General features: G+C 44.2%; 3 protein-coding genes and 1 long non-coding RNA gene across 7 annotated transcripts; 2 read left to right on the top strand and 2 right to left on the bottom strand.

Annotated features, from left to right (window-relative positions):
* Window positions 1-11,104: 11,104 nt before the first annotated feature.
* Window positions 11,105-17,547, bottom strand: apip (APAF1 interacting protein). 4 transcript variants are annotated; one of them, XM_090223081.1, is made up of 9 exons: window positions 17,450-17,529; window positions 16,895-16,957; window positions 16,725-16,852; window positions 16,208-16,308; window positions 16,009-16,057; window positions 15,179-15,296; window positions 14,723-14,858; window positions 12,173-12,340; window positions 11,105-11,977 (listed from the first exon to the last, which is right to left on the bottom strand). In XM_090223081.1, the coding sequence occupies exons 3-9, from the start codon at window positions 16,788-16,790 to the stop codon at window positions 11,860-11,862; spliced, it is 756 nt and encodes a 251-aa protein (XP_090079207.1). In that variant the 5' UTR covers window positions 16,791-16,852; window positions 16,895-16,957; window positions 17,450-17,529; the 3' UTR covers window positions 11,105-11,859. The 4 variants fall into 4 exon arrangements, with proteins under 4 accessions (XP_090079207.1, XP_090079205.1, XP_090079206.1 ...); XM_090223079.1 differs by having other exon boundaries at window positions 16,725-16,957; window positions 17,450-17,547; XM_090223080.1 differs by lacking the exon at window positions 17,450-17,529 and adding an exon at window positions 17,043-17,443 and having other exon boundaries at window positions 16,725-16,957.
* Window positions 17,548-24,029: 6,482 nt separating this feature from the next.
* On the top strand, window positions 24,030-31,499 carry cd44a (CD44 molecule (IN blood group) a). Its single transcript, XM_036964465.2, has 5 exons — window positions 24,030-24,300; window positions 27,660-28,964; window positions 29,842-29,904; window positions 30,085-30,163; window positions 30,271-31,499. The coding sequence occupies exons 1-5, from the start codon at window positions 24,213-24,215 to the stop codon at window positions 30,449-30,451; spliced, it is 1,716 nt and encodes a 571-aa protein (XP_036820360.2). The 5' UTR covers window positions 24,030-24,212; the 3' UTR covers window positions 30,452-31,499.
* A 3,052-nt stretch (window positions 31,500-34,551) lies between these two features.
* LOC149971479 (uncharacterized) lies at window positions 34,552-42,534 on the top strand. The gene is made up of 2 exons (XR_016492351.1): window positions 34,552-36,288; window positions 41,240-42,534. It is a non-coding gene; the product is annotated as an uncharacterized LOC149971479 (long non-coding RNA).
* slc1a2a (solute carrier family 1 member 2a) lies at window positions 41,492-62,967 on the bottom strand. Its single transcript, XM_090223077.1, has 10 exons — window positions 62,514-62,967; window positions 58,833-58,972; window positions 51,665-51,817; window positions 47,430-47,789; window positions 47,201-47,327; window positions 46,727-46,960; window positions 45,859-46,053; window positions 44,669-44,803; window positions 44,258-44,468; window positions 41,492-42,324 (listed from the first exon to the last, which is right to left on the bottom strand). The coding sequence occupies exons 2-10, from the start codon at window positions 58,960-58,962 to the stop codon at window positions 42,232-42,234; spliced, it is 1,638 nt and encodes a 545-aa protein (XP_090079203.1). The 5' UTR covers window positions 58,963-58,972; window positions 62,514-62,967; the 3' UTR covers window positions 41,492-42,231.
* Between the last annotated feature and the right edge of the window lie 8,731 nt (window positions 62,968-71,698).

The following is a 71,698-nucleotide window of genomic DNA, read 5'->3' as shown; positions in this document are numbered from 1 at the left end:
ATCCCAGACCTTGGAGCAACGTGAACTAGGCAACAGCTGGAGCATTGGTACATCGCCGGAAGCAACCAGACGATATGGGCAGAGACTCTGATGTCTATTTAGTCTGTTCATCATTAGCCAAGGGATAGTCTATGCAGTCTGCTCATCATTAGTCAAGGGATAGTCTATGCAGTCTGCTCATCATTAGCCAAGGGATAGTCTATGCAGTCTGCTCATCATTATCCAAGGGATAGTCTATGCAGTCTGCTCATCATTAGCCAAGGGATAGTCTATGCAGTCTGCTCATCATTATCCAAGGGATAGTCTATGCAGTCTGCTCATCATTATCCAAGGGATAGTCTATGCAGTCTGCTCATCATTAGCCAAGGGATAGTCTATGCAATCTGCTCATCATTAGCCAAGGGATAGTCTATGCAGTCTGCTCATCATTAGCCAAGGGATAGTCTATGCAGTCTGCTCATCATTATCCAAGGGATAGTCTATGCAATCTGCCCATCATTAGCCAAGGGATAGTCTATGCAGTCTGCTCATCATTATCCAAGGGATAGTCTATGCAGTCTGCTCATCATTATCCAAGGGATAGTCTATGCAGTCTGCTCATCATTAGCCAAGGGATAGTCTATGCAGTCTGCTCATCATTAGCCAAGGGATAGTCTATGCAGTCTGCTCATCATTAGCCAAGGGATAGTCTATGCAGTCTGCTCATCATTAGCCAAGGGATAGTCTATGCAATCTGCTCATCATTAGCCAAGGGATAGTCTGTGCAAGCTGCTCATCATTAGCCAAGGGATAGTCTATGCAGTCTGCTCATCATTAGCCAAGGGATAGTCTATGCAATCTGCTCATCATTAGCCAAGGGATAGTCTATGCAGTCTGCTCATCATTAGCCAAGGGATAGTCTATGCAGTCTGCTCATCATTAGCCAAGGGATAGTCTATGCAGTCTGCTCATCATTAGCCAAGGGATAGTCTATGCAATCTGCTCATCATTAGCCAAGGGATAGTCTATGCAGTCTGCTCATCATTAGCCAAGGGATAGTCTATGCAATCTGCTCATCATTAGCCAAGGGATAGTCTATGCAGTCTGCTCATCATTAGCCAAGGGATAGTCTATGCAATCTGCTCATCATTAGCCAAGGGATAGTCTGTGCAATCTGCTCATCATTAGCCAAGGGATAGTCTATGCAGTCTGCTCATCATTAGCCAAGGGATAGTCTATGCAATCTGCTCATCATTAGCCAAGGGATAGTCTATGCAGTCTGCTCATCATTAGCCAAGGGATAGTCTATGCAATCTGCTCATCATTAGCCAAGGGATAGTCTGTGCAATCTGCTCATCATTAGCCAAGGGATAGTCTATGCAGTCTGCTCATCATTAGCCAAGGGATAGTCTATGCAATCTGCTCATCATTAGCCAAGGGATAGTCTATGCAGTCTGCTCATCATTAGCCAAGGGATAGTCTATGCAATCTGCTCATCATTAGCCAAGGGATAGTCTATGCAGTCTGCTCATCATTAGCCAAGGGATAGTCTATGCAGTCTGCTCATCATTATCCAAGGGATAGTCTATGCAATCTGCCCATCATTAGCCAAGGGATAGTCTATGCAGTCTGCTCATCATTATCCAAGGGATAGTCTATGCAGTCTGCTCATCATTATCCAAGGGATAGTCTATGCAGTCTGCTCATCATTAGCCAAGGGATAGTCTATGCAGTCTGCTCATCATTAGCCAAGGGATAGTCTATGCAGTCTGCTCATCATTAGCCAAGGGATAGTCTATGCAGTCTGCTCATCATTAGCCAAGGGATAGTCTATGCAGTCTGCTCATCATTAGCCAAGGGATAGTCTATGCAATCTGCTCATCATTAGCCAAGGGATAGTCTGTGCAAGCTGCTCATCATTAGCCAAGGGATAGTCTATGCAGTCTGCTCATCATTAGCCAAGGGATAGTCTATGCAATCTGCTCATCATTAGCCAAGGGATAGTCTATGCAGTCTGCTCATCATTAGCCAAGGGATAGTCTATGCAGTCTGCTCATCATTAGCCAAGGGATAGTCTATGCAATCTGCTCATCATTAGCCAAGGGATAGTCTATGCAGTCTGCTCATCATTAGCCAAGGGATAGTCTATGCAGTCTGCTCATCATTAGCCAAGGGATAGTCTATGCAATCTGCTCATCATTAGCCAAGGGATAGTCTATGCAGTCTGCTCATCATTAGCCAAGGGATAGTCTATGCAGTCTGCTCATCATTAGCCAAGGGATAGTCTATGCCAGGTGTCAAACTCAAGGCTCATTCAATCCAGCCTGCGGAACAATGTTGTAGAAATCATAATATACCTATATTTATAGCCTCTTCACTCTGTCCAGCTTGCTAACAGTCATAGAAACGAAAGCTAGACAGTCAGGGAGAATACATTTTTATTTTATGTTTTTGACAGCGAGGAAATATAACATTTTAAATGCGGTCCACCGGACCTCGGGGAAGAACGATTGCGCTCCTGTGGAGAAAATTTGTTTGACACCCCTGGTCTTTGCAGACAGCTCATCAAGAGAAGGCTTGATTTACTTGGTTGATATGGCAGTATGCACCCCGCTAGAGGCTATACTGATTACTCTGCATATTAATTTGGTCAGTGCATTTATCCAGCCTTTCTCTTTTGTCTATGAGGAGGATGGAGGCTGATGACACTGGGGAAAAGCTGGCAGAGAAAGTACTTTTCTGTAGAAGTATCTTATATCACAAATAAAGGCTTCCCTGTGCTCCTAGGTCTGAAGGAAACATGCTTCACAGTGACTGCTAACGGCTTCCCTGTGCTCCTAGGTCTGAAGGAAACATGCTTCACAGTGACTGCTAACTGCTTCCCTGTGCTCCTAGGTCTGAAGGAAACATGCTTCACAGTGACTGCTAACTGCTTCCCTGTGCTCCTAGGTCTGAAGGAAACATGCTTCACAGTGACTGCTAACGGCTTCCCTGTGCTCCTAGGTCTGAAGGAAACATGCTTCACAGTGACTGCTAACTGCTTCCCTGTGCTCCTAGGTCTGAAGGAAACATGCTTCACAGTGACTGCTAACTGCTTCCCTGTGCTCCTAGGTCTGAAGGAAACATGCTTCACAGTGACTGCTAACGGCTTCCCTGTGCTCCTAGATCTGAGAGAAACATGATTGCCAAAGAAAACGTATTTGTTGTATGTTTGTCAGCAAAACCATTATCCTAAAATCATTAATTATTCATATTATTCCTGTGCTTGCTAATTTTGCCAAGTGTGATTAATATTTGGTTTGGTTTAGTTCCATCACAGACTTCAAACTGTCTGATGTGTGTTTTATGTGTGCTGCTGATAATTGCACAGTGAGATAATATTTGGTTGGCTGTATAGCTCAGGACCCTAAGCAGGAAGAAAATGCACACGAATGACAAATGAAAGTCAAACCCAATTAGTTAAGTTCAGTTCTTTGAACACAACTCTTGCAAAGCACAAAAGTTGAGGTTACCCCCTCCTGTAGGTGATCCACAAAGCACTGAACTGAGGTTAACCCCTCCTGTAGGTGATCCACAAAGCACTGAACTGAGGTTAACCCCTCCTGTAGGTGATCCACAAAGCACTGAACTGAGGTTAACCCCTCCTGTAGGTGATCCACAAAGCACTGAACTGAGGTTACCCCCTCCTGTAGGTGATCCACAAAGCACTGAACTGAGGTTACCCCCTCCTGTAGGTGATCCACAAAGCACTGAACTGAGGTTAACCCCTCCTGTAGGTGATCCACAAAGCACTGAACTGAGGTTACCCCCTCCTGTAGGTGATCCACAAAGCACTGAACTGAGGTTACCCCCTCCTGTAGGTGATCCACAAAGCACTGAACTGAGGTTACCCCCTCCTGTAGGTGAACTGAGGTTACCCCCTCCTGTAGGTGATCCACAAAGCACTGAACTGAGGTTACCCCCTCCTGTAGGTGATCCACAAAGCACTGAACTGAGGTTACCCCCTCCTGTAGGTGAACTGAGGTTACCCCCTCCTGTAGGTGACCCACAAAGCACTGAACTGAGGTTACCCCCTCCTGTAGGTGACCCACAAAGCACTGAACTGAGGTTACCCCCTCCTGTAGGTGATCCACAAAGCACTGAACTGAGGTTACCCCCTCCTGTAGGTGACCCACAATGTATTCAGCTCCTGTAACACACATGTTCAAAGAGCCCAAGACAGACAAACAATTCAGCCTTTTCCATATTCTAAAAAATATACTGTTTCACTCAAACTCTGTTTATGGTCTTTCAAGACGGAGTAGCTCTTGCAGTGCACATGGACATACTGTATAGACATTTAAAAAAATTAAAAAAATCTGAATAAAGGATTGCTATCAAATCCATTTGTGTAATACATTGTCAAAACAGGAATTTCTTCACAATTATCAAACAGTGACGTGCCCGTCACAATCTGTATTTCTAACAGCATTAGCTAAGCAACACAGGGGGGGGTCTTCTGAATGCAGTGGTATATTTTCAGCACACACAGCAGACAAGACGAGGGAAGTCAGTAGGGCTCATGGAGAAGCATCTTGTAAGAACTCCCTGCTGGTGTGTGATGATGAGGAACAGGGATGAGAGCAGGAGAGTGGCGGCGCCCACAGAGGTGGGATCCACCGTCTGTCTGATGTTACTGGAGGCGGCGTGGCACACGCTAGCCAGGGTGGAATTCCATGATGGAAATGAAAGGAAGCAGCGCTGGCAGGAGCGCTGGGACTTCCATTTTGCCACTACACAGGGGAGTGTCCTCAGGAGACGACTGGCTGTGAGGTTGACTGACAGTCAGCCCTGTGTGTTGGGCGCGTGTGTAATGTTTCATTTATCACCTGGGAGATCTGGTAGGAGATCAGTTAACGTAGATCAAAACAGTCCTGATCTACACGTTCTGTGGAGCAAACTAAAACTAACTTCTAAAACATATCAGGCTAGTGTTGAAAGTCTAATGCAGAGGAGAAACCAGATTCTCTCTAGTCTAAATAAATAATGATTCCAGGCTGGCAGAAGCATATCCTCAGAAGAATATCAAGGCTGTACTTTATCTCATTGTCAATTTAGACACATTCTATATCCCTACTTACTGTAGAACAAAACCTGGTCTGATATCCAGCACCAGTCAAAAGTGTGGACACACCTACCCATTCAAGTGTTTTTATTTATTTATACTATTTTATACATTGTAGAATGATAGTGGAGACATCGAAACTATGAAATAACACATGGAATCATGTAGTAACCAAAAAAGTGTTAAACAAATCAAAATATATTTTATATTTGAGATTCTTCAAAGTAGTCACCCTTTGCCTTGATGACAGCTTTGCACACTTTTGGCATTCTCTCAACCACCTTCATGAGGTGAGTCACCTGGAATGCATTTCAATTAATGCGTTTGAGCCAATCAGTTGTGTTGTGACAAGGTACGGTTGGTATACAGAAGGTAGCCCTGTTTGGAAAAAGACCAAGTCCATATTATGGCAAGAACAGCTCAAATAAACAAAGAGAAACAACAGTCCATCATCGACTTTAAGATATCAAGGTCAGTCAATGGAACATTTCAAGAACTTTGAAAGTTTCTTCAAGTGCACTCGCAAAAACCATCAATCGCTATGATGAAAGTGGCTCTCATGAAGACCGCCACAGGAAAGGAAGATCCAGAGTTACCTCTGCTGCAGAGGATATGTTCATTAGAGTTAACAGCGCCTCAGATTGTAGCCTAAATAAATGCTTCACAGAGTTCAAGTAACAGATACATCTCCACATCAACTGTTCAGAGGAGACTGCGTGAATCAGGACATCATGGTGTTGGGGTGCTTTGCTGGTGACACTGTCAGGGATTTATTAGAATTCAAGGCACACTTAACCAGATTTTAAAATAACTACCTCATCTCTGTACCCCTCACATGCAATTATCTATAAGGTCGCTCAGTGAATTTCAAACACAGATTTAACCACAAAGACCAGGGAGGTTTTCCAATGCCTAGCAAAGAAGATCACCTATTGGTAGATTGGTCAACAACAACAACAAAAAAACAGACATTGAAAATCCCTTTGAGCATGGTGAAGTTATTAATTACACTTTGGATGGTCTATCAATACACCCAGTCACTACAAAGATACAGGCGTCCTTCCTAACTCAATTACCGGAGAGGAAGGAAAACGCTCAGGGATTTCACAAAGATGCCAATGGTGACTTTAAAACAGTTACAGAGTTGAATGGCTGTGGTAGGAGAACACTGAGGATGGATCAACAACATTGTAGTTACTCCACTATACTAACCTAAATGACAGAGTGAATAGAAGGAAGATATAAAAATATTCCAAAACATGCTTCTGGTTTCCAATAAGTCACTAAAAGTAAAGCTGACAAAACAATTGGCAAAGGAATTATGTCCTGAATACAAAGCATTATGTTTGGAGCAAATCCAACACATCACTGAGTGCCTCTCTTCATATTTTCAATCATAGTGGTGGCTGCATCATGTTATGGGTATGCAAGGACAAGGAGGTTTTTTTTTTAATGATAAAAAGAAACAGAATGGAGCTAAACACTGGCAAAATCCTTAAAGTAAACCTGGTTCAGTCTGCTTTCAACAGACACTGGGAGACAAATTCACCTTTCAGCAGGACAATAACCTAAAACACAAGGCCAAATATACACTGGAGTTGCTTTCCAAGACCACATTGAATATTCCTGAGTGGCTGAGTTACAGTTATGACTTAAATCAGCTTGAAAATCTATGTCAAGACTTGAAAATGGCTGACTAGCAATGATGAACAACCAACTTGCAAATATTGTACAATCCAGGTGTGCAACGCTCTTAGAGCGCCAAAGGTGTATTGTCTCAGGGGTGTGAATACTTATGTAAATGAGATATTTCTGTGTTTCATTTTCAATTTATTTGCTAAAATATCTGAAAACATGTTTTCACTTTGTCATTATGGGGTATTGTGTGTAGAATTCAGGCTGTAACAACAAAACGTGGAAAATATGCCACTCCAAATTGAGCTCAGGTGCACCCAATTTCCTTTGATTATCCTTGAGATGTCACTACAACTTGATTGGAGTCCACCTGTGGCCAATTCAATTGTTTGGACATGATTTAGAAAACACTTCTAGAGTGTTGAAAGTTTCCAAGAGCACAGTGGTCTCCATCATTGGTAAATGGAAACAAAATATGGAACTACCCAGAGAGTGGCCAGATGGAAGCCACTCCTGAGAAAAGGCACATGACAGCACGCCTGGAGTTTACAAAAAAACATGTGAAAGATTCAGAGCAAAAACTAAAAAAATGAACTCTTTGGCCTGAATGCAAAACGCTGTGTCTGGAGAAAATCAGGCACAGCTCATCAACCCATCCCTACCATGAAGTATGGTGGTGGCAGCATCATGCTATGAGGATGCTTTCCAGCTGCAGGGACACGGAGTCTGGTAAGGATAGAGGGGACAATGAATGGAACCACATACAAGCAAAACATTGATGAGAACAAGATTCACATTCCAACAGGATAACGACCCCAAGCATACAGTCAAAGCAATGCTAGAATGGATTCAGAACAAGAATGTGAAAGTCCTTTAGTGGCCCAGCCAAAGCCCAGACTTGAATCCCCATGGAAAATCTGTGGAAAAACTTGAAGATTGCTCTTCAAGGCCAATCCCCATCTAACATAACAGAGATTGAACAAATCTGCAAGGAAGAATGGGAGAAAATACCCAAATCCAGATGTGCAAAGCTGATCCAGACATCCCCAAGACGACCAAAAGCAGATCCAGACATCCCTAAGACAACTCAAAGCTGATACAGACAAACACAAGATGACTCAAAGCTGATCCAGACAAACCCAAGATGACTCATAGCTGTAATAGCCACCAAAGGTGCTTCTACAAAGTATTGACTCAGGGGTGTGAATACTTATTGAAAATGAAACACAGATTTAATTTACATACTGTAAATGTACTAAGATTTCTAAAAACATGTTTTCACTTTGTCGTTATGGAGTATTTTGTGTAGATATATTTAATCCATTCTGAATTCAGGCTGTAACAATAAAATGTGGATTAAGTCAAGGGGTGTGAATACTCTGATGGTACTACATATATTGTTTGTAGGCTTGTTGGGCTTTTATGAATGGTTTATTTCTATGCGTTGGTCTGGATCTGAGATGATTCTTTACAGAGTCAAGTATATTTGTCCAGGTCTCAATTGTTCCCTGATTTGCACCATGTATTCCTGCTGTCGCTAATTATAAATGTAGTAACTGCTAATAGTAACTGTAGCCCTTGGCGAATTGGGAGTCAGGTGATTGCCATCTAAGAGTCAGCAGTAATCGTCTCTGATTAATTGATTCAAGGAGCTATTATCGTTAAGTAACAGATGCAAAGCATTGGAATATTTACATTCATGTACATGAAAATTAATTGAATCACTTTGCCCCAAAAGCATTTAACTGCAGGGCTGTCCCACATCATATGGAGGAATGTGTCTACCTGATTTAGGGGACACAGTGAATAGTTGAAAGTTCTGGCCAATTTCATAAAAAAAACGTTTTTTTGGTGTCAAATACAGTCTGTATAAGTGTATACATTGATGGTTCGGATTATGGGATGCCAAGATCATATTTTTACATATTCTGTTCCAGTTAAATGGTTGTTCAGATTCAATAAGATCTGTGTACCATACTTTAATGGCTAGCTCAGAATAAGAGCTTTCCAAAAGGGAGATCTTTTCTTTGGGAGCCCAGATCATTTATTTATAAATCACATCATTGGATGGTTTGCAAATTGTATTTCCCAAGGGACTCTAGGCCAGCATTGCTGACCTACGTTGTAAATATAGAAAAAATAAACAATTTGCCTGGTAATGTGTACAGTATGTCTTTTAAATCCTGGAATGTTCTCAAACCATTACTGTCCATGATTTCGGCAAGGGGTCGGATTCCACATTTGGACCATTGGGGAGGGGGGTGCAAAAGGCCACCCGCCAGATCACATGGCATGACATTTTGATTCCCAGTAACAATGTTCTTCCAGGGCAATAGGAGACTCCATATTACATTGGTTAAGGGATATATCAGTGGAGACCACCTCTTCCAGGGCAATAGGAGACACCATATTTCTCACTATACTCAGCCAGGGTGCAGAATAATCATGTCTAAACCAATTTATGATGGGGTGAAATGCTTGTGTCTGGAAATACAATTTAAAGTTTGATACGGATAGTCCTCGCTCTTCCCCTCTTTGTATGTTTGTTCATTTTTAACCGGGCTCACTTACCTTGCTCTTATATATATATATATATGGCTCCTGAGTGGCGCAGCTGTCTAAGGCAATGCATCTCAGTGCAAGAGGCATCACTAGAGTTCCTGGTTCGATTCCATGCTGTATCACACCCAGCCATGATTGAGAGTCCCATAGGGCGGCGCACAGCGTGGTCCGGCTTTGGCCGTCATTGTAAATAAGAATTTGTTCTTAATTGACTTGCCTAGTTAAATAACGTTTCAATTAAAAATACACACTTTTAAACCACATTATGGATTTCAACTGGGATTCAATTGGTAGAGATGGAGTCTTCCCTCAGGGTTGACAGAGGCAGTAGGGCAGATTTGGTTAGATTTATTTAGTTGAGATGGAGCTGAATTTGTTTATGATCTTCAAAGCTCTTGGGAGGAATTAGGATACACTGTCTAGATAAAGATATCGTCGGCGTATAATGATATGCTATGATCCGTAGATTTGAGATATTGGTGTAATTTTTGGATTGTCGAATTGCCTGGGCCAGGGTCTCCCTAGACAAAAACAGCAGAAGTGAGATTGGATCACCTTGCCTTCTACTTCTAGGGTATGAATACTTTCTGAAGGCACTGTCTAAGACAAATACATGATTTTTCCCCAACAAAAATCAGGGAGAGGGTATCAACACTTCTAATTCGGGTGAAACTAACATTTACCTGCTATGCTGAACAGTCAAGCAGAGGTTGGTTACCCTCAGTAAATCGCTCTTAATAAAATCCCAGTACTTAATAAAACATACAGAATGCTAGATCTAGACAAACAAGGACACAGCAGTGATCTGAGATTCAGCACCATGGACCACGGCAGAACCAAAATCCTGGAATTGGAGGTTCTGCACAACATGAACGTGGACAGCGACCATGCACTGGACTGGTAGAACCCATTGGATAAAGGAAGGAAGACAAATCCAGGAAGACAGAGGGCTGAATTGGAAGACTCCCGCACCAACTATCTTCTATGCAACTATCTGTGTCTCAGAGCAAGTATTAACCAATCCCAGCACACATTTCAATTTCATATAAAAAAAAATAAAAAAAAGATTTGCACACTTTAACATCCTTATTGATCAGACATGATTCATGTTTTGCTATATTATGTGAAAGGTCTGTTTGCATGTGAACAATCCACATCTGTCAGGCTGTTTGATTTGCAGTATGCAAGACAATAACCCTAGTTGACTCCCGCTAAATTTGAATTCTAAGTGCAGACAGGCGTTTGCGTGATATGACACACCAACCCCCCCCCCCACCTATATGTCTAATTCTTTCAGATTACATTGAATGCTCAAGAGAGAGAATAGACACTTAACCATCTTCTAATAGTTCAGATGGTAGTGATACAGACTGTCTGGTCAGAGTAAGACCACAGTCACCTTTAACAGCTCAAATGTTTCTTTGACACCCATTTCAACATGAGACAGGCTCCTCACGTTGCTCTACAACTGCACATGTCAATACGAGAGGCCAATACAAGTGGCGTTATTGTGGAAAGCATCATCTTTAAAAAGAGATTAACTTATCCCACAAGGAATTTTTAAAAAGGAGCTACACGTCATATTTGTGAGGCCAGCAAATCTCGTCAAATAAAGTCTGCGGCTGTAGCACAATGGGTTAGTGTGTGGCTCAGGCCCTGTCAATTTGACAACAGCCAGTCTGTCTTTTAAGGACCAATAAGGTTCTGGGGGTAAAATATTGTATAACATCATTCTACTATTACTGTAGATATGTATTTTAATATACTCTAGACATTTCTAATGATTGTTTGCAGGTCATAAAATGTAGTTTCTGGTACAAAAGCCACTGTGGCAGGAATATTTTTAATTTTTATTTTAAATCTACCAGCCACTCAGATTTTTTTTACCAGCCAGAATATTTTCCACAAAAATTACAACAAAACAAACAGATGAGCATGCTTTGTAATGTTTCTAAAACAAGTGTATTACTAGTAAGAAGTAAAATTGGTATATTCATTTAATTTTTAACCAAAATATCAGACAAAAATGTCCCACCTTTAAGGGAGGGAGGTTACCATGGCAACGCAAATCAGTATTGTTTCTGCCTGTGAGATTGACTAGTAGAAGCGTGGCCTTCTCTTCCCAAGCAGTTGAAACTCAAACACAGAAAAACAACCTAGTTTGTGAACAAAACAATGTAAATAGCCAAAAAAATACAAGGACAGGGTTTCACTTCAGTAGACTTTCTTTTCAAGTAAATTAGACCAACTTTTATGCCTGTGCACAGCGCTTCTAAAAATGTAATCTTTCACTCAGCTCTTCACGTGCGCACAGTCCCCCAGCCAGGCTGTGTTGCAGAGTGAGGTGGAATAGGCTATATATTACCAGCTATGAAACAAAAACGGCAGAAATATTTTGAAAACAGCTAGCGCAGCATATATGTCACTGTAAATGTGATCAAACTTGACTTTTTATATTCACAAATGCGAGTGAAATACTTGCACTGTGAAGTCCTGACCACCCGGCGACATGGCTGGGGGAGAAAAAAAAATGCACATTTGGCAGGCGTTCATTTTAGGCCTTGATTGTTTGCCTCCATTTATTGGGATGGTTGGACATCGTAGTAATGGTTCTCTTCAACGGGTGGTGCTGAAGGATCCATTCCACTCTGCTTCATTTGGACGGCGATGTCAAATAGGTAGTCATAACATTCACACCTGGAACAAGACACGCGGATAACCCACTACCACACAAACCTCTAGAAAGCACCAATGATGCATTTAAAACAGTGATACATTCAGTCTAAATGACACATTCACAGTAATACTTCTACAAACTTTTACTTTTAGACTATTTATAATTATTCACTTCTATAAAACATTGTGTTACTTCATAATTATTCATTAACTCACATGGTCTTGGCTTTCTCCCAGGACTCCCCCCACACGTAGACGCCGTGGCGCCGGACAAGGACCGCACAGGAGTCTGGGTACTGCTCCATGGCCAGCGCCATGCGCTCCTTCAGGTCCCGCTCCTCTGGGGTGTTCTCAATGATGGGGACCACCAGGGTTTCATCATATCTACAGACACACACACACACACACACACACGTCAACGTCAGTGTGTGAGCAGAATGCATAGTCAATAGGGCCACTATCTAAAATCAAGTGTCAGTTTCCCCTGGATGAAAATGTGCCAAAATTGACAGGAGTTACAAGGTAACATCTGGATTCCCACATTCATTTCCATAAACTGCCGGGGCTGGACTGTTTCAGTACAGACATTCACACTGTAGCACATTGGCAGGTAGCTTAGTGATTAGAGTGTTGGGCCAGTAGCCGTAAGATTGCTGGATCGAATCCCTGAGCTGACAAGGTAAAAATCTGTCATTTAACACACTGTTCCCTGGGCACTGAAGATGTGGATGTTGATTAAGGCAGCCCCCCGCACCTCTCTGATTCAGAGGGGTTGGGTTAAATGTGGAAGACATATTTCAGTTGAATACATTCAGTTGGACAACTGACTAGGAAATCCCCTTTCCCATTGAGCACTTATACGGCCGTCGTTGGCGCTGGAGGTGCCCTCGCCAGGTGCCAGCCCGTAGTTGGTGCTGGAGATGCCCTCACCACGTGCCCGCCTGACGTTGGTGCTGGAGGTGTCCCTGCCACCTGTAGTTGGTGCTGGAGGTGTCCTCGCAACCTGCCTACCCGTGGTTGGTGCTGGAGGTGTCCCTGCCACCTGCCCACCTGTAGTTGGTGCTGGAGGTGTCCTCGCAACCTGCCCGCCAGTAGTTGGTGCTGGAGGTGTCTTAGCCACGTGCCTAACTGTAGTTGGTGCTGGAGGTGTCCTAGCCATGTGCCTAACTGTAGTTGGTGCTGGAGGTGTCTTAGCCACGTGTCCGCCCGTAGTTGGTGCTGGAGGTGTCTTAGCCACGTGTCCGCCCGTAGTTGGTGCTGGAGGTGTCCTAGCCATGTGCCTAACTGTAGTTGGTGCTGGAGGTGTCCTAGCCATGTGCCTACCTGTAGTTGGTGCTGGAGGTGTCCTAGCCATGTGCCTACCTGTAGTTGGTTCTAGAGGTGTCCTAGCCATGTGCCTACCTGTAGTTGGTTCTGTAGGTGTCCTAGCCATGTGCCTACCTGTAGTTGGTTCTAGAGGTGTCCTAGCCATGTGCCTAACTGTAGTTGGTGCTGGAGGTGTCCTAGCCATGTGCCTACCTGTAGTTGGTTCTGGAGGTGTCCTAGCCATGTGCCTACCTGTAGTTGGTGCTGGAGGTGTCCTAGCCATGTGCCCACCTGTAGTTGGTGCTGGAGGTGTCCTAGCCACGTGCCCACCTGTAGTTGGTGCTGGAGGTGTCCTAGCCATGTGCCTACCTGTAGTTGGTTTTGGAGGTGTCCTAGCCATGTGCCTACCTGTAGTTGGTTCTGGAGGTGTCCTAGCCATGTGCCTACCTGTAGTTGGTTTTGGAGGTGTCCTAGCCATGTGCCTAACTGTAGTTGGTGCTGGAGGTGTCCTAGCCATGTGCCCACCTGTAGTTGGTGCTGGAGGTGTCCTAGCCATGTGCCTACCTGTAGTTAGTGCTGGAGGTGTCCTAGCCATGTGCCTAACTGTAGTTGGTGCTGGAGGTGTCCTAGCCATGTGCCCACCTGTAGTTGGTTCTGGAGGTGTCCTAGCCACGTGCCTACCTGTAGTTGGTGCTGGAGGTGTCCTAGCCATGTGCCTACCTGTAGTTGGTTCTAGAGGTGTCCTAGCCATGTGCCTACCTGTAGTTGGTGCTGGAGGTGTCCTAGCCATGTGCCTACCTGGAATTGGTTCTAGAGGTGTCCTAGCCATGTGCCCACCTGTAGTTGGTTCTGGAGGTGTCCTAGCCACGTGCCTACCTGTAGTTGGTGCTGGAGGTGTCCTAGCCATGTGCCTAACTGTAGTTGGTGCTGGAGGTGTCCTAGCCATGTGCCCACCTGTAGTTGGTTCTGGAGGTGTCCTAGCCATGTGCCTACCTGTAGTTGGTGCTGGAGGTGTCCTAGCCATGTGCCTACCTGTAGTTGGTTCTAGAGGTGTCCTAGCCATGTGCCTACCTGTAGTTGGTGCTGGAGGTGTCCTAGCCATGTGCCTACCTGGAATTGGTTCTAGAGGTGTCCTAGCCATGTGCCCACCTGTAGTTGGTTCTGGAGGTGTCCTAGCCACGTGCCTACCTGTAGTTGGTGCTGGAGGTGTCCTAGCCATGTGCCTACCTGTAGTTGGTTCTAGAGGTGTCCTAGCCATGTGCCTACCTGTAGTTGGTTTTGGAGGTGTCCTAGCCATGTGCCTACCTGGAATTGGTTCTAGAGGTGTCCTAGCCATGTGCCTACCTGTAGTTGGTTCTGGAGGTGTCCTAGCCATGTGCCTACCTGTAGTTGGTGCTGGAGGTGTCCTAGCCATGTGCCTACCTGTAGTTGGTGCTGGAGGTGTCCTAGCCATGTGCCTACCTGTAGTTGGTTTTGGAGGTGCCCTTGCGGATTCCCTTTATCATCTCCTGGTGAGTTATGCGGAACTCCTTGCCAGGATAAAACAGAGTTGCCATGACGGCAGCCTTGGAGTGGGTGTGGATGACGGCCTGCGCCGCTGAGGAACAGGAGGGAGACAGTTAGCATGTTGGCCTATTCGTGGGTCTGTGTACAGCTCACCCCTCATAGACTATCATTCATTAACAGAGAGAGCTCACCCCTCATAGACTATCACTCATTAACAGAGAGAGCTCACCCCTCATAGTGTATCATTCATTAACAGAGAGAGCTCACCCCTCATAGTGTATCATTCATTAACAGAGAGAGCTCACCTCAGTGTATCAATCATGGACAGAGAGAGCTCACCTCTCAGTGTATCAATCATGGACAGAGAGAAGTCACCTCTCATAGTGTATGATTCATGAACAGAGAGCTCACCTCTCATAGTGAAGGCATTCATGAACAGAGGGGTGCACTGGCTCTTCTTCAGGTTCTTCCAGGGGGGTGGGGAGCTGATGTCTCTCTCCTCCACATCACAGACAAACATGTCATCTGGCTACAGGGTGCAACACACACACAAAAAACATATCTCCAGAAACTGTCAAACTAAGTAGTTTGGCTCTGATGATATGAAGGCAAAACACCAGCCCTGCTCACCTGTAGTCTCTATGATGATATGAAGGCAAAACACCAGCCCTGCTCACCTGTAGTCTCTATGATGATATGAAGGCAAAACACCAGCCCTGCTCACCTGTAGTCTCTATGATGATATGAAGGTAAAACACCAGCCCTGCTCACCTGTAGTCTCTATGATGATATGAAGGCAAAACACCAGCCCTGCTCACCTGTAGTCTCTATGATGATATGAAGGTAAAACACCAGCCCTGCTCACCTGTAGTCTCTATGATGATATGAAGGCAAAACACCAGCCCTGCTCACCTGTAGTCTCTATGATGATATGAAGGCAAAACACCAGCCCGGCTCACCTGTAGTCTCTATGATGATATGAAGGCAAAACACCAGCCCTGCTCACCTGTAGTCTCTATGATGATATGAAGGCAAAACACCAGCCCTGCTCACCTGTAGTCTCTATGATGATATGAAGGCAAAACACCGGCCCTGCTCACCTGTAGTCTCTATGATGATATGAAGGCAAAACACCAGCCCTGCTCACCTGTAGTCTCTATGATGATATGAAGGCAAAACACCAGCCCTGCACACCTGTAGTCTCTATGATGATATGAAGGTAAAACACCAGCCCTGCTCACCTGTAGTCTCTCCTTCTGCACTCCAGACGGGGCAATGTAGATCTGATCTCTAGATACAACAAAATGGGGAGATGAATGTTCATTAGCTAGCATGCATTTTTATTTATTCTCTCTCTCTCTCTCTCTCTCTCTCTCTCCACGTATGAGGTTTTGAATTAAAAAAAAAATGATTCAACAATATTAAAGTCAGAGCACTTACCCACGTCTCAAACTTAGCCCTCCTCCTGTCCCAGTAACCCAGCCGAGTTGGTAGAAAAGACGACATAACTCTGGGATGAGAAGCCGTGGATGTTCCTTATCCTGAAACAAGGTGATGGGGAAACACTACATTACCCAGACACCATAATGGCTCATCATTTACCTTCAGGTGCTTGTGCAAATTATGAATGTTGTGAGATGTGGCCACATCCATTTACCTCTCCTCCCTCTTTCTGGGTCTTAAACTGGAGCTGTGTGTTCTCTCTCTCTCTCCCTGTTAAAGTCCCCCCCTGTTGTTTCTCTCTGGCTTTGGACTCCCCAAAATATCTTCGTCCGACTTCCCTCATCGCTTCTATTGTCCTTAGATTCTTGCTCTACTCACTGTCTAGCCTACAAGTTAAGGTGTGAATCTAGCTCGTTACTTGTTTGCAATTTCAGATTGCAAGACTTGTTTTAAATGTGTTAGCCAGCCTAGCTAGATAACCTACAACGGTTAGCAGTCGTTCTAAAGCACATACCTGAGACTCCGTCGACTCGGAACCATTTTCCTTGTCTTCAATGGTGGCATCACAAACAGATGTCATTTTATTTTGGATAGATGCAGAACGAACTGCTTTTTCAACCGGTGGAACCAGATTCTTCTTGCAAGTTCTCTCTTTTTCACCCGGTGGAACCAGATTCTTCTTGCGACCACGTCCTGGGAGGTTGACTACAACTCCATGGACAGCATGCTTCCTGATAACATTACGAACTGTGGAAACAGCAATGCCAAGGTCTCGGGAGATGGACTTGTAACCTTGCTTAAGTCCATGTTTGGTTATAATCAAACTCCTTACATCCTCAGATAGTTCTTTCCCCTTGGCCATGTTCACAGTGGTAACGTTATAATGAAGCAGAATATCCTGTTCTCTTTTCAACACGATTTGAATGGCTGTTTTTACCTTGTAAAAATACCTGCAACTTACCACAGTACACGTGTGAACACGTTTTTTATTTTAATTTATATTTGAAGACGTATTGAATTATTTAAAATAGACGTACAAGGGTGCCAATACACTAGAACGCAACTGTAACAGGCTGGCCAAAAAGCAAACTAGATAACGTTAGCTCACTAACTAACTGGTGCTACTTTAACATGCGATGTTATTCGTCCTCAACGAAATCTAAAACAACATATCGTTTAAATACAATATTTCGCCACATGTTTAAATGGAACAATTCAGTTTTATCGCGTTTTAAATACCTTTGTGTGTTTGTTTGACAGCAGAGGGGTCGTCATTAGTGCGACAGGATATAGTAAGGACCTCCAAATCTCTTGCACGTGGCCTTGTATTGTGCCTGAAGACAATTATCGAAAAATCGCAGAGGTCTTTGATAATCGGCGAAAAATAAGATGAAACAATTCTTAGCAATTCAAAATCAAACGTGTTTTATTATTTGTTCATATTTTGGTTTGAAGAAGTATATCCTATATCAGGGTAACTTCAACCTGGAGAGGGTGTTGCACAAGTATGCCTAACAAGCACCAGGTGGTAGCAGAGCTCAAATAAATTAAACCAAATGTATGGTAAGGACAGGTACCTTTTTCTTGTCTAGTCATGAAAAGTGGTCCCTCCCTTCCCAACTAGAGTCACCAATTTACATCATGGTGCTTGCAGGCTGCAGTCTAATTACAGTGTAGATGCTTACTAGTACATTATATTATTATATTATTATATTTGAGTAATTTAACAGATGCTCTTATCCAGAGCGACTTACAGTTAGTGCATTCAAGAGACCCGAGCTGGCAGAACGGAGTGCTTGGGTTAAGGTGTAGGGCTTGAGCATAGCCTGAAGTGGCAGTTCCTAGTGCTGTTGCGTAGATAAGTACCATGGTCTTGTAGTGGATGTGAGCTTCGACTGGAAGCCAGTGGAGTGTGTGGAGGAGCAGAGTGACATGAGAGAACTTTGGATAGTTGAAAACCAGGCGGGCTGCAGTGTTGTATTACGGTATCTATCAGCATTTGAAAGGATAGTGTGGCTGTGACATGAACTCTTCATAACAAACATCTAGTCCTGCAAACTGAAACATGACAATTAGGCCTTTAATATATTGTTGGTTTACAGCCTTGTTGTTGGCCTATCCATCCCAGGGGGAGGGATGTTTCCCTGGGGCAGCTTTACTTCACCAAAGTCGTTATTAGATACATTGTTTTATAATTGACAGATGACCATGTTTGTTATCAAGAAACATTTTCCACAAGCCTGCCTTTTACTTAGTGTTTATTGGACTGGCAGTGTGTAGGATATCATGGGGAGGTAGCCTATAGATGGCTGGGGTGAAAAGTGGAGGGGTAAGTCCAGGCCAATAGGGATTTCTAGGTTCTCGTCAGACAGGATAAAATGCCTTGTGTTGACAGAAGTGCCGGGGACATGTGACAGGCATTGGATCGTTGCATGCTGAAGGCTTAGGCCTTCACTTAGGGAGTGGATATTTAAAGACATGGTAACAGGCACGTTCACCAAAGCTGAGTTTACTGACAAGGAACAGATAAGACTGATTTAGACACAGTCTTAATGTATACTATGGTGTTACTATGGTGATAGTATGGTGATACTATGGTGATACTATGGTGATACTATGGTGTTACTATGGTGATACTATGGTGATACTATGGTGATAGTATGGTGATACTATGGTGATACTATGGTGATACTATGGTGATACTATGGTGATAGTATGGTGTTACTATGGTGATAGTATGGTGTTACTATGGTGATACTATGGTGATACTATGGTGCTACTATGGTGATACTATGGTGATACTATGGTGATACTATGGTGATAGTATGGTGATACTATGGTGATACTATTGTGATAGTATGGTGATACTATGGTGATAGTATGGTGTTACTATGGTGTTACTATGGTGATACTATGGTGATACTATGGTGATAGTATGGTGTTACTATGGTGATAGTATGGTGTTACTATGGTGATACTATGGTGATACTATGGTGCTACTATGGTGATACTATGGTGATACTATGGTGATACTATGGTGATAGTATGGTGATACTATGGTGATACTATTGTGATAGTATGGTGATACTATGGTGATAGTATGGTGTTACTATGGTGTTACTATGGTGATACTATGGTGTTACTATGGTGATACTATGGTGATACTATGGTGATAGTATGGTGATACTATGGTGATACTATGGTGATACTATGGTGATACTATGGTGATATTATGATGACACTACGGTGATACTATGGTGATACTATGGTGATAGTATGGTGTTACTATGGTGATAGTATGGTGTTACTATGGTGATACTATGGTGATACTATGGTGATACTATGGTGATAGTATGGTGATACTATGGTGATACTATTGTGATAGTATGGTGATACTATGGTGATAGTATGGTGTTACTATGGTGTTACTATGGTGATACTATGGTGATACTATGGTGATACTATGGTGATACTATTGTGATAGTATGGTGATACTATGATGATATTATTGTGACACTATGGTGATATTATGATGACACTACGGTGATACTATGGTGATAGTATGGTGTTACTATGGTGATATTTACTAGGTGTTAAAATGGCCAGCTCTTATGTAATATTTACATCAACCCTAATCTTGTAGTTCGTTGTACTTGTTCTCATTAGTGGTACCTACAAGACCCCACTTGGATCAGCCAATCACAGTCCACCATTCCCTGTGCACCTCACTGAACCTCGCTCCTGTCTTCAGAGTGAGATCGCGGTCAGAAGAGAATGGATTCAATAATTATTTTAGCAACAATGTTTATCTTTAATGTACAATCTGTATAAACTATGAGAACAGAAAAGTTCAGAACTTTTGTGAAACATCACAGCACAGTTGAACAATATATATGGCAAATAGAAATCAACACTGGATGGTGTTAAAGTTAGATGGGAGGGGTTGAATGGAGCTGAAGGGTGGGACTAATAACAACAAGATAACTCATTTTAAATACACTGTGTCCGTAAAAAGTATATAGGTTCAGAATTTCTGTGAAACAGCACAGTTAAACTATATATGGCAAATAGAAATCAAACTGGATGGACATCAGAAATAGATGGGAGATGACCATATTTGTTATCAAGATGTTGCTAAGGTGATCAAGTTCATATTCACCATGTTCATCAGGTGTTTTCCTGTCATGTGTGTCATGTTACTACTAGCCAGCTAAGCCAGAATATGAGCCACTAACACTAGCTCGTTCGGCTTGGTGATGAAGCTCATATGTACTGTTTCAAGGGAAATATATTCCGTTTATGTTGTCTGTTGATGCGTATAGCTGTGTTTATGTACATTTACAGTCTTTATGTAGCCTTGTGCTACCATGTACTGTGTGTAGCCTTATGATGTATGTATGTAGCCTAAATATGCCTGTGCCTTCGCTTGTGGTGCAGTTGCTATTCCACGTTGGTCATGGTCTTGTGCACATGTGCAGACCTTAGTTACATGGCAGTCATGTTGTATATATGCTCACCAGTCACTGGGCCTTTGTCTTGTCAGTGTGTTCTACTAGCTGTGTGTATTTGGCTTTGCCCCGTACGTTGTCTGGAAGCCCCTACTTATGCTTATTATTTTTTGTATCTTTCCATTGAACAACTTTTAGGAGTGTGGCGTGTTGAACCCGATATCTGCAATAAACCTGTTCTGAAGACATCTGATTAGTTCTTGGCAGACTGTGGTGGCTGAACCTTATCCACTACCACTTGTATCTCTCTATTAGTGCTGCTCTACATGGTCCCGACCCAGCAGCCTTTAGTATTGCTCCCTGTGGTGGCTGAACCTTATCCACTACCACTTGTATCTCTCTATTAGTGCTGCTCTACATGGTCCCGACTCAGCAGCCTTTAGTATTGCTCACTGTGGTGGAAGTGTTTCACTTGTCATCTGGCACGGACACACACAGACGCACAGTGTAGCCACAAGTAACCACATACAGGAAACTTCAGTCAATATGAAGCATGTTTGGAAATTCCCCACAGGATTAACGATCATTTCCACATCCTCCTTCCATGGTACAGACATCTCTTTCACCATCCTCCTTCCATGTTACATACATCTCTTTCCCCATCATCCTTCCATGTTACAGACATATCTTTCCCTATCATCCTTCCATGTTACATACATCTCTTTCCCCATCATCCTTCCATGTTACAGACATCTCTTTCCCCATCATCCTTCCATGTTACAGACATCTCTTTCCCTATCATCCTTCCATGTTACATACATCTCTTTCCCCATCATCCTTCCATGTTACAGACATCTCTTTCGCTGAAAAAGCAATAAAAACATGTATTGTAGTCAAACATGGTTTGTTCCACTGGAAAACTAGGTCAATTGTGTCTGTCTGTGTACATATGTAAATGTCATGCATCCCACCATCCCCGTGTCTGTGAGGAACTCACAGGCATGCATGTGTGTGTGTGTGTGTGTGTGTGTGCATGCTTACATGTAGGTCTGTCAGTGTGTGTGTGTGTGTGTGTGTGTGTGTGTGTGTGTGTGTGTGTGTGTGTGTGTGTGTGTGTGTGTGTGTGTGTGTGTGTGTGTGTGGTGTGTGTCTTCAGTATGCATGCATGTGTAACCGGTGTGAAATGGCCAGCTAGTTAGCGGTGCAATCATTGACGTCACTTGCTCTGAGACATTGAAATAGTTGTTTTCCCATGGCTTTTGTGGAGAGAGATAGGTAACAATGCTTTTGTCAATGTGTTCAGAGAGTCCCTGGTTGAAGCCCAGGTTTTGGGGGAAGGAGAGAGACGGAAGCAACACATTATACATGGGAGGTGTGTGTGTGCGTGCAGGAGCAGGCCTTTTATTTTCTCTCAGGCTCTCTAGAGCTTCAAAGGCCTTAGTACCCAGACCAGGAAGTGATGACAATTCTACTTTAAGCCAGAGGGGTGTGTGGTGGACGAGACGGGACAGGTGTCTACTACCCAGCCCACACATGTTAAGTCATCAGAGAAACACACCTCTCTACGTAGGTGCTGTGCTGAGTCATCCTGACTTCCTGTTGGTCCCGACTGGGCCACCAAATACCCTCTACTGAGTCATCCTGACTTCCTGTTGGTCCTGACTGGGCCACCAAAGACCCTCTACTGAGTTATCCTGACTTCCTGTTGATCCAGACTGGGCCATCAAAGACCTTCTACTGAGTTATCCTGACTTCCTGTTGGTCCTGACTGGGCCACCAAAGATCCTCTACTGAGTTATCCTGACTTCCTGATGGCCACCAAAGACCCTCTATTCCCATCAGGTACTGCAGCTCAATGACTATAGAGAAGAATGGGGCATGTTGAGCCATGTTGTACATTCAGCATCACTACGTCAAGTGAAATATTACATTCTTTCTAACAAAGATATCTACAGTACATATAGTCTAGGATGTTGTGTATCCCTGGAAATAATCATCATTTATGTAAACATAACAGTTTTGAAAACATAGCTTGGTCTATTGGCATAACAGCGGGTATGGGGTAGGTTGAGCATAGGGACAGAGTAAGTTGAGCTGCCTTGGGGTAAGAGTAATGTGTCCTGTGACATTGGGGGTGATGGTGCTGGTAGGTCAAAGTTTCATTCATGGAATGGAGTTGTGGTATATTGTATATCTTAAATGTATGCATACATTCAGATATAGATTCTCTCTGTTCAATATCACTTACCCTTCCATTTGTTGACCAGTTGTCTGGGACAGGGATGTTGTTTTGATGCGCCAATTCCTAGACAAGTTCTCTGTGTTTGAGGCTACTAAGCCCATGAGACTGATCTATGAGACTCCATGTCATCAGATATGAACTTGTGTTCCTCTGCTACTCTAGCTTTGCAGCTGTTCCAAAGGACTTCTACCATTCTCTCACTTCCTCTCTCAACAACGTCAAGGGGAACCAGACCACTGCTTGTTTTACATTTGTATACACGAGACACGATGATGTCTGCTCTGTTATAATACAAAATGCACTATCGTGAGTTCATATGCATGACATATCGCAAAAACACTATGCATAAAACTGACCAAATGTAATCAACAAAATAGAATCATCATTTGTATGGGTAGTGGTGGCTATTGGCTCAACTTACCCCGAGGCATGTTAATCCACACAGCTACAAGGATGCACTTTCCTGCTAGATTTAGGACCTCATATTTGAGCCAGTTTTCTACAGCAGGAAAATAATCTTGCAGCAACAGAAAAAGTGATTATAATTAATGGACATTTTTGCAGCTGTTGATACATTTTTTTATAAGGGGAAATCAAGTCTGAAATGTAAAAGTTTAAATGACAAACTTCAGAAGCCTTTTTAAACCTCAAATACACTCCACTTTTTAAATGTCCTTTCATTGCAGGAAAGTTCTCCTGAAACAGAGTGATCAAATGAAGATCTGTAAAACAATCTTAAAACGATCTACTTTGGTTTAGATACGAGCATCATGAAACCTATTAATACATTCATTTGACTTGGTGAAAATTATTATTTTTTAAAAATCTAACTTGCTTACCACTTTTTCCATGTGGTTTCATCCTTCACAGACTCCATGAAATGACAATCTGTTCCTAAATATTTGGTCATGATCAATATGGTTGGATGAAAAAATAAAAAAGTGACCTATTGGTAATGTGAGATAGAGGGATATGGATAGTTAGAGAGAGAGAGAGAGAGAGAGAGAGTGTGTGTGTGTGTGTGTGTGTGTGTGTGTGTGTGTAAGAAAGAGATAGAGGGAGAAAGCCAGAGAGGGAGAGTTTTTGAAAGAGAGGGTGTGTTCTGTGTTCTAGCCCACCTCCGCCAACCAATCGACTGTCACTAGCTATCGATGATGCACTGATTGTGACTCGCATCTCAGTATAAAAAAAGTTGAGCTACACCCTTCAAAGCAGTTCAGTCATCCCACAGACACTCCTAGGAAAACAAGCCAGCCTTCTTGGGAACTGAACCACAGAGCACAGCAGTACACATTCTCTCATCTCTCCCTCGATGCCTATCTCTGATCTCAGGATGTGGACTCTACTGCTTGGGGTTATTTTCGGACTTCTGGCACCTGTTCAGTCCGACCCTGTTCCTGGTGAGTAACAATTTATTACTGTCCCAGGAAACCCTGCTCTTTGGCTCAGTTGGTAGTGTATGGTGCTTGCAAAGCCAGGGTTGTGGGCTCAATTCCCAGGGCCATCCAAAAGTAAAAATGCATGAGAAATTGTGTTCACATTAAACAAGATCAGATATTATTGGGGGTTGTTGGGGTTGCTTGTCACAGTCTGATAACCATCCCCATTGTAACAACATACCCAGTAAGCTAAATTACGTTGAAAAGACACCTAGAAGCCTTATTTTCCAGACACTGAAAAGACATCTATGTTCCACAAGTTTGGACAGCATGGTACAGTACAATGGAGTTTAATTCAGAACAGTACAGTACAGTTCAATGGAGTTTTATTCAGCATGGTACAGTACAGTCCAATTTGCTTCAGTACAGTATATCTCTTTTTTTAACTTTCTTGAACAAAATATATTTCTTTGAGTCATTGTGTTAGTATAAAACAAAATAATTTAAAAACTTTTGGGAGCATATAGCTCAGTATTTATATTATTTATTTTATACAGTCTTTCTTGCTTGTCTTTATCAACGATGTCAATAATTATGGACCTGACTGTATTTTGTATAACTGGACTTGAGGAGACAATAATCAGGGTTATTAAGGCATCCCCAGCTGGCCATTGGTTGTGTATTAATCTGGGTTATTAAGGCATCCCCAGCTGGCCATTGGTTGTGTATTAATCTGAGTTATTAAGGCATCCCCAGCTGGCCATTGGTTGTGTATTAATCTGGGTTATTAACACATCCCCAGCTGGCCATTGGTTGTGTATTAATCAGGGTTATTAACACATCCCCAGCTGGCCATTGGTTGTGTATTAATCTGAGTTATTAAGGCATCCCCAGCTGGCCATTGGTTGTGTATTAATCTGGGTTATTAACACATCCCCAGCTGGCCATTGGTTGTGTATTAATCAGGGTTATTAACACATCCCCAGCTGGCCATTGGTTGTGTATTAATCAGGGTTTTTAAAACATCCCCAGCTGGCCATTGATTGTGCAGCCAAGTAAAATGGGTCACTGTCTAAGACCTCCTGTTGTATCTGAACACAGGCTTATGGAATTCAAGTAATCCTATCCTCGTCTGATGAGTCTGCACTTTTCTACTTCACCGGAGAGCCTCATTGTGTTTCAAACCTACCTGTACTCTAGCTCAGTGAAATCTGGGGGACCTATTCTTTACATGTTTAGTGCCTAAGTCCCCCTTCCCTCCCCCTTCCCCCTCCCCACGTAGACAGACACACAGCAGTCTTTGTAGCAATTGCTGAGCTGTTCCAACAGGTGCATTAATGTGCATATCCAAAGTGCTTTGGTGAGGTTCATACAAGCTTGGGTGAGAAGGGAGAAACCTCATACAGGTAACACTGTTATTGGACAGGGAGAAACCTCGTACAGGTAACACTGTTATTGGACAGGGAGAAACCTCATACAGGTAACACTGTTATTGAACAGGGAGAAACCTCATACAGGTAACACTGTTATTGGACAGGGAGAAACCTCGTACAGGTAACACTGTTATTGGACAGGGAGAAACCTCATACAGGTAACACTGTTATTGGACAGGGAGAAACCTCATACAGGTAACACTGTTATTGGACAGGGAGAAACCTCATACAGATAACACTGTTATTGGACAGGGAGAAACCTCATACAGGTAACACTGTTATTGAACAGGGAGAAACCTCGTACAGGTAACACTGTTATTGGACAGGGAGAAACCTCATACAGGTGAAACTGTTATTGGACAGGGAGAAACCTCATACAGGTAACACTGTTATTGGACAGGGAGAAACCTCATACAGGTGAAACTGTTATTGGACAGGGAGAAACCTCATACAGGTAAAACTGTTCACAAGTGTGTTAGAAATGGAGGCCTGAGATTGCTTGACGTAAAGGATAATGTATTTGGTGTCAAATTTTAAGAACAATGTCAAAGATAAGAGCAGTTACTTCTCCTTTTGTTTGAAAACGGTATTTAATGACACTCAACATTCCATAAAACAGTTAAGCTGCTTTGGAGGATTCAACAAATACCTAAGGAAAGGGGTCAGAGATAAGTTTGGGATTGGGCAACAGTATCCCTGGTCAGCTCCCTAGTAGCCCCTCTCGCCACAGTACACACTTAGAATTAGTGGTGACTTGAGGAACCCAGGAGATCCTCAAGGATCCCCTGAGTTTCTCAAGGAACCATTGCTAGTCAATGGCTCATATGTGCACCTTTGTTTAGTTGAGGGGTTCTTGGTGGAACCTTTAACGTTTCAATGTAGCAACAGGTTCCAGGAGGAACCCTGGAGTGGAGGCGTGGCTTATTAGGGGTGTGGCTTTAAGATATATCTTGTTGGGTCACCGGTTTGAGTAAATGTCCTTCCTGTTCATCTGTTCTGTTGTTCAAGGAAGCTTACAGAGGTGAATGACTTCCTCAGTCAAGAGCCTATGAAAATTGCAAAGTTGGAATAGTTACTACTTTATTACTATATTTAATCAGCAATCTTTATATTGTTCATATTATATTAGAATATGCCATATGCATAAATATTGAAGAAACGTTGAAATTTGCAGTGTACAAGCTGAACATGGTGAATAGGAATGACATTTACTCTATCGGGTGCCCCCCAAAAAATGATCTGAAAGCCACACTTCCAATAATCCACACCTCTAGTCTCCTCATAGGCTGCCACCTCTACAATATATTATTAAAAAGGTTCAAAATGGAACCCCTCCCATCACAAAAAAGGTTCCGGTGGGGTTCCAATAACCTTGTTGAGCTGGAAAGGTCCTGCCGGTGTGACAACCCAAAAGGTTCTTCCAGGCATCTTCACTGCTAAGAGTGTATCCCTGGTTAGCTCCCTAGCACGCCCTCTTGCAGGAATAAGATATATGAACATCTTATTCACGTGAAAGCCTCTGTTGGGGCATAACATTTGGGCACCTCTTCAAAGCCTATCCTAAACTCTTTTGAAGTAGCACTGTTGACTAATTATGGCAACAGAACAGGGAAAAGAGACAAGCCAAGACATTGTTTATTTAAAGGCTTGGGTGTGTTGATTTTGCGGTTGAATAAAACCAAATGATTTGATGAAACTGCCTCTGTCAAACACAAAGGCAGACGATTAGTCATCCCAGTTAATAATCATGTTTCCTGTATGGTGAGTCAGAACACGACAGGTTCACACAGGTACTCCAGGGAGGAGCCTGAAAGGCCACGATACTCCCAGGCCTTCCTTTGTCATGCAAAGACATCAAAGCTCAGTAATTTTCCTCTACTGTAAAGGTCAGGACATGATGTTAGTAGGTAATCATTGAGCTGAGGTCTTTTCTTCCCTTTGGCACAGCCTCGACAGAACTTCACGCTCTGGCTGCTGGGGATTTTCTTGGGGAAACTTTCAAGATCTTCAAGAAGCTTGTAGTGGGTCCCCCGGATGCCACAAATGGAACATCCAGCAGTGACGAAACAGTGGACCTTGATCATTTGGTGACCCCTGACCCTGTGACATCTGACCCGGAAGACCAGCTGCCCACCTTTGACCCAGAGGAGGGCAGCACAGATGAGACAGAGGGCAGCACTACAGAGGGAAGTATGAAACACCCCACTTCAGGACAAGACGATGAAGGGGAGCTGTTTGACGCCAACCTTAAACCTAGCTTTAACCTCCGCCCCAGTCCAACTCCTCGCCCCAGTCCAACTCCTCGCCCCAGTCAAAGCAACACAGAGGACAATTATGAAAAGTACGACTATGATTCCAGTCCAAGTGATAGACCTGATTCACCAGAGGAAGATGAAATTATCCTGGATACTGAAAGCCCCACAGTAGAGGTTGTCCCCACAGTAGAGGTTGTCCCCACAGTAGAGTTTGTCCCCACAGTAGAGTTTGTCCCCACAGCAGAGTTTGTCCCCACAGTAGAGTTTGTCCCCACAGCAGAGTTTGTCCCCACAGTAGAGTTTGTCCCCACAGCAGAGTTTGTCCCCACAGCAGAGGTTGTCCCCACAGTAGAGTTTGTCCCCACAGTAGAGTTTGTCCCCACAGCAGAGTTTAACCCCACCACTGATTTTCAGATGGATTTGGAAGATGTTAACGCAATCCTTGATGCTAACCCCAGTCCCAGTCCTTATCCAACTCATGATGCTAGCACCAGAACAGAGCTAGAGGAGTTTCAGGATGATAAATTCAGACCAAACTTTGTCGCCAGCCCTAGTCGTGTACCGGATCCCAGTCCCAGCCATAGTCCCATCTCAGAGTTTGAAGAAGAAGACCTGTTACCTCTTAGCCTTGATCCAAGCTTTAGTACCACCTCCAGACCTAGCCAAAGTTCAGGCACCAGCCATACACCTAGTTCTAACCTAACCAGTATGACAGGCTTGGAGGAAGGCGGGGCTGCAAAGATGAATACAGAGCTGGCCTTCACCCCAACCACCAGTTCTGCTGCACCTACAACAGTCAGGATGAATTCAGACATCGAAGGGTCAGGGTCGGGATTCCTGCCTCAGAGTAGCACCACAGTAGCAGCCCCTGCTGGCGAGGAGGACCAAACATACAACTCCCTAGTCGATAAGCCATTCATTGAAACAAAGACAATAATTCAAGGCAGCAATAGGCTTGCTCTACCAAAGGAGGAACCGGCAGTGGATTCCTCTACAGGTACAGTACTGCTTATCCAGGAGAAGTGTACTAATATTCTGTCCCTTCAAAGCTCTTGTGTTCATAATGGGTGGCATTCAGCATTGAGATCCTTGTACTTTACTCATACTTCTGTGTAAATCATTCATTGATGTCAATGGAAGGCTTGCACAAAGGTATTGGGTGGTCCAGTCTGAATACATCCCATTGTATCTGTTAGCAGAGTGGGCTAGGGCATGTCCATTGTATCTGTTAGCAGAGTGGGATAGGACATGTCCATTGTATCTGTTAGCAGAGTGGGATAGGACATGTCCATTGTATCTGTTAGCAGAGTGGTCTAGGACATGTCCATTGTATCTGTTAGCAGAGTGGGATAGGACATGTCCATTGTATCTGTTAGCAGAGTGGGCTAGGACATGTCCATTGTATCTGTTAGCAGAGTGGGATAGGACATGTCCATTGTATCTGTTAGCAGAGTGGGATAGGACATGTCCATTGTATCTGTTAGCAGAGTGGGATAGGACATGTCCATTGTATCTGTTAGCAGAGTGGGATAGGACATGTCCATTGTATCTGTTAGCAGAGTGGGATAGGACATGTCTGTTGTATCTGTTAGCAGAGTGGGATAGGACATGTCCATTGTATCTGTTAGCAGAGTGGGATAGGACATGTCCATTGTATCTGTTAGCAGAGTGGGATAGGACATGTCCATTGTATCTGTTAGCAGAGTGGGATAGGGCATGTCCATTGTATCTGTTAGCAGAGTGGGATAGGGCATGTCCATTGTCGTAATAGTCAGCTCTCTGGCACCTGCTCTAATGAGAACATAACTGTTTTGTTACTATTGAACACATCTCTTTGAGTGTGAATTGTAGTTAATCTATCTCTATTTCCACAGTTCTTCATGATGCAGCTGCTGTAAAACCAACCCCATCCAGACAACATGATTCATATACATCGGGTCAGTTCCTGAATCATACACGCCCAGCTAACAAGATATTCTACTGATACATCAGGGAACGTTCTGCTCCTTTGTGCAGTTTAAATTTGAAGACAATGTTTTGTGAACGTACTAGAGGACCCAGTAGACACGGTCACTTCCCCTCACTGTCTGCTTCGTCTTCTTCTCCTCCTCCTCCAGGTTGGTTGATCATCGTTGCCTTCGTCGCGGGCGTGGCGGTCTTGGTCGTAATCTGTGTCGCCATAGGTACCAGAGACAGGTAAAATCCACCACTTTCAAACCCATCCAGGAAAATATGTTCATGAGATTGAAACATGTCACTTAGTTACAAACCATGGAATTAAACCATGTCAAATCATCTTGCAGGTGGAATGCACCGGCCCAGGCATCTGAGAAGAAGGTCGCCAACGCGAGCTCAGGAGATGAGAAGGCGGAGCGGGAAATGGAGAGGTTTCTGTCTAAAGAGAGGCCGAGGGAAAACATCCACGCTGGAGAGTACACTGTTATACTTCTGGAGGACCTCCCAGAGAAAGAGCCGCTGGACTGAGACGGGCCAAGGAGATGCAGAACGGGAACAAAATAAGAACAATGGACACCTTAGAAATAGAATGGAACGGGTCTCCCCATTCTAGTCAATGGTTGCATAATGGGTGGCATAATGGGTGGCATAGTGGGTGGACTCCCCCCCATTCTTGACACACACAGGAAACTGTTGAGTGTGAAAAACCCAGCAGCGTTGTAGTTCTTGACACAAACGGGTGCACCTGGCACCTACCCTGTTCAAAGGCACTTAAATATTTTGTCTTGCCCATTCACCCTCTGAATGGCTCACATACACAATCCATGTCTCAATTGTCTCAAAGCACAATCCAGTCTCCTCCCCTTCTTCTACACTGATTGAAGTGAATTTAACAAGTGACATCAATAAGGGATCACGGCTTTCACCTGGATTCACCTGGTCAGTCTATGTCATGGAAACATTTCTCACAGCAGGGAAAGAATCCTGCAGCAACTGGAAATGTGAATGATTGTGTGGTTTATAATTAATGGACATTTTTGTAGGGGTTGATAATGCATTTTTGTACTTACGGCAAATCAAGTCTGACATTTTTAAGTGGAAATTACAAACTTTAGAACTCTTTTTAAACTTTGAATAACTACAAGTTTGCATTTCCTACCTTGCAGGAAATTTGCTGCAACAACCGGGTGATCAAATTAAGACCCTACATCTGTAGCTGTCCCTTTGACCTTTGGTAGCCCAGATAAGTCAGATTGGTAAACACCTGTTCCGATGGGCCATGGATAAACACGTTGCAATATCTCTGTTGACATTATGTATATTATCAAAGTTGCAAACACTGTCAGAACCATTGATAGAAAAAAAGAAAACAAGGTCATACTGAATTTCTAATTCTCACTCACCGACCAGTGTTGTTGTTGTTGTTGTTGTTGTTATTGTTATTGTTGTTGTTGTTGTTGTTGGTGGTGTTATTTTTGTTTTGATATTGCACTATTTTTTATCAACAAATCTTATTTGTGTACATGTTTTTGATCATCCTGTAAAAGAAAATACAGAATCCATACAGAATATAAAATAATGTCTTTCTAGATGTTTCATAGTGACACATACACTCAGGGACTCACATAAGTGCTACACAGCCAGAATAAGTCAAGTATAGTAGAAAGACTGACTACCAACCTACTTAGAGCCCTGCTTTTCACTACATTTCCCCTGGGGGTAAAATCCTGCTGACTGTGGCATTACGTATTGTTCAGATGAATGCCGGTATGTGAGTTATAGTAAGTATAATATACTTTATACTTCATATGTATTCGTTTTAAACACTCAGAGTTCTTCTAGTGTTAGACAGCTGTATGATGCTCAGGGCATAGCTACTGCTGCAGTATAATGGAAGCATTTTAAACACTCAGAGTTCTTCTAGTGTTAGACAGCTGTATGATGCTCAGTGCATAGCTACTGCTGCAGTATAATGGAAGCATTTTAAACCATTACAACACTTAATTAGTCAGCTACACTAAATGGTTCCCAAATGTAGTTTCTCCCTTCTATTTCCACGTCTGTTCATATAAAGTGTACTGCAGATCATTTTAAAGTATGAACTAACTACAACTACTGGGGTTTAAATACAACAACTACTACCATGCTTTTTTACTCTGGGACCATACGTCATGAAAGAAACAATCCGTTTTTCATTTTTAATTTCAACATTTATTGGTTTCCATAATTATATGTACACAAGAAGTAGTAAAACACTTTACCACACTTTTAGTCCATTTGTCTGACAGAGAAAATTATATTTTTACATTTTAGACAAATTAAATTCATACTTTCTTTAGTTCACTCACACACATTCAACATTAGACAGATTTTAGAACCACACATTCACAGTCAACAACATACAGATTCTAGAATCACACATTCACAGTCAACATCAGACAGATTCTAGAACCACACATTCACACAGTCAACATCATACAGATTCTAGAATCACACATTCACAGTCAACATTAGACAGATTCTAGAATCACACATTCAATTCACACAGTCAACATCATACAGATTCTAGAATCACACATTCACAGTCAACATCAGACAGATTCTAGAACCACACATTCACACAGTCAACATCAGACAGATTCTAGAACCACACATTCACACAGTCAACATCAGACAGATTCTAGAACCACACATTCACACAGTCAACATCAGACAGATTCTAGAATCCCACACATTCACACAGTCAACATCAGACAGATTCAAGAATCCCACATTCACAAAGTCAACATCAGACAGATTCTAGAACCACACATTCACACAGTCAACATCAGACAGATTCTAGAGTCCCACACATTCACACAGTCAACATCAGACAGATTCTAGAATTGCACACATTCACACAGTCAACATCAGACAGATTCTAGAATCACACACATTCACACAGTCAACATCAGACAGATTCTAGAATCACACACATTCACACAGTCAACATCAGACAGATTCTAGAATCACACACATTCACACAGTCAACATCAGACAGATTCTAGAAACCCACATTCACACAGTCAACATCAGACAGATTCTAGAACCACACATTCACACAGTCAACATCAGACAGATTCTAGAATCCCACATTCACACAGTCAACATCAGACAGATTCTAGAATCCCACATTCACACAGTCAACATCAGACAGATTCTAGAATCACACACATTCACACAGTCAACATCAGACAGATTCTAGAATCACACACATTCACACAGTCAACATCAGACAGATTCTAGAATCCCACACATTCACACAGTCAACATCAGACAGATTCTAGAATCACACACATTCACACAGTCAACATCAGACAGATTACACAACAATGAGGAAGAATGTTCCAACACGTTCTTGGACACATATGTGCATTGAATGAAAATCCAGGATAGAAAATAGACAGAAGAAGAGGGTCTACATGTGCATTTCAACTGGTATTCATAGAAAAATAAAAAGAGGAAAAAGCCAAACTGAGAAAGAAAACATTTAAAGTGAATGTATGAAACACTGATGTTTATCAGTGTTCAGCCATGTCTGGACAAGACTCAAGAGCTTTTAGCATAGGTGCATAGGTTGCCTGAACCTGATATTCAGCTAACGTACATACATACAGTAGCTGCCAGCACCAAAGCTCTGTTGATGCCTGCCCCTGTCGTCTTGATTCCACTCTGAGAAAGCTACACCTTTAATTGGACTTTTCCCTCTTATCTTGTCAACCTAAGAACAAAAGTAACAACGATACTGTAAAACAAACAATAAAATAACACCACCCAGTCCATATGGGTGAAAAATACAGCACTTCTTTCTCTTATTTTTCCTCTCTTTCCAGTCCCATTTTCTGGATCATTCTGTGTCTGCATTAAGAGTATTAACTACATCTGTCTCCCTGAAAAATACCAAACAATTCCATATGTATATTGGTGTTGGATTCAACATTTTGAACATTGAGACATTAAATAAATGATAGAGAAGAAGCATAGAATCAAAGGAGAATGTTAAGGGTTCTCTGTGGAATGTGTTTGATGGAGGAGAGGAGAACGTTAAGGGTTCTCTGTGGAATGTGTTTGATGGAGGAGAGGAGAACGTTAAGGGTTCTCTGTGGAATGTGTTTGATGGAGGAGAGGAGAACGTTAAGGGTTCTCTGTGGAATGTGTTTGATGGAGGAGAGGAGAATGTTAAGGGTTCTCTGTGGAATGTGTTTGATGGAGGAGAGGAGAACGTTAAGGGTTCTCTGTGGAATGTGTTTGATGGAGGAGAGGAGAACGTTAAGGGTTCTCTGTGGAATGTGTTTGATGGAGGAGAGGAGAATGTTAAGGGTTCTCTGTGGAATGTGTTTGATGGAGGAGAGGAGAACGTTAAGGGTTCTCTGTGAAATGTGTTTGATGGAGGAGAGGAGAACGTTAAGGGTTCTCTGTGGAATGTGTTTGATGGAGGAGAGGAGAACGTTAAGGGTTCTCTGTGGAATGTGTTTGATGGAGGAGAGGAGAACGTTAAGGGATCTCTGTGGAATGTGTTTGATGGAGGAGAGGAGAACGTTAAGGGTTCTCTGTGGAATGTGTTTGATGGAGGAGAGGAGAACGTTAAGGGTTCTCTGTGGAATGTGTTTGATGGAGGAGAGGAGAACGTTAAGGGTTCTCTGTGGAATGTGTTTGATGGAGGAGAGGAGAACGTTAAGGGTTCTCTGTGGAATGTGTTTGATGGAGGAGAGGAGGGCAAAGTGTTGATATAGGGAAGACAGATGGACATCTGTGGATTCGGTGAAGGAGGGGTTGAGGTCAGCAAATGAGAGGTGAGGTCAGTAATCAGGGTTTCTTATCTGGTTACCTTCTTCCTGTTGGGCATATACTGTAAGGATTGGAGAGAGGGAGTGTCTTAAGTGGGATATAAATATCTGGATGGGACAAATGTTGGGTTGTCTGATTACAGCTGTACAGAACCTTTGGGAAGAATTCAACTTGGTTAAAGCTTCTCTAGTGTCCGTGGGTTATTTACTCTGAAAAATAAGAACCTAACATTGGAAAGTTAATATCGCTGTGAGACTAGTAGACTACTACCCAAAGTAAAAGGACAAACAACGTAGTTCTACATTTGCATATGGTTTTCCTATCGTTATAGAAACCCTGAGCAGAACCCTCTGGGAGATCATATTTGTTTAGGATTCACTACAAAACGTTTCACCTAAATATCTACCTGGATCTAGTATATGTTATATCCACAAAGTGCAAGGAGGCACTTTGAACATGGAGATGTAAGATAACGTTGCTCTTCAACAGGTTCCGTCCAGAGTGTTTCTGAGACCCAGTACTGCTGTAAAGATCAGTTCCCTATTGAGATTCTACCCAGCATCCACTGCAAGGTTATGGTCTTGTTGTTATATAACCTTACTGGTCCAGGTACAGAGGTTTGTACAGTGCAGTGCTGGACACACACACACCGAGCTCCAAATAGTCCTATCTGTAATTGCAAGCTACTTTTTCGGTCTTTGTATTTATCATGTTGATACGACATACATTAGAGGAAGTGTCTGAAACAGAACTTTATAAAGGGAGGACCTGCCTTCCTTTCTTTCAGAGTCACAAATGAGCATGCTGGAGATGGAGCTGAACTTTTCAAATCCAAATTGAAGGGCAAATTTTCTGTTGATATGGATTATTTGACTGTAATTAACATTGTCGTAATCCTCACGCTGACTGACCTGAACAGATTGTGGTTGACAAGGCAAGGTTGTCGTTTAGCATAGAAATACAAACACACAAAGCACTGACTTTCAGGGCTGACCGTCTTTCAAGCCTATATTCCCTCTACCATCTCCTACTCTCCCTCTACCATTTCTCTACCATCTCTTACTCCCTCTACCTACCATCTCTTACTCCCTCTACCATCTCCTACTCTCCCTCTACCATTTCTCTACCATCTCCTACTCTCCCTCTACCATCTCTCTACCATCTCTTACTCCCTCTACCTACCATCTCTAACTCTGTCTTTTGTTCTCTCTCTCTTTTTCACTCTTTCTTTGACACACACATTCACACACACTCGAATGCACGTATACGTTATATACAGACACACAAAAACATATAGAATATATTGATTGTTGGTGTGTTTGTCCTCTTACAGCCAGGGGAGGGAACACATTCAATTCTCTTCCTGCCTCTGCACATGTCTTGTTAATGCTGTCCATATGCACCTTGCGTCGTTGCGTCTATAAATACGCAGCAGCCGCATTTGGAGGCATTTAGTGATGTTAAGTCCAGAGGTAAGCTCCAGTGCTTAGAGGCTGATCATGTGTGCCGATGCCAGAGTTTAATCCTCTAAGTCAAAGGTATTGTCATGTTGTCTTGTCTCTGTCCTTTCCCTTCACCCTGTCTCCCTCTGCTGGTCGTTGTTATGTTACCTTTTCTCCCCCTCTTTTCCCCAGCTGTGCCTTGTCTCCTCCTAATTACCCATTCACCCCGTTCCCCACCTGTTCCCTTTTTTCCCTCTGATTAGGTCCCTATATCTGTCTCTGTTTCTGCTCCTGTCCTTGTCGGATTCTTGTTTGTTTGTTTATGTGTCTCATGCCTGAACCAGACTATCATCGTGTGTGCTGCAACCTTGTCCTGTCCTGTCGGAATCTACCTGTCCATCTGAGCCCACGTATGTTCGTCATTAAAGTACTCTGTTTGTTAATTCGCTTTTGGGTCCTCATTCACGCACCATAACAGAAGAATCCGACCAAGAATGGACCCAGCGACTTCGGATCCTCTCCACTCAGCCGTCGAGATCCAGGGAGCGATGCTAGGCAGACACAAGCAGGAATTGTCTGCTGCTCGACATGCCGTTGAGACCCTGGCCACCCAAGTCTCCAACCTCACAGAACAGGTTCACCATCTCCGCCTCGATCCACCGGCCACTTCCAGGGCTTTCGAATCTCCGGAGCCCAGAATCAATAACCCGCCGTGTTACTCTGGGGAGCCCACTGAATGCCGCTCGTTCCTCACCCAGTGTGATATTGTGTTTTCTCTCCAGCCCAACACTTACTCCAGGAGCACTGCTCGTGTCGCCTACGTCATATCTCTCCTTATTGGACGGGCTCGTGAGTGGGGCACGGCAATCTGGGAGGCAAGGGCTGAGTGTATTAACCAGTATCAAGACTTTAAGGAGGAGATGATACGGGTTTTTGATCGATCTGTTTTTGGGGAGGAGGCTTCCAGGGCCCTGTCTTCCCTATGTCAAGGCAATCGATCCATAACAGACTACTCTATTGAGTTTCGCACTCTTGCTGTCTCCAGTGGCTGGAACGAGCCGGCCTTGCTCGCTCGTCTTCTGGAGGGTTTCCGCGCAGAGGTAAAGGATGAGATTCTCTCCCGGGAGGTTCCTTCCAGCGTGGATTCCTTGATTGAACTCGCTATTCGCATTGAGCGACGGGTTGATCTTCGTCACCGAGCTCGTGGAAAGGAGCTCGCGCTCTCCGTCGCCTCCCTCTCCGCATCACTACCATCTTCCTCTGCCGGCTCGGGTGCTGAGCCCATGCAGCTGGGAGGTATCCGCATCTCGACTAAGGAGAGGGAACGGAGAATCACCAACCGCCTCTGTCTCTATTGCGGTTCCGCTGGTCATTTTGCCACTTCATGTCCAGTAAAAGGCCAGAGCTCGTCAGTAAGCGGAGGGCTACTGGTGAGCGCTACTACTCCTGTCTCTCCTTCAAGATCCTGCACTACCTTGTCGGTCCATCTACGCTGGACCGGTTCGTCAGCTTCCTGCAGTGCCTTAATAGACTCTGGGGCGGAGGGCTGTTTTATGGACGAGACCTGGGCTCGGGAACATGACATTCCTCTCAGACAGTTAAAGGAGCCCACGGCCTTGTTCGCCCTGGATGGTAGTCCTCTCCCCAGGATTCAGCGTGAGACGCTACCTTTAACCCTCACTGTTTCTGGTAATCATAGTGAAACCATTTCTTTTTTAATTTTTCGTTCACCTTTTACACCTGTTGTTTTGGGCCATCCCTGGCTAGTTTGTCATAATCCTTCCATTAATTGGTCTAGTAATTCTATCCTCTCCTGGAACGTCTCTTGTCATGTGAAATGTTTAATGTCTGCTATCCCTCCTGTTTCCTCTGTCTCTTCTTCACAGGAGGAGCCTGGTGATTTGACAGGGGTGCCGGAGGAATATCACGATCTGCGCACGGTGTTCAGTCGGTCCAGGGCCACCTCTCTTCCTCCACACCGGTCGTATGATTGTAGTATTGATCTCCTTCCGGGAACCACCCCCCCCCGGGGTAGACTATACTCTCTGTCGGCTCCCGAACGTAAGGCTCTCGAAGATTATTTGTCTGTAGCTCTTGACGCCGGTACCATAGTCCCCTCCTCCTCTCCCGCCGGAGCGGGGTTTTTTTTTGTCAAGAAGAAGGACGGGTCTCTGCGCCCCTGCATAGATTATCGAGGGCTGAATGACATAACAGTGAAGAATCGTTATCCGCTTCCTCTTATGTCTTCAGCCTTCGAGATCCTGCAGGGAGCCAGGTTTTTCACTAAGTTGGACCTTCGTAACGCTTACCATCTCGTGCGCATCAGGGAGGGGGACGAGTGGAAGACGGCGTTTAACACTCCGTTAGGGCACTTTGAATACCGGGTTCTTCCTTTCGGCCTCGCTAACGCTCCAGCTGTCTTTCAGGCATTAGTCAATGATGTCCTGAGAGACATGCTGAACATCTTTGTTTTCGTTTACCTTGACGATATCCTGATTTTTTCACCGTCACTCCAGATTCATGTTCAGCACGTTCGACGTGTCCTCCAGCGCCTTTTAGAGAATTGTCTTTTCGTGAAGGCTGAGAAGTGCACTTTTCATGCCTCCTCCGTCACATTTCTCGGTTCTGTTATTTCCGCTGAAGGCATTAAGATGGATCCCGCTAAGGTCCAAGCTGTCATTGATTGGCCCGTCCCTAAGTCACGCGTCGAGCTGCAGCGCTTTCTCGGCTTCGCGAACTTCTATCGTCGTTTCATCCGTAATTTCGGTCAGGTGGCAGCTCCTCTCACAGCCCTTACTTCTGTCAAGACGTGCTTTAAGTGGTCCGTTTCCGCCCAGGGAGCTTTTGATCTCCTCAAGAATCGTTTTACATCCGCTCCTATCCTTGTTACACCTGACGTCTCTAGACAGTTCGTTGTCGAGGTTGACGCGTCAGAGGTGGGAGTGGGAGCCATCCTTTCTCAGCGCTCCCTCTCTGACGACAAGGTCCACCCATGCGCGTATTTTTCTCATCGCCTGTCGCCGTCGGAACGTAACTATGATGTGGGTAACCGCGAACTGCTCGCCATCCGGTTAGCCCTAGGCGAATGGCGACAGTGGTTGGAGGGGGCGACCGTTCCTTTTGTCGTTTGGACTGACCATAGGAACCTTGAGTACATCCGTTCTGCCAAACGACTTAATGCGCGTCAGGCGCGTTGGGCGCTGTTTTTCGCTCGTTTCGAGTTCGTGATTTCTTATCGTCCGGGCTCTAAGAACACCAAGCCTGATGCTTTGTCTCGTCTCTTCAGTTCTTCAGTAGCCTCCACTGACCCCGAGGGGATTCTCCCTGAGGGGCGTGTTGTCGGGTTGACTGTCTGGGGAATTGAGAGGCAGGTAAAGCAAGCACTCACTCAAACTCCGTCGCCGCGCGCTTGTCCTAGGAACCTTCTTTTCGTTCCCGTTCCTACTCGTCTGGCCGTTCTTCAGTGGGCTCACTCTGCCAAGTTAGCCGGTCACCCTGGCGTTCGGGGTACGCTTGCTTCCATTCGCCAGCGTTTCTGGTGGCCCACCCGGGAGCATGACACGCGTCGTTTCGTGGCTGCTTGTTCGGTCTGCGCGCAGACTAAGTCCGGTAACTCTCCTCCTGCCGGCCGTCTCAGGCCGCTTCCTATTCCCTCTCGACCGTGGTCTCACATCGCCTTAGATTTTGTCACCGGACTGCCTTCGTCAGCGGGGAAGACTGTTATTCTTACGGTTGTCGATAGGTTCTCTAAGGCGGCTCATTTCATTCCCCTTGCTAAGCTTCCTTCTGCTAAAGAGACGGCACAAATCATCATCGAGAATGTTTTCAGAATTCATGGCCTTCCGTCAGTCTCTCTTCCGGCTTTCACCCCCAGTCTAACGGTCAAGCAGAACGGGCCAATCAGACTATTGGTCGCATCTTACGCAGTCTTTCTTTTCGCAACCCTGCGTCTTGGTCAGAACAGCTCCCCTGGGCAGAATACGCCCACAACTCGCTTCCTTCGTCTGCGACCGGGCTATCTCCTTTTCAGAGTAGCCTCGGGTACCAGCCTCCGTTGTTCTCATCTCAGTTCGCCGAGTCCAGCGTCCCCTCCGCTCAGGCTTTTGTCCAACGTTGCGAGCGCACCTGGAAGAGGGTCAGGTCTGCACTTTGCCGTTATAGGGCGCAGACTGTGAGAGCTGCTAATAAGCGTAGAACGAAGAGCCCTAGATATTGTCGCGGTCAGAGAGTTTGGCTCTCCACTCAGAACCTTCCCCTTAAGACGGCTTCTCGCAAGTTGACCCCGCGGTTCATTGGTCCATTCCGTATCTCTCAAATCATTAACCCTGTCGCAGTGCGACTTCTTCTGCCGCGATATCTTCGTCGCGTCCACCCGGTCTTCCATGTCTCCTGTGTCAAGCCCGTTCTTCGCGCCCCCGCTCGTCTTCCCCCCCCCCCCCCCATCCTTGTCGAGGGCGCACCCATCTACAGGGTCCGCAGGATTTTGGACATGCGTCCTCGGGGCCGTGGTCACCAGTACCTTGTTGATTGGGAGGGGTACGGTCCGGAGGAGAGGAGTTGGGTTCCCTCTCGGGACGTGCTGGACCGTGCGCTGATCGATGATTTCCTCCGTTGCCGCCAGGCTTCCTCCTCGAGTGCGCCAGGAGGCGCTCGGTGAGTGGGGGGGTACTGTCATGTTGTCTTGTCTCTGTCCTTTCCCTTCACCCTGTCTCCCTCTGCTGGTCGTTGTTATGTTACCTTTTCTCCCCCTCTTTTCCCCAGCTGTGCCTTGTCTCCTCCTAATTACCCATTCACCCCGTTCCCCACCTGTTCCCTTTTTTCCCTCTGATTAGGTCCCTATATCTGTCTCTGTTTCTGCTCCTGTCCTTGTCGGATTCTTGTTTGTTTGTTTATGTGTCTCATGCCTGAACCAGACTATCATCGTGTGTGCTGCAACCTTGTCCTGTCCTGTCGGAATCTACCTGTCCATCTGAGCCCACGTATGTTCGTCATTAAAGTACTCTGTTTGTTAATTCGCTTTTGGGTCCTCATTCACGCACCATAACAGGTATTGTAGCTCCTTCAACACACCCAACACTTGTTTTTATTCTGTCACCAGGGGGAGCCACATGGTCAACATTCTGCTTCCCTTTGCTGCGGGATGTTGTTACGTTAACGATTTCAGAACCTGTTTGCTGCTATTGGTTGACTGCAACAAGAGGCAGTAGTAAAGTCAAGGGCTTTTTGAGATAGTTCAGTGTTTGCCTCGACGTTTTTGCAATTTTTAATATTTGTAAGAAAATGTGCATTACCAAGGCTCTTTAAGTTGTTTTATTCTGAGTGCTATTAGAAGGCAGCAGGTTTTAGAAAGCGTCAAAGCCACTCTGGAAACCAAAGAAAAGTGAATCGACCACCACTGAATATCTAGCAACCCCTGGAACATCAAGCGTTTCTGGAACATGTTGTTATAAGGTTGTGCAGGGTCAGGAATAGGAATAGTAGTGACTGACAGGAGGGTTCTCCATGGAGGGGCTTCTCATCATAACACTCCTCAACTGGTCCTTGTATACAACTGGCAAGGCCACATCCCATAAGCACACATTCTCTGAACTGCCTCTGGCGCTAACAAAACCCTTACATTTTTTATACATAAAACAGACAGAAGGATTGCTTTTTCCCCAAAAGGTTGAGCAGCAACAAAAGTGCGGCATTGCGTATATCAGAGAACATGCACTGTCGAGTAAGGTTCAGAATACAACCACCTGAATGGGTCCATTATACTAAACAATGCCTTAAAAATCACCAGCACAGCTTAAGCAATGTCATTTGGAAGTCCTAATCTAATTGTTTAAGATAGGTACAAGTGGATGCGTACCTACGTTGTCTTTGTGGGAGGGGAGCTTCATCCCATAGTCAATGAACTGACCATAGTCAGACCACAGGAAGTAAGACTGATGCACCAAAGCTTGTGATTACAGGGCTAAGTGTGGTTACGTTCTTTATTTTGGTCAGGAAGGGAAGCTTGTGGAAGTCAGGATGAGGTCGGAGCAGGGTGCTGCTTTACTCTCGTTTCCATGGTTCCTCCTCAACAAGAGAGAAATCTGCAGTGTTGGGGTGGCCGTTGGGGTGGCCGTTTCCATTGCCCATGGATACCTGCAAGCAATTACCAGGGACATCTAACTGTAAGACCAAGGCACAGTCATATTGAAGCTGTCAAAGGGTTTGAGCAGAGAAACCAAGGGGGTAATACTTGCAGGCCATCCTTTTGGTTGAATTTGGTTGGTCGGTTGAATTTTGGTTGAATTGGTTGAATTTACTGGGATTCCCGCAAATTTGGTCCCAATAGAAAGAAAAGAAAAGAAAGAATATTCTCTGAGTACTGAAGCGACAGCAGATACAGAAGATAGATTGAATCCTCTCTGAATACTGAAGCGACAGCAGATACAGAATATAGATTGAATCCTCTCTGAATACTGAAGCGACAGCAGATACAGAAAGATAGATTGAATCCTCTCTGAATACTGAAGCGACAGCAGATACAGAAGATAGATTGAATCCTCTCTGAATACTGAAGCGACAGCAGATACAGAAGATAGATTGAATCCTCTCTGAATACTGAAGCGACAGCAGATACAGAAGATAGATTGAATCCTCTCTGAATACTGAAGCGACAGCAGATACAGAAGATAGATTGAATCCTCTCTGAATACTGAAGCGACAGCAGATACAGAAGATAGATTGAATCCTCTCTGAATACTGAAGCGACAGCAGATACAGAAGATAGATTGAATCCTCTCTGAATACTGAAGCGACAGCAGATACAGAAGATAGATTGAATCCTCTCTGAATACTGAAGCGACAGTAGATACAGAAGATGGATTGAATCCTCTCTGAATACTGAAGCGACAGTAGATACAGAAGATGGATTGAATCCTCTCTGAATACTGAAGCGACAGCAGATACAGAAGATAGATTGAATCCTCTATGAATACTGAAGCGACAGCAGATACAGAAGACAGATTGAATCCTCTCTGAATACTGAAGCGACAGCAGATACAGAAGACAGATTGAATCCTCTATGAATACTGAAGCGACAGCAGATACAGAAGATAGATTGAATCCTCTCTGAATACTGAAGCGACAGCAGATACAGAAGATAGATTGAATCCTCTCTGAATACTGAAGCGACAGCAGATACAGAAGATAGATTGAATCCTCTCTGAATACTGAAGCGACAGCAGATACAGAAGATAGATTGAAATGTGTTTTCTCACTGACAGGAGAATGTAAAACATTGATGAGTCAGTTTTGTTTTCTATCTTGGCCATGTATTTTATGGATTCTCTGCCCAACAGAATTACCGGGACAATAATGTTGAATAAATGGATTGTAAGAAAACAACTAAATGACAGTATAAAACAGGGATTAGTAATTGTCCCATGCAAGCAAAGCAATAGAACAATGATCCATGACAAATGGATCAGTAAAATGCTCTGAAAATAAGAGCATGGACTTTTCTTTGAGTTTTTGGTCTAAAAAATAGCTAGCTACAGTAGAAAAAATGATTTTTGACAGGTCCATAATATGTCTGCCACTGTTTGGATAAACATGATGAAATAGCAGTCTTCATGTGTACCACTAGCCATACAATGTTGATTTAAAAATGCGCCCTAAAACTGAATCGAATCATGTAAGCAGGGCTGCCACAAATACATGTCCATTTAAGAAGAAGAATCCCACTCATGTCACAGATTAATACAAGACACAGGAAGAAAAGTAAAGTGAGGAAAAATGTTTTCAAAATAAAAATGGTGTCAAAAACATACCGTCAGAATGATAGTAAACTGCCGAGCAAAAGTACACAGGTATCACAAAAAACTGCTTTTCCATATAGTTTAGTGAGTGAGTAAATAAATATAAGAGCATATTTATTTAGTTTCTGCACCTTGTGATATTGTTTTCTCCAAAAGAACTGTATAAGGTGACATGAATGTATGTCGACATACCAAATGACAAGAGAAGGAAAGGCAGCAATTAGGGGGGAAGTCTACATGCACGTCTCTATATCCTTAAAGATGAAATGTACCTTGCAATCATCTATCATTATTGTGCTGTGGGCTGCAGCGTAAACACACTGGTTGGTGTTGTTCTCGAAGAAGGATTGGGATTTTGTCAACTCAAATTCATCAACTTTTTGCGCGGCGTCAAACGCATCGAGCTCATCTTTGGACAGGTGGTAAACGATACCGGCCCCGTAGGAGTCCCCAACCACGTTGACGGAGGTTCGGAACCGATCCCTGTATTTTTTTTTTAGGGTGGGGAGGCAGACACAGAGACAGACAAGTGCAGAAGGTAATCTCTCGGGGGAACAACGCTGAGGACAATATTTTGAGGAAGACCAGAGTTTTATCCTGAGGTAACAAGAAGATATTCTGTGTGTGTGGAAACATTCTCTGTACGTGTGAATGCAGGTACAAGTGCAAGATTGAGTACTCACAGCAGCCAGTCAACAGCCACCAACAGACTGATGTCTTGGGTGGGTAACCCAACGGCTGTTAGGATCAGTAGCATGGTCACCAATCCAGCACTGGGGATACTGGCCGCTCCCACACTGGCCAAGGTTGCTGTCAGGCTACAGTCAGGATGAGAGATCTCAGTTAATTACACACTGGCCAAGGTTGCTGTCAGGCTACAGTCAGGATGAGAGATCTCAGTTAATTACACACTGGCCGAGGTTGCTGTCAGGCTACAGTCAGGATGAGAGATCTCAGTCAATTACACACTGGCCAATGTTTCTGTCAGGCTACAGTCAGGATGAGAGATCTCAGTCAATTACACACTGGCCAAGGTTGCTGTCAGGCTACAGTCAGGATGAGAGATCTCAGTCAATTACACACTGGCCGAGGTGGCTGTCAGGCTACAGTCAGGATGAGAGATCTCAGTCAATTACACACTGGCCAAGGTTTCTGTCAGGCTACAGTCAGGATGAGAGATCTCAGTCAATTACACACTGGCCAAGGTTTCTGTCAGGCTACAGTCAGGATGAGAGATCTCAGTCAATTACACAAACATTAATTTCAACCTTATATTGTAGGTACATGAATAAAAATGTTTTGTCAAGGTCAATAGATCATATTTGTTGTTGCACCTTGTTTTGAACAATCATGTCACATGACCTGAATTTTAACCTTTATTTAAAGGGTTTTCAACAAACGGTCCCTTTTCTTATTATGTCAGATGGGCCAGCACCATCCTCCAGCACTGTGCTCCAGCACCATGTTCCAGCACTGTGCTCCAGCACTGTGCTCCAGCACCATGTTCCAGCACTGTGCTCCAGCACCATCCTCCAGCACCATCCTCCAGCACCATTCTCCAGCACCATTCTCCAGCACTGTGCTCCAGCACCGTCCTCCAGCACCGTCTTCCAGCACTGTGCTCCAGCACTGTCCTCCAGCACCATTCTCCAGCACCATTCTCCAGCACTGTGCTCCAGCACCGTCCTCCAGCACCATTCTCCAGCACTGTGCTCCAGCACCATCCTCCAGCACCATGCTCAGATAATTGCTTTTATTTTTGGTGTAAATCTAATGTCTGGAAAAGGCTTAAAATAAAGATGAAATCCTAGGTCATGTGACATGATAGTCCGAAACACAGGGCCCTAGTCATGTAGGATTGGAAGTGTCCTACCTGACAGTGACAATCTGGCCGTAGTCGAGGTCGATGTTATTCATCTGGGCGATGAAGATGGCTGCCACGGCCTCGTAAAGCGCAGTGCCGTCCATGTTGATAGTGGCGCCCACGGGGAGCACGAATCGCGTCACTCGCTTATCGATGCCCAAGTTCTCCTCCAGACAGCGGAATGTGACTGGCAGGGTACCAGCACTGAGAGACGGGTACAGAACTTGTACTTAATACATATCACAAGACTTGGAATTGTATTAAACACTGAATTTACATAATATCTATATTATGCATTGAGCATTATGTTCCCTCAAAGGGTGACTTTTAAAGGGTCTTACTTTAAGCAGTAAGATTAGTCGACAAGAGTCTAACTACATTGTGGTAGCTAAGCTCTACAAATCTGGTGTCATGCATGAAGGTATCAGACGACCCGTGAAATGTGGACACCCCTCTAGGGCATGAACCACATCTCTGTTGCTGTTATCATCTCAGTGTGAGCTTCGGCTGTGGCTCAAAACCTACTCTGTCATACAATCTATCCAATAGGTTGGGTAATGCAGAGCCCTTAATATAAATTAACTATTTATCCTAACCTAAGCTAAGGTTAATCTTTGAAAGCAACTTTGCGCTGTGTGCACCACGAATAACATTACTCTTGTTTTTAGTTTATCTGTAGAGTGGAGACAAAACAAGCAAGGTCAAGGCATCTTGTTTTGTCTGTCTTATCGTAAACAAGCAGAATGGGTTCTAGAATGGGTTCTAGAATGGGTTCTAGAATGGGTTCTGGGAAAGGCAATAATAAGTATGACAGAGGGAAAAGGGAGGGTGACAGAGAAGAAGTGAATAGGTTAGAGAATAGGTTTGGGTCTTGTACCTAGATGCTGTCCCAATAGCGGTGACCCAGGCCTGGAAGATTCCCATGAAGAAGACATAGGGGTTTTTCTTCACGATGACTAAGTATATTAGCGGTAGAAATATGGCACCGTGGATGACAAGGCCCACGATCACGGTCACCATGTACATTCCCAGTTGCCTGGCAACCATTTCCAGATCATCGATTGAGATGATCTTCCCACAGATGAGACAGGCGATACCGAAAGGGGAATACCTGGGAGAGACCTTGGTGAGATTAGTTTTGCAGTTTGGTAAAACTAATGAAAGGTCAATAGTGGTATCTAATTGGGAATATTGGGGCAAACATGTACATTGGGGGCTAATTTCCTGTAATAAATAACACTTTTCTCCTTTGGCTACAGTGACTAGAGTGGACTTGCTAGAATGCCTGTTATTTTAGAGGAGGGGGGGGGGGGGGTTGGAGGTATCTAACTCTAGAGAGGATAAGACTTACCACATAATCATGCCAACAATCCTCATGACGATCTCGTTGAGAACGTTAAAAAACTCCAGCATGAGCTTGGCCTTTTCTCCCATCTTCCCCATGATTATCCCGAAAGCCACAAAGAAACCGATCAAACCTACAGTTTCAAAAGGAGGCAAAAAGTGTCAAATCAATTATTTGGACTGCTAAGACAATCATTCATTCCAGTTAAGAGCATGTTTTCTAGAAGTGTACCAACCTAGCACATTCATCCCACTCTTGTACTGAAGACCCCTTTTGATGGTAAACTGTGGTGGACCCCTGGTCCTGTTGGTAGGTACGGGGACTTTTGTGGTGACTGTCTGGATCTGCTGGAAGCAGGCCTGAACCAGGTTTTCTGGGAAAAGGTTTCGAATTAGATCGAAGAAGGCGTCCAGACTGGAGACGTCGTCGTTCTTCTTGCCAGGCCCGAGGTTGGACTTCAGCTTGGGGTTACCTGGGTGGATGAGCAGCACTAGAATGACACCCAGAGCGGCAGCGATGACTGTGGTGGACATGTAGTACACCATGGCTCGGGTGCCCAGGCGGCCACTGGACTTGGCATCCAACCCTGCCAGTCCTGGAGTGGGAGAGAGGTGAGAGAGGCCCGCAGTTCAACAACCGGTTACGTAAACTACAGAAGATATGCATTCCAGATACTCTAGTGATAAATGCAGTGGCGGCTGCTGAGGGGAGGAAAGCTCATAATAATGTCATAGAACAGAGGAAATGGAACGGCACCAAACAGGTGTTTGATGTGTTTGATACCATTCCACTGATTCCACTCCAGGCATTACCACGAGCCTGTCCTCCATGATTACGGTGCCACCAACCTCATTTGGATAAAATGCTATAATAACACTCTAACGTACAATGCCTCTAGTGCTACTACAGACACACGCTAGCAAACGCACTCTACACACACGTATACTGTAGTACATTATCATATTGTTGTATGGTGATATTATACATTTTGCATTGTAGATATGTAGTGGTGTAATAATGTTATATGATGTACTGTTTATCTATATTTGTATGTGTGATGCAAGTGCCTAAATGTGTTTGGACCCAAGAAAGAGTAGCTGCTGCCTTGGCAGGAACTAATGGTTATCCATAATAAACACCAGGAAGAGTACCTGCTGCCTTGGCAGAAACTAATGGGGATCCATAATAAACACTAGGAAGAGTAGCTGCTGCCTTGGCAGGAACTAATGGGGATCCATAATAAACACCATGAAGAGTAGCTGCTGCCTTGGCAGGAACACATGGGGATCCATAATAAACGCCCAGGAAGAGTAGCTGCTGCCTTGGCAGTAAGTAATGGGGATCCATAATAAACACCAGGAAGAGTAGCTGCTGCCTTGGCAGGAACTAATGGGGATCCATAATAAACACCAGGAAGAGTAGCTGCTGCCTTGGCAGGAACTAATGGGGATCCATGATAAACCTCAGGAAGAGTAGCTGCTGCCTTGGCAGTAAGTAATGGGGATCCATAATAAACACCAGGAAGAGTAGCTGCTGCCTTGGCAGGAACTAATGGGGATCCATAATAAACACCGGGAAGAGTAGCTGCTGCCTTGGCAGGAACTAATGGGGATCTATAATAAACACTAGGAAGAGTAGCTGCTGTCTTGGCAGGAACTAATGGGGATCCATAATAAACACCATGAAGAGTAGATGCTGCCTTGGCAGGAACACATGGGGATCCATAATAAACGCCCAGGAAGAGTAGCTGCTGCCTTGGCAGTAAGTAATGGGGATCCATAATAAACACCAGGAAGAGTAGCTGCTGCCTTGGCAGGAACTAATGGGGATCCATAATAAACACCAGGAAGAGTAGCTGCTGCCTTGGCAGGAACTAATGGGAATCCATGATAAACCTCAGGAAGAGTAGCTGCTGCCTTGGCAGTAAGTAATGGGGATCCATAATAAACACCAGGAAGAGTAGCTGCTGCCTTGACAGGAACTAATGGGGATCCATAATAAACACCGGGAAGAGTAGCTGCTGCCTTGGCAGGAACTAATGGGGATCTATAATAAACACTAGGAAGAGTAGCTGCTGTCTTGGCAGGAACTAATGGGGATCCATAATAAACACCAGGAAAAGTAGCTGCTGCCTTGGCAGGAACTAATGGGGGTCCATAATACACCCCCAGGAAGAGTAGCTGCTGCCTTGGCAGGAACTAATGGGGATTCATAATAAACCCAAGGAAGAGTAGCTGCTGCCTTGGCAGGAACTAATGGATATCCATAATAAACACCAGGAAGAGTAGCTGCTGCCTTGGCAGGAACTAATGGGGATCCATAATAAACACCATAAAGAGTAGCTGCTGCCTTGGCAGGAACAAATGGGGATCCATAATAAACACCAGGAAGAGTAGCTGCTGCCTTGGAAGTAAGTAATGGGGATCCATAATAAACACTGGGAAGAGTAGCTGCTGCCTTGGCAGGAACTAATGGGGATCTATAATAAACACTAGGAAGAGTAGCTGCTGTCTTGGCAGGAACTAATGGGGATCCATAATAAACACCAGGAAAAGTAGCTGCTGCCTTGGCAGGAACTAATGGGGATTCATAGTAAACCCAAGGAAGAGTAGCTGCTGCCTTGGCAGGAACTAATGGGGATCCATAATAAACACCATGAAGAGTAGCTGCTGCCTTGGCAGGAACAAATGGGGATCATAATAAACACCGGGAAGAGTAGCTGCTGCCTTGGAAGTAAGTAATGGGGATCCATAATAAACACCAGGAAGAGTAGCTGCTGCCTTGGAAGGAACTAATGGGGATCTATAATAAACACTAGGAAGAGTAGCTGCTGTCTTGGCAGGAACTAATGGGGAACCATAATAAACACCAGGAAAAGTAGCTGCTGCCTTGGCAGGAACTAATGGGGGTCCATAATAAACCCCCAGGAAGAGTAGCTGCTGCCTTGGCAGGAACTAATGGGGATTCATAATAAACACAATGAAGAGTAGCTGCTGCCTTGGCAGGAACTAATGGGGATCCACAATAAACCCCCAGGAACAGTAGCTGCTGCCTTGGCAGGAACTAATGAGGATCCATAATAAACCCCCAGGAAGAGTAGCTGCTGCCTTGGCAGGAACTAACGGGGGTCCATAATAAACCCCCAGGAAGAGTAGCTGCTGCCTTGGTAGGAACTAATGGGGATCCATAATAAACCCCAGGACAAGTAGCTGCTGCCTTGGCAGGAACTAATGGGAATCTATAATATACCCCAGCAAGAGTAGCTGCTGCCTTGGCAGGAACTAATGGGGATCCATAATAAACCCCAGGAAGAGTAGCTGCTGCCTTGGCAGGAACTAATGGGGATCCATAATAAACACCAGGAAGAGTAGCTGCTGCCCTGGCAGGAACTAATGGGGATCCATAACAAACACCAGGAAGAGTAGCTGCTGCCTTGGCAGGAACTAATGGGGATCCATAATAAACACCAGGAAGAGTATCTGCTGCCTTGGCAGGAACTAATGGGGATCCATAATAAACACCAGGAATAGTAGCTGCTGCCTTGGCAGGAACTAACGAGGATCCATAATAAACCCCCAGGAAGAGTAGCTGCTGCCTTGGCAGGAACTAATGGGGATCCATAATAAACCCCAGGACAAGTAGCTGCTGCCTTGGCAGGAACTAATGGGAATCTATAATAAACCCCAGGAAGAGTAGCTGCTGCCTTGGCAGGAACTAATGGGGATCCATAGTAACCCCCAGGAAGAGTAGCTGCTGCCTTGGCAGGAACTAATGGGGATCCATAATAAACACCAGGAAGAGTAGCTGCTGCCTTGGCAGGAACTAATGGGGATCCATAACAAACACCAGGAAGAGTAGCTGCTGCCTTGGCAGGAACTAATGGGGATCCATAATAAACACCAGGAAGAGTATCTGCTGCCTTGGCAGGAACTAATGGGGATCCATAATAAACACCAGGAAGAGTAGCTGCTGCCTTGGCAGGAACTAATGAGGATCCATAATAAACCCCCAGGAAGGGTAGCTGCTGCCTTGGCAGGAACTAATGGGGGTCCATAATAAACCCCCAGGAAGAGTAGCTGCTGCCTTGGCAGGAACTAATGGGGATCCATAATAAACCCCAGGACAAGTAGCTGCTGCCTTGGCAGGAACTAATGGGGATCTATAATAAACCCCAGGAAGAGTAGCTGCTGCCTTGGCAGGAACTAATGGGGATCCATAATAAATCCCAGGACAAGTAGCTGCTGCCTTGGCAGGAACTAATGGGGATCCATAATAAACACCAGGAAGAGTAGCTGCTGCCTTGGCAGGAACTAATGGGGAACCATAATTAACACCAGGAAGAGTAGCTGCTGCCTTAGCAGGAACTAATGGGGATCTATAATAAACCCCAGGAAGAGTAGCTGCTGCCTAGGCAGGAACTAATGGGGATCCATGATAAATACATATGATGGCAGGGTTCTGGTCCCCCACCTGTGATGAGACTGGAGATGATCAGGGGCAGGATGAGCATCTTCAGCATCCTCATCAGGATGTCTCCTGGGAACGAGATGATCATGACTACATCAGGGGGGAGCGGCGACATGGGACGCAGTAGTATTCCAGAAACAGAGCCTGTGATCACACCTAGAACACAGAGAGAGAACCCACAGTCATATCAACCTCTCATTGGTTTTCTGTTGCATGATTTAGAACCACACACACCGGGCTGTTTGTATTCATACACATCAGCTAGTGTGTATACCCTGAACACAACAAGCTCTACCTCGGCTCTCGCTACACTTTCACCCACAAGTTTTAGGCAACCTTATGCACTGTGAGGGATGGGAGGTGACTAAAGTGCAGAAAAACTCAATTATATCAAAACTAAATTATATCAAACCCCGCACTTTTCATTGTTAAAGATGCAATCCGGGATCTTAAGAACTTACTAATTTGTAACATATTGTACGAATTTGAATTTGTAACATAAAATATGAGTTGCAAAAAACAAAAATACAAATAAAACTTGCTTTTTGTAACTTAACATACAAAATAGACGTAGAACACAATTGCGCACAATTTTCAGGAACCCATTTTGGCTCATTAGCATTAGTTTCAAAACTATTGACTGAAAGTATACACATCTAAACAACAGGCTAACTTACCAAGACAGTAACAACCAGACACATCTAAACAACTGTCACGACTTCTACCGAGGGTAACTTCTCTCCCTGTTCGGGCGGCGCTCGGCGCTCGGCGTCGCCGGTCTACTAGCCACTACCGATCCCTTTTTCTTTTTCTGGTTGTTTTGTCTGTGTTCCTTTTCACACCTGGTTTTCAATTGCTTTGATTTCTGTGGGTATATAGGGCAGCTGTTACCTGCCGTAATTCGTGCAGGATTAGACTTGTGTGTATTGCGTTCGATGGTATTTGATGTTTGTTGTTTTTTTCGCATTTACGCACGTGTATGTAAAGTGTCGGAACTGTGTTAGTTCCTCCGTGTGTTTGCACGATTATTCGAGAGCGTAGTTTTGGGATTTTTGTTCTGTGTTGCCATTTGCATTGCTGGACTATTATTAAACACGCTCCTCAGACATCCTTGCTCTCCTGCGCCTGACTCCTACACCTCTCACCAAGACGCATGTTATCACAGAATCCTGCACCAATATAATTATGGAGTCAGCAGGAGCGGACGCACTTCCAGGGTCCGTGGAGGAGCGAGTTCAACACCACACGGCAGTGTTACACCGACTGGGGACCGCCATGGATCAGGTGATGGCGACGATGGAGAGATGGGAGAGAGGTGGCCTTCCCACACCGTTATCAGCTACACCCCAACCAGTACCACTACCCTCTCCTTCATTGCCTGAGCACAGTGGAATTCGACTCGCCCTCCCGAGGGAGTATGATGGGACGGCGGCCGGGTGCCAGGGCTTCTTACTCCAGATGGACCTATACCTGGCGACCGTTCGTCCGGCTCCTTCGGGGGGTGAGAGCGTGAACGCCCTCGTCTCCTGCCTCGCAGGTAAAGCCCTGGAGTGGGCCAACGCGGTGTGGAACGATCCTGACTCGGCGAGGGACCACTACCCAGAGTTCACCCGCCGCTTTCGGGCCGTGTTTGATCACCCACCTGAGGGTCGAGCGGCGGGTGAACGGCTGTTCCATCTGAGGCAGGAGAGGAGGAGTGCTCAGGACTTTGCTCTAGAGTTCCGGACCTTGGCCGCTGGCGCGGGATGGAACGACAGGGCCTTGATCGATCACTATAGGTGTAGTTTGCGTGAGGACGTCCGTAGGGAGCTGGCCTGTAGAGACACCACCCTGTCCTTGGACCAATTGATCGACATGTCCATTCGGTTGGACAACTTGCTGGCGACCCGCGGACGTCCAGATCGGGCTCTGTCAGTTCCATCTCCCAGCTCCACCACTCCAACACCCATGGAGCTAGGAGGTGCTTCAGCGAGGGCGACCGGAGGAGGGGGCCTTTCCTGTGCCAGCTGTGGTCGCAGAGGGCACACTGCTGACCGGTGCTGGGGGGGTCCCCCCGGGAGTCGAGACGCCAGGCCGAGCACTGCCCGGACACCTCAGGTGAGTCGGCACCAGGCTCACCCAGAGCCCCCTGTTGGTCACGTGTATGTATGGATTGTTTTTCCTAAATTTTCCCCTCTTTCCCGGCATAAGGCGCTAGTAGATTCAGGCGCGGCGGGGAATTTTATTGACCGCGGTTTAGCGAACAGGTTAGGGATTCCCCTTGTTCAGCTGGATAAACCCTTCCCAGTGCACGCCTTAGATAGCCGACCATTAGGGTCAGGGCTAGTCAGGGAGGCCACGGCTCCACTGGATATGGTTACGCAGGAGGGTCATGAGGAGAGAATTAGTCTCTTCCTCATTGATTCTCCTGCGTTTCCGGTGGTGTTGGGGATCCCCTGGTTGGCCCGTCACAACCCCAGGATTTCGTGGCAACAGAGGGCTCTACAGGGGTGGTCGGAGGAGTGCTCAGGCAGGTGTGTAGGAGTTTCCATCGGTGCTACAACGGTGGAGAGTCCAGACCAAGTCTCCACCGTGCACATTCCCTCAGAATATGCCGATTTGGCTATCGCCTTCTGTAAAAAGAAGGCGACCCAATTACCACCTCATCGACGAGGGGATTGTGCGATAAATCTCCTGGTAGGCGCTGCACTTCCCAGGAGTCACGTGTATCCCCTGTCACAGGAGGAGACGGTGGCTATGGAGACATACATATCGGAATCTCTGGGGCAGGGGTTCATTCAGCCCTCCATCTCACCTGCCTCCTCGAGTTTCTTTTTTGTGAAGAAGAAGGAGGGTGGTCTGCGTCCGTGCATTGACTATAGAGGTCTAAATTCCATCACGGTGGGGTATAGTTACCCGCTACCTCTCATTGCCACGGCGATTGAGTCATTTCACGGAGCACGGTTTTTCACAAAACTGGATCTCAGGAGTGCATATAACTTGGTGCGTATCCGGAAGGGAGATGAGTGGAAGACGGCGTTTAGTACCACATCCGGCCATTATGAGTACCTCGTCATGCCGTACGGTTTGAAGAATGCTCCAGCAGTCTTCCAATCTTTTGTGGATGAGATTCTCAGGGATCTGCACGGTCAGGGTGTGGTGGTTTACATCGATGATATTCTGGTCTATTCCGCTACACGGGCCGCGCATGTGTCTCTGGTGCGCAGGGTACTTGGGAGACTGTTGGAGCATGACCTGTACGTCAAGGCTGAGAAATGCTCGTTCTTCCAACAGGCCGTCTCCTTCCTTGGATATCGCATTTCCACATCGGGGTTGGTGATGGAGGATGACCGCATTGCAGCCGTGAGTAATTGGCCGACTCCAACCACGGTAAAGGAGGTGCAGCGGTTCTTAGGGTTTGCCAACTACTACCGGAGGTTTATCCGGGGTTTTGGGCAGGTGGCTGCGCCCATTACGTCACTGCTGAAGGGGGGGCCGATGCGTCTGGGGTGGTCGGCTGAGGCGGACAGGGCTTTTGGTCGCCTGAAGGCTCTTTTTACCTCGGCTCCCGTGCTGGCGCATCCGGACCCCTCTTTGGCATTTATAGTGGAGGTGGACGCATCCGAGGCTGGGGTTGGAGCCGTGCTCTCCCAGCGCTCGGGTGCGCCACCGAAGCTCCGCCCCTGTGCTTTCTTTTCTCAGAAGCTCAGCCCGGCGGAGCGAAACTATGACGTGGGGGATCGGGAGCTGCTAGCTGTTGTCAGAGCCCTGAAGGTGTGGAGACATTGGCTTGAGGGGGCCCAGCACCCTTTCCTCATCTGGACTGACCACCGTAATCTAGAGTACATTCGGGCAGCGAGGAGACTGAACCCTCGTCAGGCAAGGTGGGCCATGTTTTTCACCCGATTTAGGTTTACCATCTCCTATAGACCAGGCTCCCAGAACACTAAGGCAGACGCACTGTCCCGACTATATGATACGGAGGAGCGGGCCATTGATCCTGCGCCCATCCTCCCGGCTTCTTGTCTAGTGGCACCTGTAAGGTGGGAGGTGGACGCAGACATTGAGCGAGCATCGCGTGTTGAGCCCACTCCACCACAATGTCCAGCGGGACGGGTGTATGTTCCGCTGGCGGTTAGAGACAGGTTAATTTGGTGGGCTCACACATCCCCCTCCTCTGGTCATCCGGGGATTGGGAGGACGGTGCGATGTCTTAGTGGGAAGTACTGGTGGACCACTTTAGCCAAGGACGTGAGGGTTTATGTGTCCTCCTGCTCAGTGTGCGCTCAGTGCAAGGCTCCTAGGCACCTGCCCAGAGGGAAGTTACAACCCCTTCCCGTTCCACAGCGGCCTTGGTCACACCTGTCGGTTGACTTCTTGACCGATCTGCCACCGTCACAGGGCAACACCACAATCCTGGTCGTTGTGGATCGGTTTTCTAAGTCCTGTCGTCTCCTCCCTTTGCCCGGTCTCCCTACGGCCCTACAGACGGCGGAGGCCCTGTTTACTCACGTCTTCCGGCACTACGGGGTGCCTGAGGATATTGTTTCTGATCGGGGTCCCCAGTTCACGTCCAGGGTGTGGAAGGCATTCATGGAACGTTTGGGGGTCTCGGTCAGCCTGACCTCTGGGTTTCACCCCGAGAGTAATGGGCAGGTGGAAAGAGTGAACCAGGATGTGGGTAGGTTTCTGCGGTCGTATTGCCAGGACCGGCCAGGGGAGTGGGCGAAGTACATCCCCTGGGCGGAGATGGCCCAGAACTCACTCCCCCACTCCTCTACGAACCTGTCGCCCTTCCAATGTGTGTTGGGCTATCAACCGGTCCTGGTACCATGGCATCAGAGCCAGACCGAGGCTCCTGCGGTGGACGATTGGGTGAAACGCTCAAGGGAAACCTGGGAGGCCGCCCATGGGTACCTTAAACGGGCCGAAGCACGGCAGAAGGCCAGTGCCGACCGCCATCGCAGCGAGGCCCCGGTGTACACACCGGGGGACCGGGTCTGGCTCTCGACCCGAAACCTGCCCCTCCACCTGCCCTGCCGGAAGCTGGGTCCGCGGTTTGTGGGGCCATTCAAAGTCCTGAGGAGAATAAACGAGGTGTGTTATAGGTTACAGCTCCCCCCGTATTACCGTATTAACCCCTCGTTTCATGTGTCTCTCCTCAGGCCGGTGGTGGCTGGTCCGCTTCAAGAAGATGAGGTGCGGGAGGTCCCTCCGCCCCCCCTGGACATCGGGGGGGCGCCGGCGTATGCAGTTCGGTCCATACTGGACTCGAGGCGTCGGGTGGGGGGTCTTCAGTACCTCGTGGACTGGGAGGGGTACGGTCCGGAGGAGAGATGCTGGGTGCCGGTGGAGGACGTACTGGATCCTCCTATGCTAAGGGAGTTTCACCGCCTCCATCCGGATCGCCCTGCGCCTCGTCCTCCGGGTCGTCCTCGAGGCCGGCGTCGTCGCGCTGCGGGAGCCGCGCGTCAGGGGGGGGGTACTGTCACGACTTCTACCGAGGGTAACTTCTCTCCCTGTTCGGGCGGCGCTCGGCGCTCGGCGTCGCCGGTCTACTAGCCACTACCGATCCCTTTTTCTTTTTCTGGTTGTTTTGTCTGTGTTCCTTTTCACACCTGGTTTTCAATTGCTTTGATTTCTGTGGGTATATAGGGCAGCTGTTACCTGCCGTAATTCGTGCAGGATTAGACTTGTGTGTATTGCGTTCGATGGTATTTGATGTTTGTTGTTTTTTTCGCATTTACGCACGTGTATGTAAAGTGTCGGAACTGTGTTAGTTCCTCCGTGTGTTTGCACGATTATTCGAGAGCGTAGTTTTGGGATTTTTGTTCTGTGTTGCCATTTGCATTGCTGGACTATTATTAAACACGCTCCTCAGACATCCTTGCTCTCCTGCGCCTGACTCCTACACCTCTCACCAAGACGCATGTTATCACAACAACAGGCTAACTTACCAAGACAGTAACAACCAGACACATCTAAACAACAGGCTAACTTACCAAGACAGTAACAACCAGACACATCTAAACAACAGGCTAACTTACCAAGACAGTAACAACCAGACACATCTAAACAACAGGCTAACTTACCAAGACAGTAACAACCAGACACATCTAAACAACCGGCTAACTTAACAAGACAGTAACAACCAGACACATCTAAAAAACAGGTTAACTTACCAAGACAGTAACAACCAGACACATCTAAACAACAGGCTAACTTACCAAGACAGTAACAACCAGACACATCTAAACAACAGGCTAACTTACCAAGACAGTAACAACCAGACACATCTAAACAACCGGCTAACTTAACAAGACAGTAACAACCAGACACATCTAAAAAACAGGTTAACTTACCAAGACAGTAACAACCAGACACATCTAAACAACAGGCTAACTTACCAAGACAGTAACAACCAGACACATCTAAACAACCGGCTAACTTATCAAGACAGTAACATCTATACAACAGGCTAACTTACCAAGACAGTAACATCTATACAACAGGCTAACTTACCAAGACAGTAACATCTATACAACAGGCTAACTTACCAAGACAGTAACATCTATACAACAGGCTAACTTACCAAGACAGTAACATCTATACAACAGGCTAACTTACCAAGACAGTGACATCTATACAACAGGCTAACTAACCAAGACAGTAACATCTATAGGACAGGCTAACTTACCAAGACAGTAACATCTATACGACAGGCTAACTTACCAATACAGTAACATCTATATGACAGGCTAACTTACCAAGACAGTAACAACCAGTCACCTCTAAACAACAGGCTAACTTACCAAGACAGTAACATCTATACGACAGGCTAACTTACCAAGACAGTATCATCTATACAACAGGCTAACTTACAAAGTCAGTAACAAGCAGACACATCTAAACAACAGGCTAACTTACCAAGACAGTAACATCGATACGACAGGCTAACTTACCAAGACAGTATCATCTATACAACAGGCTAACTTACAAAGTCAGTAACAAGCAGACACATCTAAACAACAGGCTAACTTACCAAGACAGTAACATCTATACGACAGGCTAACTTACCAAGACAGTATCATCTATACAACAGGCTAACTTACAAAGTCAGTAACAAGCAGACACATCTAAACAACAGGCTAACTTACCAAGACAGTAACATCTATAGGACAGACTAACTTACCAAGGATGGTGAGGAAAAGGACCAAGTTATTCATGATTTTGCTGCATATTCCCCAACACATAGGCTGAGGAGGCTCCACGATGGGCTCCAAATGGCTTTCATGCATTCTGACCTCCACTTGCCTCTGCATTGTGTTGGCGCTAGAGAGAGAGAGAGAGATAGATAGGAGGTTTATTCATTTACTCCTCCTTGACCCATAATGCCTAGCTGTGTCAACAGGTATTACCATATTTGCTCCAGTGAAAAGGTCACTGATGCAGGACACCATAAGAGTTTGATGTGGCTTCTTGTCCATCTGTAATAATGGCTCGGGAACTGATGGCAAACAGAATGATAATGTATTCATACTATCACAAATATGTATGAGGGAGAGGAGACTGAACAAGTGGGTAGAGAGAGAGACATGGGAGATGTGAGTAGATGTATGAGGGAGAGGAGACTGAACGACTGGGTAGAGAGAGAGACATGGGAGATGTGAGTAGATGTATGAGGGAGAGGAGACTGAACGACTGGGTAGAGAGAGAGACATGGGAGATGTGAGTAGATGTATGAGGGAGAGGAGACTGAACGACTGGGTAGAGAGAGAGACATGGGAGATGTGAGTAGATGTATGAGGGAGAGGAGACTGAACGACTGGGTAGAGAGAGAGACATGGGAGATGTGAGTAGATGTATGAGGGTGAGGAGACTGAACGACTGGGTAGAGAGAGAGGCATGGGAGATGTGAGTATATGTATGAGGGAGAGGAGACTGAACGACTGGGTAGAGAGAGAGACGGGAGATGTGAGTAGATGTATGAGGGAGAGGAGACTGAACGACTGGGTAGAGAGAGAGACATGGGAGATGTGAGTAGATGTATGAGGGAGAGGAGACTGAACGACTGGGTAGAGAGAGAGACATGGGAGATGTGAGTAGATGTATGAGGGAGAGGAGACTGAACGACTGGGTAGAGAGAGAGACATGGGAGATGTGAGTAGATGTATGAGGGAGAGGAGACTGAACGACTGGGTAGAGAGAGAGACATGGGAGATGTGAGTAGATGTATGAGGGAGAGGAGACTGAACGACTGGGTAGAGAGAGAGACATGGGAGATGTGAGTAGATGTATGAGGGAGAGGAGACTGAACGACTGGGTAGAGAGAGAGACATGGGAGATGTGAGTATGTAAATCATTCTAATTATATTTTTCCAAATCATTTGTATATTGTCAAAAACAATTATCTGTACTCTTATTTGTTGTATTATTTTGGGAGGGTGACCCCATTTCCCCGGTGACCCCATTTCCCCGACTTTGAATACTACTGACGTAGCCCCTCGTATTAGTGAAAAGGCTCCACTTGAAACAAAGAGTTATTTTTAGAGGGTTCACCTATTGGGACAATTCAAGGTGTGACACCTTCTTTTCTAAGAGTGTACCTTGGGGCTTGCTACCTGATATCTTGGTTTCACTTAACTAGGCAAGTCAGTTAAGAAGAATTTCTTATTTACAATGACGGCCTACCCCGGCCAAACTTGGACGATGCAGGGCTAATTGGGCCGCCCTATGGGACTCCACCTCGTATTGGTGAAAGGGTTCACGGCCGGATATGATGCAGCCTGGATTTGAACCAGGGACTGTAGTGACGCCTCTTGCTCTGAGATGCAGTGCCTTAGACCATTGCAACACTCAGGAGCCCACCATGACTTGTGTGTTAGTACAGTATGTGTGTGTCCAGTGTCTGTCGACAGCAACTGACTTAAACTTAACGTCTGTTATCTCTGCCCTCTGATCTGGGCCAGTCTGAGGATGCAGTGATTTTCCAGTGAATGGAGCTTCTTCGTAATCTTATTCCTCTGAGATGGAAGTCTTCACTTTCAGGTCATGCCCCCATCTCACACTCCTCCCTCCATCTCTCTACCTAATCGCCTCATCACGTCACCACAGCAACAAGTCTCACAGCTTTGTTGTGGTCTGGCTTATTAAAAGCTCTTCAACTTAAAGGTCCCCGACAGTCCCTACTCCTAGCATCATTTAAATCACATCTCTTGGGGTGTATAACCTTGTGTGCTATTGCGTAACTTTGTCCCCTCCACCATTCTGTAACATCCGTGTGTTGTCACCGTGTCCCGTATTGTTTCATATTTACACTAACACACACTGTCAATAACGTCCATTTCCTGAGATGGAACTTTCTACTGGGTCCCCCTGCTACACTGTTACACTGTCCTAAAAATCAACAGCTCTGTACTCACTGGCAAAATATCTCTCGGATTGAGAGGAAAATGGAGGTTTGGCGAAATTCCCTGTTTCTAAAACCATATTGAGTGAATTTGTAACCGGAGTAACTGCTTGTATTGCATACTGTTTACATCCACAGAACCAAAAACGTGACGGCGAGGCAGTTAATAGGTTGTGACTGGCAAATCAATCAGAGGCTGTCTGAAACACAGTGCCCGGACATAAGCCTGTTAAGGCCGACAAAATTAGCCTGTCAAGCACACCAGTGGTTTAGTTACATAACCTCTCAGGGGTGACCCAGGAACTGTCAAGGTGTGCCAAGCTGCGATTAGACCGTCTTGAGCAAGGGATTACTGTTTGATTCACAGATTCAGAAATACAGATTCACAATACATACAAATGAAATCACATATTTAAAAAACACAATTATTCACACAGCTCTTTGGCAAGAAATGGTCCCCTCACCAAGAGTCATCCATACAGCCTATCTGCTCTATGGTGCATCAGTACCAAAAGCTTTTACGTTCAAAGCCTACACAATATATCGCTACAGTCAACTGAAGGCTGACTGTAGCAATTGTAAAGCACTTGAATCAGGATCCAGGGCACATACGATTTGCTAATGTCATTATGTGTCTCATTAGATAGGGTACATCTCATTGAGCTGGATGGTTCTCAAGGCCACCTGGCTGGGTTGGTGCAGATGAGGTCAAATGGGAGAGTGTCTCAGCTCTCTCACCAGAAAGGGATGACCTCTGATTACCAAAGGTCAAATGACAATACATGAAGAATGATCAGACAAGTCACAGACGCCGGAGCATTTTCCCTTTTTGCGTCAGGGGACAACAACAATACTGCAGCATAATACTGTGATGAGGAAATTCTACTCAACAATACTGTTGCATAATACTGTGATGAGGAAATTCTACTCAACAATACTGCAGCATAATACTGTGATGAGGAAATTCTACTCAACAATACTGTAGCATAATACTGTGATGAGGAAATTCTACTCAACAATACTGCAGCATAATACTGTGATGAGGAAATTCTACTCAACAATACTGCAGCATAATACTGTGATGAGGAAATTCTACTCAACAATACTGCAGCATAATACTGTGATGAGGAAATTCTACTCAACAATACTGTAGCGTAATACTGTGATGAGGAAATTCTACTCAACAATACTGTTGCATAATACTGTGATGAGGAAATTCTACTCAACAATACTGTTGCATAATACTGTGATGAGGAAATTCTACTCAACAATACTGTTGCATAATACTGTGAGATGCAAACTTTCAATCATGCCTTCAAAAAACCATGACAGCAACTGCCTCTAAAATAAATACAGCACAGTAACAGTAGAATGTAGAAGGTTTGAAGAGAAACATTCTGGAGCGCTTCAAGAAAATGTTTCAAACCTTTCATATTCAATTAAAAACCTTCACATTTAGCTTACCTGTAGTTGTTGTCTGGAATTTGGAATGGAAGGTGACGTACTAAAGAGTCACTACTCAGTCAGCCATGGGCTGCAAGGATAGAGTCAAAGAAAGGAAGGGAAATTCACGGTCTATCCATCTTGGAGATTCAGTGAAGATCCACAAACGTATGAAGGTCCCCCCTTGCCCCTTAAATAAGGGAATGTAGAAATCTGGAGGCTATGCGGGAGTAGATCTCAAGAAGAAAGCCAGCAGCACCTTCTCAGCATCCAATCGAAATACAATGAATTAATCAGCAATGCCCATGGAAGACTAAGAATGGTATCCGCAGTCACTGAAGTCGACTCATCCAAGCATGTGTGTAGACCTGAAGTGACCAACCTGCAGGCTGGACTGTGGGCTCCACGTTCAGCTTAATTGTAAGCAGCGAGTGAAATCCTTGGTGCCCTCCTCTTTCTCCTTCTCTACCTGTCTAATCCGTCCTTAAAGCATGCGCTGTAATGCTTTTCCCTCGGATGTGAGGCGGGATAAAGACGCACGAGATTCTCAAACAATCAAAGCAGGCCTGCAAGCCAAGTGCTCAAGAAAAGGAACACTTGGCTGTTGCATTGAAGAGACATGTGCGTTGTATAGCCAACCCAGATGTAAACAAAGAGGAGAGGGAAGTTGGAGTAGTAATGAATCAGACAAGATGTGCTCCTTCAACTCACCACTGCATTGGTTGACATGACTGACCAGTGGCTCAATGCTATGGATAATGGCAGGTTTGTAGGTGTACTATTTTTAGATTTCAGTGCAGCATTTGATTTAGTGGATCATGAAATTATTTTGACAAAATTAATGCATTATGGTTTTAAGGAGGTAACATTGAATTGTGTACAGTCATATCTAACTGACAGGAAACAGTCTACCTATATCAATGGTTCATTTTCTTCCCCTAATGTGTTAAACTGTGGAATACCGCAGGGCAGCTGCCTTGGGCCACTTCTCTACTTAATATACACCAACGACCTTCCCTATGCCGTGGTTGAAACTCAAGCTACTATATTTGTAGATGACACTACAATTTATGCAGGAAGACAATCGGTTCAACAGGTACAGCAAGCTTTGCAAGGAGATTTGGAGATGATCAGGAAATGGGTTTGCCAAAACAAACTTGCTTTAAGCACCAAGAAAACCAAAGTTATGTTGGTCTGTTCAACTAGGAAAAGGCCAAAACAGAATGGGATACAATTAAGTATGGGAGGAGTACAAATTGAAGAAGTGGCAGAAACCAAACTACTGGGAGTGCAGCTAGACAACTGCTTATCATGGTCGTCTCAAATAACTAATCTATGTAAAAAAAAAAATATTAAAACAGCATGCACAATCAGAAGGATAGCTAAATCCTTCAGCAAATAACACAGGCATTGGTTGAGAGTCAAGTGAACTATTGTTTGGTGGTCTGGGGAAATGCATCATCTAGTGAAGTTAGGAGGCTGCAGAATGCACAGAATAAAGCAGCAAGGATTGTTTTAAGGCGGAGATATGGTTCTTCTGTTGCAGTCATGCGCAGTGTTCTTGGTTGGTCATCAATCGACAAGATAATTGAAAAAAAAACATGCTTATCTTATTTTATAATATACATCATTTAAAACGGCCAACTTCTATTCACAATGGTATTCAGTTGGTAAGAGACAGACATTCCGTAAATACTAGGGATAGATTGGTTAAGAGACAGACATTCAGTAAATACTAGGAATAGATTGTCCACCATCTATGCGTTATCCAGACAGAAAAAAGAAATGGGCAAAAGAACATTTTGATTTAGAGCAATAAAGAAATGGAATAAATTAACTGAGCAAACTAGAAACCTTTCAATATATAAGTTTAAACATTATTTAAAAACAATTTAAATATAGTATATAGAAATGTTGTGGGACTATAGTAGATGAAGAATCAATATTTTTTTATATTGAGTATTTATTGGGTCATTATGCTAGTGTATTATGTATGTTTGTAATAGTGTGTTATATGGGAAAGTGTGTTTGTATTATAAATTGTATTTTAATGTTAAGGACTCTTGGAAGATTAGTCCAAATGGGGACTAAAAGAGATCCCAATAAAATAAAATCAAACTCACACTTTTAGAAAAAAGGATCCAGAACAATAAAGGGTTCCTCTGCTTGTCCTTGCAGTTTAGAAGAACCCTCATTCCAGGTAGAACATTTTCTCCATAAAAAGAAGCCTTTTAGAACCTTTTCTTAGAGAAGGATGAAAAAGGTTCCATATAGAATCAGTCCTTGTTAAACCAAGGCCAATGTCCTCACCCCCGGTGAAAGGTGACAGATCAATGTTTGTCAGACTATGAGACGTCCTGAAAATCGGTCTTCTCACAAAATTGTCTGTAGCGTCCAAACAGTTTAGGCTACACAATAATATGAGGTGAGACACTCACAAACATGTACGGTGCATTTAGAAAAGTATTCAGACCCCTTCACATTTTCCACATTTTGTTACATTACATCCTTATTCTAAAATGGATTGAATAATCTACACACAATACCCCATAATGACAAAGCGAAAACAGGTTATTAGAATTGATTTTGTCCCAAAGCCACTTCTGGGTTGTATTGGCTGTGTGCTTAGGGTCGTTGTCCTATTGAAAGATTAACCTTCGCCCTATTCTGGGGTCCTGAGCAGGTTTTTATCAAGGATCTCTCTGCACTTTTCTCAGTTCATTTTTCCCTTGATCCTGACTAGTCTCCCAGTTCCTGCCACTGAAAAACATCCCCACAGCATGCTGCCACCATCATGGTTCACTGTAGGGATGGTGCCAGGTTTCCTCCAGACATGAAGCTTGGCAATCTGGCCAAAGAGTTTAATTTTGGTTTCATCAGACCAGAAAATCTTGATTCTCATGGTATGAGGGTCCTTTAGGTGCCTTTTGGCAAACTCCAAGCGGGCTGTCATGTGCCTTTTACTGAGGAATGGCTTCCGTCTGGCCACTCTACCATAAAGGCCTTATTGGTAGAGTGCTGCAGAGATGGTTGTCCCATCGGGTTCTTGGTCACATCCCTGACCAAAGCCCTTCTCCTCTGATTGCTCAGCTTGGCTGGGCATCCAGCTCTAGGAAGAGTCTTGGTGGTTCCAAACTTCTTCCATTTAAGAATGATGGAGGCCACTGTGGTCTTGGGAACCTTCAATGGTGCAGAAATGTTTTGGTACCCTTCCCCAGGTCTGTGCCTCGACACAATCCTGTCTCTGAGCTCTACGGACAATTCCTTCGACCTCATGGCTTGTTTTTTGCTCTGACATGCACTATCAACTGTAGGTCCTTATATAGACAGGTGTGTGCCTTTCCAAATCATGTCCAATCAATTGAATTTACCAAAGGTGGACTCCAATCAAGTTGCAGAAACATCTCAAGGATGATGAATGGAAACAGGATGCACCTGAACTCAATTTCAAGTCTTAGAGCAAAGTCTTATACTTATGTAAATAAGGTATTTCTGTTTTTTCTTTTTAATACATTCGCAACATTTTCTAAAAACCTGTTTTTGCTTTGTCATTATGAGGTAATGTGTGTAGATAAAAAAAAAATGGAATGCATTTTAGAATAAGGCTGTGACGTAACAACAGGTAGAAAAACATGTGGAAAAACATTGGTTATCTTGCTCTAGGACACCCACAGGCCTCACAAGACTTGTCTGAAGGTCCCCCGGGACCAGTTGAAAAATGAATGGAGGTATATACGGAGAGTGTTTAGTGCCAAAAATAATGCGTTAAGTACCCATAAAAAAAATATGTATATGTTTCCTGATCTTTCTTATATCTCTCAGATATAGGACTGACACTTTAGAACAAACTTCCTTAGGATTTTTTGGGACTATCTGTTGTTCCATGTAGTGAATCTGTTATTCAATGTGTTTGTATGGGCTAATAATTTTTGTTTTTTGTTTTTTTATGCTTCAAAGCATCTTAAAATTCAAAATCAAATAGCAAAATTATCCTTGGTATGACCTCCTTAAACAATTTAATGTAGATTAGTAGAACCCCCCCCTCCCCCTCCCCCGCTTAGACAGGGCTCTTATGAGTTAAGCATCCTAGATATTTTATATTTTTGGTAGTCCACTTAAAATGATTGCTGTAGATTGTGAGCTATTCTTTTTCGTATCATTTCATTTTTCCCCACTTTAATTTGATATCCTGAGATTTTACAGTATTCTGAAAATATTTTTTAGCTAAGGGGGCATTGAGTGTTCAATATTGGTCAGGTATATAAGTAGATAATCTACAAATAAGTTTAGTTTATATTCATGTTTACCAATACTGATTGATACCTGTTACATTTGTGTCCTGTCTAATTCTTTCTACAAGTGGTTCAATTGCCTGTGCTAACAGGAGGGTGAGATGGGACATCCCTGTTTTGTGCCCCTTTCTAAAACAATCAGATAATGTATTATGTGTGTATACTTTTGCTTTAGGACATTTATAAAATGGTTTTATTAAATGTATTATTTCAGCTCAAAAGTTTAGGGCTTCCAAAGTTTTCAATAGGAAAAGCCATTCAAGATGGTTGAAAGCGTTTCGGCATCAACAGCCATTATTGATTAATCTAAGTGTCTATTTTTAATAAGCCCTGTTTAATGGACATGTATCACGTCTGATAAGACTTTTGCCATTCTATTGCTTAGAAGTGTTGTTGTTATTTTATAGTCACAATTTATTACATGTATGGGTAATCAGCAGGGGACTCTCCAGATTTTCCTGGTTTTAATATAACTGAAATTACTGTTTGATACATGGAACCAGGAAGTTCTGAATTGAGTGACATGTGTGTTGTCATTTGTGTAGTCGGGCTACTTTGTCCCAACATGTAGAATTGGAAAGCCATCCATTCCTGGTGCCTTTCTCCTTTTGAATGTTTTAACAGTATCTAATATTTATTATTGGGTAATCTCTGTTTTTAGTGATTATTTTTTTGTGTTTTGGTAATTGCTTCAGACTTGATGAGTCTAAGAAGGATATTTTTATTTTTATTTTACCTTTATTTAACTAGGCAAGTCAGTTAAGTCCAACGCTCTAACCACTAGGCTACCCTGCGATCTGTCCAACTGTTGTTTAATTCTGGCAGGGTAGCCTAGTGGTTAGAGCATTGGACTAGTAACCGGAAGGTTGCAAGTTCAAACCCCCGAGCTGATAAGGTACAAATCTGTCGTTCTGTGGCAGTTAACCCACTGTTCCTAGGCCGTCATTGAAAATAATAATTTTTTCTTAACTGACTTGCCTAGTTAAATAAAGGTCAAATAAAATAAAATACAGATGTGGGATGTTAATTTGAAAATAATCCTGCAGCAAAAGGAAATGTGGATTGTAATTAATGGACATTTTTATATATTTTTATATTCTCACATGGTTCACAAGTGAGAATCAAGTCAGAGATTTTTAAGTGCAAATTACAAATGTTTTAAGCCTCAAATACACTAGAAGTTTAACTTTACCTGCATTACAGGAACGTTCTCATGCAACAGGGTGATCCAATTAAAATCCTACAGCTGTACTTTAGTGCATATTATTACAAATCGTCTCTAGAATTAAGCTACGTATGACTACTTCCTGTGTGTGTTACATTTTCCTTGGTGGTGGTCTGGTTTGTTGCAATAAGTGATCTCTGATCTTCATTGGTATGGAGTTAACCATCTCTGAGCCGTGTTCCCACTGGGCACAGACGTCACTTCGACGTCTAGTTTTGATTTACATTTGATTGAATTGTCACATTACGTGAATTCAACGTGAATTCCCAAAAACATTTTACCATGTCATTTGGATTTTGCTTAAAAGTTGTGTTGAAAAAAAAGGCTAACATTCCAACATCTCTTTACATTGATGAAATCTGATCAGTTTTCCACATTGATTCAACATCATCACCTCAATTGTTATTGTTGGAATGACGTTGATTCAACCAGTTTGTGTTCAGTAGGTTAGTCCACATGAAGGGAGGGAGAAGATGGCAACGCGTCTGTTTGTAGCTCATGCATCCCAACGCGGGACTCCACCCCCTTAGGTACACATTCCTCACGCAGCTCCATCTGACCACACGAACCATGATGAGAGGACATGGTGTCTATAAATAACTCATCTGTCCTGAGCTCTCCTAATCTACCACACATACACACACAGGGACATACACACATGCGCAAATGTACACACTCATGACACAACAGATATACCATGATATGAGTTAACTTACCACTTCCTAAGAATATATCTATCTATTCTTCTCTTTTCTTAAAACTCACTAAGAATAGGCAATCTTACAATCCAATAATTAAATCATGTCAATACCATGCTAGTAAAACAATACCATACAATTCCCAGCATGCATCTGTTTCTCTAATATCGTGTACATTGATCATTTCATACACACGGTGTCCTGGACAACTTGTGGTGGTGAATTGGCTCAAATTGAAACCACAATCTTTGCAACTCCTTTTCCTGAATGTTAATCTGTGCCGGGTTCCTGCATCCAGGTGTTAAGGTAATTCCCTGCATCATATTTTCCCTACCATTGATATCTTAGCAGAGTTGAAAATAACATAGCAATTAGTTGGACATATCAGTTCAGCAATCTTTACACAACAAGTTGTCTTTGCTGTTCCATCGTAATAAAATAATTGTACTAATTTCAATGTAATCTTGGAACCCTGAACCAAATCTCATGTGCGCCAGCTAGCTAGCTAACTTTATTTGCTACTTCTAAACAGCAGATTCAGCCTGCCTTCACTACAAACCACCCATCTGTCTAGAGAGACTAGACATTCATCCACACAATTATGATTCATCAAAATAACAAAAAATAATTATAATCACATAAATCTTCCCATATCTCTGCTTCAGCAAGGTGTGCAGGCATAATGTAAAAATGTATGTTTATGTCTGTCGCTATTGGGGCTCCTTCCCAACTTGAACTCATTTACAACTCATGTGAGACTTCCTGAATAATTTGGACACCAGCTGAATAAGGCAAATGGCCTACTGAATTATTGTTTCATCATCTTTGAACATCTGGTTAATTGAAATAGACTACCTTAAAAATGGCAGAATGTACTGACAATCAAGAATTCCCTACCATATCAATAACGTTATAACAAAGGGGAAGCCTTTTTTCCTGTATTATTGCTAATTTATGCTCAAAGATGAGTGTGCATTTCTGAGCAATCACAGCCATACCATGGGAAACCACAGGAAACAAGCACAAGCATTTCGCCAAACCCACAATAACATCTGCTAAACACGTGTATGTGACCAATACATTTTGAGTTGGAAACTGTACGTTAGCATCACCACTAGCATATGCTACCGCTGGTTGGCATTGGAGCTAGTCTGAGCAAGCTGCGAAGCTAAGGTTTAAAAAGGCTTCTGAAGTTTGTAATTTCCACTTAGAAATGTCAGTCTTGATTTACCCAGACAAAAAATGCCTCAACGCCTACATAAATGCCCATTCATTATAATCATCATAATAATTTACATTTCCTGTGGCTGCAGGATTATTTTCCTGCTGTAACACACTGGCTCAAGATCCTGCATATGTACTAACTAGCCTCTGTTACAGGGAAACTATAGTAGCTACTAGCCTAATAGATTGCTCCACTAGTTAGCTACTTTGGTGTGAGGCTTAGTGTGAAGTGTGGTTGGTAATCAGTATTTGAACTAGTTTGCAAAATGTTGTTTTTTTGTTTCAAGAATAAAACTACTCCAAGAGCAAAACCTTGTCTCACAGTAATTTCAAAATGAATTGATGAATCATCTTAATTGTATCCATGTTCTTCTGCACTAATGTCTCCTCTACTGTAGGAGCCAGACTAAAGTGTTCCTTACACCAGAGCCCCTTCCTCCCAACCTGCTCAACCCACCACCCACTTCACTCCTTCTATATCAATGCACCAATAAAACACATATCCATCAATAGTCATGTAACGGCAATGACAAACAAATGAGTTGCAATGATCACAATCGTATGTTATTATTGTTGTTACTACTTTTAGCTACTATTATCATTATCATAAGTCACAGCTGTAGTAGTAGTAGTAGTAGTAGTAGTATTAGTATTAGTAGTAGTAGTAGTGGTAGTAGTGGTAGTAGTAGTAGTAGTAGTAGTGGTAGTAGTGGTAGAAGTAGTATTAGAATTAGTAGTGGTGGTGGTGGTAGTGGTAGTAGTAGTAATAGTAGTGGTGGTGGTGGTAGTGGTAGTAGTAGTAGGAGTAGTATTAGTAGTAGAAGTAGAAGTAGTAGTAGTAGTAGTAGTAGTAGAAGTAGTAGTAGTAGTGGTGGTGGTGGTGGTGGTAGTAGTAGTAGAAGTAGCATTATTATTATTAGTAGTAGTAGTAGTGGTAGTAGTGGTAGAAGTAGTAGTAGTAGTATTAGTAGTAGAAGTAGTAGTAGTAGTAGTAGTAGTAGTAGTAGTAGTAGTAGTTGTAGTAGAGGTGGTGGTAGTAGTAGTAGTAGTAGTAGTAGTAGTAGTAGTGGTAGAAGTAGTAGAAGTAGTAGTAGTAGTAGTAGTGGTGGTAGTAGTAGTAAAGTAGTATTATTATTATTAGTAACAGTAGTAGTGGTAGTAGTAGTATTAGAAGTAGTAATTGTAGTAGTAGTAGTAGTAGTGGTGGTGGTAGTAGTAGTAGAAGTAGCATTATTATTATTATTATTAGTAGTAGTAGTGGTAGTAGAAGTAGTGGTAGTAGTAGCATAAGTATTATTATTATTAGTAGTAGTGGTAGTAGAAGTAGTGGTAGTAGTAGCATAAGTATTATTATTATTATTATTATTAGTAGCAGTAGTAGTAGTATAAGTAGTAGTAGTAGTAGTAGAAGTAGCATTATTGTTATTCTTATTATTAGTAGTAGTGGTAGTAGAAGTAGTGGTAGTAGTAGCATAAGTATTATTATTATTATTAGTAGTAGTAGTGGTAGTAGTGGTAGAAGTAGTAGTAGTAGTAGAAGTAGTAGTAATAGTAGTGGTAGTGGTGGTAGTAGTAGTAAAGTAGTATTATTATTATTAGTAACAGTAGTAGTGGTAGTAGTAGTATTAGAAGTAGTAATTGTAGTAGTAGTAGTAGTATTAGTAATAGTAGTGATGGTAGTAGTAGTAGTAGTAGTAGAAATAGTATTACGAGTAGTAGTAGTGGTGGTGGTGGTAGTGGTAGAAGTAGTAATTGTAGTAGTACTAG

This window comes from Oncorhynchus mykiss, chromosome 26, assembly GCF_057628025.1.
Source record: "Oncorhynchus mykiss isolate SJ-2025 chromosome 26, ASM5762802v1, whole genome shotgun sequence".
NCBI lineage: Eukaryota > Metazoa > Chordata > Actinopteri > Salmoniformes > Salmonidae > Oncorhynchus > Oncorhynchus mykiss.
Note: the sequence above shows the minus strand (reverse complement) of the source record. Positions and strands in the feature narration are given on the sequence as shown.

Coding starts and splice junctions, on each gene's coding strand:
- apip (XM_090223078.1), bottom strand. CDS start 17,072: ATGGCCAAGGGGAAAGAACTATCTGAGGATGTAAGGAGTTTGATTATA. Junction 16,058..16,207: donor GGGCTAAGTTTGAGACGTGG/GTAAGTGCTCTG, acceptor TGTTGTATCTAG/AGATCAGATCTACATTGCCC. Junction 11,978..12,172: donor TGGGAGAAAGCCAAGACCAT/GTGAGTTAATGA, acceptor GTCTTGTTCCAG/GTGTGAATGTTATGACTACC.
- cd44a (XM_036964465.2), top strand. CDS start 24,213: ATGCCTATCTCTGATCTCAGGATGTGGACTCTACTGCTTGGGGTTATT. Junction 24,301..27,659: donor TCAGTCCGACCCTGTTCCTG/GTGAGTAACAAT, acceptor CCTTTGGCACAG/CCTCGACAGAACTTCACGCT. Junction 28,965..29,841: donor GGCAGTGGATTCCTCTACAG/GTACAGTACTGC, acceptor CTATTTCCACAG/TTCTTCATGATGCAGCTGCT.
- slc1a2a (XM_090223077.1), bottom strand. CDS start 58,962: ATGCAGAGGCAAGTGGAGGTCAGAATGCATGAAAGCCATTTGGAGCCC. Junction 47,790..51,664: donor CATCTCCAGTCTCATCACAG/GTGGGGGACCAG, acceptor CTCCCACTCCAG/GACTGGCAGGGTTGGATGCC. Junction 44,804..45,858: donor GGCCAGATTGTCACTGTCAG/GTAGGACACTTC, acceptor TCCTGACTGTAG/CCTGACAGCAACCTTGGCCA.